Here is a 71,725-nt window from a genome sequence, read left to right as displayed (position 1 = left end):
GACTGTATCTATTTTAGGATCTGTTACTGGACAGGCATAGGGAGAAGAATTTGGGGAAAGAGCAGGGTTTTTTGGGAATTTTTCTTCCTCCTCCAAAAAGGGGTATAACCAGTAACTTCAGCCCATTTCTTCTTCTCTGAGATACACTTGAAGACCAAAGGCTCACCTTGATTTTTCCCCTTTTGGTCATAGCTCCTCTCCTTTTAGTCTTTCCTTCTGGTTTTCCCTTTTGCCAAGTGCTCCTGTGCCACTGAACTGACTTTATTAAATCTGGGAGGGTGTGCTGATGGTGATGGCAGCTCTGGGGATGCTGTTTCCCCATGGTTACTGCCTCAGCTCTTGGAGTTCCCAATGCGTCTCACTCCAGAGTTTGGAATTTAACAGAACAAAGATAGTTAGCTTAACATTAGAGCCAGGGCCCAATCCCAGAAAATATTCATCAACATCACTTTCAATGGACCTAAAAGAATGGAGAGCATCATTTCACAGGCTACTTCAGCGATTCTGGGTCTAAATTTTACTTAGGATAGAGTCCAATAATCATCCTATGAACAAATAAGATGTGTCAGGGTTGCAAATGTAACCATTGTTGCTCAAGGACATGAAACAATGAAGCACATGTCCTTCGGTAACAGGTAATCCAGATCTCAGATTTTCAGATGAGTAACTCAAGGCTTAGAGAGATGATTAAGTTATCAAACTGTGCACATCCTTTGTTCCAACATTGTTTCTACTGGGCTTATATCCCAAAGAGATCTTAAAGAAGGGAAAGGGACCCACATGTGCAAAAGTATTTGTGGCAGCCTTTTTTCTAATGGTGAGAAACTGGAAACTGAATGTCTGCCCATCAGTTGGAGAATGGCTGAATAAGTCATGATATATTAATGTTATTGAATATTTTTGTTCTATAAGAAATGACCAACAGGATGATTTCAGAGAGCCCTGGAGAGACTGACATGAATTGATGCTGACTGAAGTGAGCAGAACTAGGAGATCACTGTACACAACAATATCAATATTATACAATGATCAATTCTGATGGACATGGCTCTCTTCAACAATGAGATGATTCAGACCAGTTCTAATGATCTTGTGATGAAGAGAGCCATCTACACCCAGAATGAGGACTGTGGGAACTGAGTGTGGACCACAATACAGCATTTTCACTCTTTTTGTTGTGGTTTGCTTGCATCTTATTTTCTTTCTCATTTTTCCTTTTTTATTTGATTTTTGTTGTGCAGCAAGATAATTGTATAAGTATGTATGCATATATTGGATTTAACACATATTTTTACCATGTTAATATATATTGAATTGCTTGCTATCTAGGGGAGGGGGGTGGAAGGAAGGGGAGGAAAATGTGAACACAAGGTTTTGCAAGAGTTAATGTTGAAAAATTATCCATGCATGTGTTTTGAAAATTAAAAAAACTTTAATAAATAAAAATTACATCCTTTGCAAATGAATTGTATTTAAGTGAGGCAGTGCTATGCAGAGTCACTAGCCTCACTCTTTCCTCCAGAGCCATCTGGGTCCAGTGGCAAGATATAGATCAGCAAGACTGGAGAGGGTCCCTGCTGCAGTGGAAGACTTTGAACTCCAATTATAATTTTTTCTTCCCTTCTAATCTTGTCTGCATTAGTTTTGTTTGTATAAAACCTTTTTAACTTAATATAACCAAAATGATCTATTTGGTGTTCAATAATGATCTCTAGTTCTTCTTTGGACACAAATTCCTTCTTTCTCCATAGATCTGGGAGGTAAACTATTTTATGTTCTTCTAATTTGTTTATAATCCCATTCTTTATGTCTAGATCATGAACCCATTTTGACCTTATCTTGGTATGTGGTGTTAGATGTGGGCAAATCCCTATTTCCTGCCATCCTAGTTGAGGATGTAATTTTAAAAAATATATTTTAAAGACTGCATGGATTTCAGTGTTTATCATTATACTTTTCTTATATCATGGGATCACAAAACTTGAAGCAAAAAGGAACCTTAGAGATCATCTCTTTCATATTAGAATGTGAGCTTTTTTGAAGCAGGGACTGTCTTTTGCCTTTATTAGCATCCCTAGGGCTCAGTACATTGGGCACCTAGTGGGTGCTTCATAATTTTTTTTTTATTTGACTAATGTGTCAATTGCTTCACTTTGCAGAGGAGCACATTTGGCCCCCACTGGTATATTGGCTGGTTTGAAGGTCACATTGGCTGAATATGGGTAGGTTGAGGTCCTCTGATTCTCTATGAAACACTTTTTTCTTTAACAATTGCTCCCTTCTTCTCCCCAACAAAAGCTTTACTCTTACCCAACTCTCTCCAAACTTCAGCATTGTCTCTGATCCTGGCCCCATCTTAGCGTGTTCTCTGGTTTATATCTCTCTTCCATGAACCATTCTGGATGGTGTCCATGACTCTCAATGTATAACAAGGGCCACTTTGCTAGGAAAACAGTGAGAGTTTGTGGTCTACTTTCAAGATGGGCTTTTCCCTCAATCCAAAGCCTTGCTCCTCTAAGGATTTCTGTATTACTGAACCGTGAGGGTTTAATCATCTCCCAAACATTAGTAGAAAATATTTTCTAGATGAGTATTCTTTTAAAGCAGGAAATCAAAGAGAATCCTAGTACAAAATTTATTAATCTGAAGAAGAATAAATGGAAACCTCTTCAGGGCTGTAATCTACGGGTCTTTATTCCCAGATGAGCTGAATGAAGACATGGGATCACTTCTCCCTGGGCCATATTGCTAGAGTTGTTCAGGGAATCTCTGATTGAGATCACCAGTGATCTCAAAGGGGCAAGTTTCAAGAGCTAGGATGTGAACCCCAGAAGTCTGCAGCAGGCAAAGGTGGACCTGTGGCTCTTTCTTAGGTTCGTGAAGGAGTCTCCTTCCTCGGGGTGCCTATTTCCACTTCTAAGACAGCACCATGCTGTCAGAGGCCACATTTAGCAATTACTGGGCCCGGATTGAGGTGCTAAATGGGAGGGGGAATGTTTAGATGGGTGTTTGTGAGCTCAGAGCTTTGTGTCTGTCACCCAGCAGGGGTGAGCTCCTGAGACCAGACCAGTGTTAGGAATTCCAGGTCAACGATCAACAAGGAATCACGGAGGCACACCACTCTAAAAACAGAATCCAAGTTAAAATAAAAAGATGTCTGTTTCCATTACTTTTCTGACCTAAATCATTCAGATATTTCTTGGTATAATACTTAGCAAGCACAATGGAAGCAGTCCAAAAATCTAAATGACAGGAATTGACTTCCTGCTCAAGGGTTTTTATTTACTTTTATTAATTGCTGGTAAAAAGAATGAGAATTCTCCCTTGGTTTTCACAGAAATGATCTTCAAAGAGAAGGAAAGTTCAGTTCCCTGGACCCCAAGCTTTCCTGACTCATTTGATTACAAGCTGGGGACTCTCTTTAATATTGGTGAATATTCGGGGTGAGTCTTGCCTCCCAGCCCTCTCTGTTCTTAAAACATCGCCAGCTCTAAACCTCTTTCTCTAGTCAAACCACCGAAGAGGGTGTAAGATCTTGCCTAACATCTTCCCCCAACAGCTGATAGAGGTCTAGGTTCCCTTTTCCTAGGAATTATTTGTAGATAAGTCATGATTTACTCAGTTTCCATGACAAGAATTCTAGAAAAGACTTTAGGTAAAATTGTCAGTGTGGGAATCTATGAGAACAGAACTAGAATTTAGGAATCCACAAAGGTTTATTGAGTTTCCCAGAAAGAGACTCTCACCCACATGGGTGGAGATCTCCCGAAGGAACAAAAGGACAAGGATTCTACAGGATCAATTTAGCAAGAAGTAACTTGGGTAACCAAAGTGCCCAGAGTACCAGGCTTGGAGTCAGGAAGAGTCACTTTCCTGTGTTCAAATCTGGCATCAGACAGAGCTGTGTGACTCTGGGCGAGTCAAGCCCATTTCCCTGTTTCCACATCTGTGAAATAAGTTGGATAAAAAAGGCAATCCATTCTAGCACCTTTGCCAAGTTAAAACCCCAAATGGGGTTATGAAGAGTCAGACATGACTAACAATGATTGGACAATAACAAAAATTGTGTAGGGTCACCTTGATTGAATAGGGCTTGTTACTAGGGTCTTGGTGGAAAGGCTGGAGATATGTAACAGAAAAGGCAATTATTTGGGATGTTTAGCTTAACCTTCCCTAATAGACAGGTTCTTTTTAGATACTTGTTTAGGCAGAAAGAAAGATTACAGAGCCAGGGCCAGGCTGCAAAACAGACAGGGGAGAAACAAAATAAAGGAACTACAGACAAAAGAGAATTGCATCAATTTTCTTGGCTCTGGGACAATCATTCTGTTATCAAGTACTGTGGGTTTTACCTTTGTAACATTTCAGGAATTGATTTCATCCTTTCATCCAACATTGCTCCCCTTTTTGGGCAGATGTTCATCATCTTACATCTGTACTCCCATGATCCCAGGAGTAATTACCCATGGATCTGACTGCCCCAAATCTCTTCTCATCCCAGTCCACCCTTCAAATAATTTTTCTAAAACACAGGTCTGACTATGTCACTTCTCTATTCAGGAAACTCCATTGGTTTCTATTGCCTTCAGGATCTATTGTTTGATTTTAAAGCCTTTCAAACCTGACTTCCCCCTGTTTTCCATTTCTTCTTTCAGCATTTCTCTCCACCCCCTGTTCCGCTGAGTCTGTCACCCAGTGACGATGACCTCTCTGTTGTTACTGGAATAAGATGTTTTAGTACAATATATATGCATTGAGAAACAAAAAAAGTCATATGATTCATTTTATTGTGATATTTATTTTATTGTGGTGAATCTGGAACTGAACCTGCAATATCACTCACCCTGACCTTCCTCCACTAGTTCTTTTATTTCCAGGTTCCTCTGTTGAGCTATCTAAAATATATGTAATTCTCCTCCTGACTGTCCCTCAGAAAAAAGAAGGATGAAGGAAGTCTTTTCATCCTGAGACCTCCAGCCACCCTCCCTGTCTATGATGTTCTGGCTCCCGGAGAACTCTGTACCAGGCAGGTCTGTCTCATTTATTCTACTCTGACCCAGCTTTTTGTTCCCATCTTTTTCCCTGGAGACCCTGAGAAGTTCCTACCTCTGTCTATCACCATTCTCCCTCCCATTTTTAAAGTAATCTCTAAGCAGATATATCCAGAGAATTAATTTTTCTACCACAAAAGTCTACTACTTTTCCAATAGCAAAAATTCCTGATTTGGGGCTGAATGTTTCTGTACCTTTTTTGCTTTCCATCTGACATCAGTGACCCTCCTGGAAGAGCAGGTCAGAGTCTCCCTGGGAGTTCGAAGGATGGGAAGCAGACACGTCAGTAAAGAGTGCATTCACCGGCAGTTTGCTTGTCTTCTCCGCAGGCTGGTCTTAGATTTCAGGGACAGGGACAGAGGCTCCCCTTTGGTTGTGGGGTTTCTCGATTGTTTTCATACTGATTTGCTGAATTAGGGTCACTCACTGGAGCTGAATGAGAGCTCACTCTATGTGAGTTTTAGGAATTTGAAATAAAAAAGAGCTTTACTTAGTTTCTCCTGGTGTTTCTCTTTGAGACATGGTCTCTTCAAAAGAGCAATTATATGACAAATGGGCATCTAAAAATGGGCTGGAGAAAAGGAGAGGAGTCTATACATAAGACTTGGGTTTTCAGATGAGATTTATTAAAAGGTGCTCTGGAGCGTTTGTAAAGTCTTGAGAAGCTCAGGAAGAAGAAAAGGATGCTGTAAAGCTTCAAAGCATCCAGATCGGAGCATGGCATGAAAACCACTTCAAAGATGGCCTTCTTGCCATCCATCTTTTGTGCAAGGGAATGCATTATCCCTCATGTCCATGGCCTTCGGAGAAACTTACCACAACATGGTGGTCTCAAGCTCCTACCGAGAGCAAATGTGGCATCTTTTGTTCTTGAGTTTTTAATTTAATGGCTCAGGAAGGTTGTGATCTGGGGGTGGGGGTGAGTTTGATGCTGAGGCAGATTAAGTTGCATCTCAGGGAAGAAAACATGGGTTAAAACCACCAACTGGTTTTCTAGGACTGAGGCAAATTCTAAAAAAAGCTCTTCTCTTTCCCCAGATTTCCCTCAGAGTGCTTCTCCATTATAATGTTCTGTTTATTTCTTTACTCAAATATTTTTGATAACCTGAATTTTATTTGAACCCTAAAGAAACCAATTCAATTTAATAAATATTTATAAAACAACTACTAATAAATATTTATAAAGTAAGTGCTACTTAATAGTACAGAACTGTGCTGTACTGTATTTGTATTTCTGGGAATACAAATAAGAAAAAGAAAGACAGCCGCTTGTTCTCAAGGAGCTTACAATCTAACAGAGGAATACAACATACAAAAGGAAACCTAAAAGGAGATCTCTTGAATTATGATATTTTTTGTTGTTTAATCATGTCTGAGCCTTCACAACCTCATGCAAGACCCATCTATCCTCTACTGTCTGTCCAAGCTCATGTTGCTTCCACGACACTGTCCCTCTCATCCTTTGTCATCCCCTTTTTCTTTTGACTTCAATCTTTCCCAGCATCAAGGTCTTTTCACTAATGGATCAAAGACTTTTAAGTTTCACCTTCAGTATTTGACCTTCCAGTGAATAGCCTGAATTAATTTCTTTAAGTATTGATTTATCTAATCTCCTGGCTGTTTAAGAGACTCTCAAAAGTCTTGAAATTCAAAAGCATCGATCCTGCAGGAATCAGCTTTCCCTCTAGTCCAATTCTCATAATCTCACCTGGGAAAACCATGGCTTTAAATATAAGGACCTTTATCAGCAAGGTGATGTGTCCAGATTTGCCAGAGCTTTTCTTCCAAGGAGTAAGAGTCTTTGAATCTCATGGCTGCAGTCACCATCTGCAATGATCTTTAAGTCTAAGAATGTAAAATCTGACACTGCTTCCATTTCTTCTCCCTCTATTTGCCAGGAAGGGATGGGCCCAGATGCCAAGATCTTACTTCTTAATGTTAAATTTCAAGCCAGCTTTTACACCCTTCTCTTTCACCCTCATCAAGAGGCTCCTTAACTCTTCTTCACTTTTTGCCATCAGAATGGCATCATCTGGATATATGAGAGTATTGATATTTCTCCCAACAGCCTTAATGTCAGTGTTTGATTTATCTAGCCTGGCACTTTGCATGATGTACTCTGCATAAAAGCTAAATAATATGGTGACTATATACAGCCTTGTCAAACTTCTATTCTGTTCGTAAATAATCAGGTGTCCTTTGTTTGGTTCCGACTTCTTGGCCCAAATAACAGGTTCCTGAGGAACATGATGCTCGATGGAGCAAACACAGCTATTGATGGAAAATGGAGAGTTAGCTGGAAAGTTTTGAGTTCTCTATAAAAAAAGGCTTTGGGAGGAGGTTAGCATTCCAACTGCAGCTCTTGGGAGGAAAGGGTGGAGCATCAAAACTGAATCCATTGTAAGGTGATGAGATTTTCGGTGAGCAGCTTTTCCTGATGTCCTTAGAATTGAATCCAAGAAGAGCCACTGATGGGAAAAGAGAGCTTCTCAGCTAGAAATTAGCTAGAGATACACACAAATTTAAATTAGGGCAGAGAACCAAACCTTTACCTAAATGTTAGGAATTTTTCTAACTGGGAGTTCTGATGGACTCCCAACTTTTTGCAACAGAAGAGGGAATTCTACGGACCAGAGGGGATTGATGTATTGCCTCAAAACTTTTTTTTTTGTACCAGTTAGATATCCAAAGACAAGTTTAGTGTTAAGAAAGAAATGATCTTCAGCATAGAGAAGCATATCTATGAGTGTAAGACCAGTTCGTGCTTTTTGGTCATTGATGCAGGGCAAACAGATAAATGTAGAGAAAAAACTGGTGTGAACTGGGAAATACAAGCCCTGTTCTGCAATGCCTAGACTGCTACAAGCCTTATTCAGTGGCAGGGATCATACTGAAAAATATGGATTAAGTAAAAAAAAATGCAAATAGATTAAAGAAGCAACGTTTCCTCTTCCTTCCTAACTAAAAGATGTGGACCTTGAAATCTTGACTAGTATTAAACAAATTTGTTTTCCAAATGAGTATCACCATTGTCCGGGCTGGCTATGATACTTCCACCCACCTGCTCTGCTAAATAAAAACTCTATCATGTCCTTTGTAGATTTTCTAAAGAACCTGTAGCCTAAAATACCATCTCCATTGTGAAACTCGCTTATGTTTTACCATCACCATCACCTTGGTGATGGCCTTGGATTGCAGGGGACAGAGACAGAGGCTACCCTTCAGCCGAAAGACTTGTTAGTTGTTTTCATAATGAGTTGTTGGATTAGGGCTACACGTTGAATGGAGGCTCACTCTGTGTGAGTTCAAAGAATTTAAAATGAGGAGACTTGACCAGTTTTTCCTACCTTTCAATATCAATAGAGCACCCTAAGGGAGAGAAAAGAGCTGCCAGATAATGTGTGGCCACAGGTCAAAAGCCAATGTCCTCATCTCAAGCACCATCTCCCCCAGGAACCAGCTCAACCCAAGGTCCTTTGGGACTGCAGTACCTCTAGACATCTTACCCTGATTCCAGTTCATGCTTTGCAGCCCTAATTGAGAGAAATGATTGATAATGAGACAGAGGAGATAGGATCTGTTTTTGCCCACAACTGCTTATTCTAACTGTTTGAGATGGGCAGGTAAACACAGCAGCCTAGGAGTGATGGAGCTCCCCCACCATTGGTTAGTCTTCTAACTCATTTCTTGCCGCCATCATCCTAGGAAGCAACCCCTGGTGGTAACGTGGTCTGGCAACTATTTCTGTGGGTACGGTAGTGATAGCTTCCAAAGACCACCAAAGTCCTTGGCTCAACATCAGAAATAGATAGGATTTTATCAGTGGAATTGTCCTTAAACAAGAGTGTAATGGGCTGAAGCTCGAGTTGATGCACTGAGGTCCCAAGCACGTGAGGCTAAATAGTAATTGGACCATACTCTATTAATATATATGCTTGGAGAAAGAATGGCCCCCACCCACTCTCTGTGCAAGGCCTGATGTGCTGTATAGGAAATGACGATTTTGGTGGGTGGAGGCAGAGGGGCAGAGAGAGGAGCGGAAAGAGATTGCTGGCTGGCTTCTTGTTGCAGCTGCTCACATTGCTAACGCGATCCCCCCTTCACCTTCGATCCCCCTTCACCTCCGATCCTTCTTCACCTCTACTGAGAATAAAGATTGAAGATTTTCCCTTAATCTGAATTCCTGACTCTGGCTGATTTTAAAATACACGGTCATCACACAAGAGACATGATCACCTCCTTTGCTGCTGCATCCTCAGGACTATGGCATCTATGCCTATGGCTTACAGCTGAAAACTTCTCTAAAGGGTTTCCCATTGTAGTTTTCATTCATTCACTCATTAATTCATTTATTTATTTATGAACTTACAGCTGAAAGCTTCTCTATAGGGTTTCCCATTATAGTTTTCATTCATTCATTCATTAAGGTATATATTTATTGTTGTGGTGCAATATGGGCCAAGTCACTTGGTGAGAGTCACAGAGAAAATGTCAAGTATCTGAGATCACATTTGAACTCAAGTCCTTCTGACTCCAGGGTCGTGCTCTATCCACTGTGCAACCTAACTGCCTTTTATTTTTATTCATTCATTTGTTAATTTTATTTTTTAGCTTCTTATTTGCAAAATATACGCAGACAGTTTTCAACATTTACCCTTGTAAAACATTGTGCTCCAAATTTTTTCTCCCTTCCTTCCTCCATTCCCTCTGTTAGACAGCAAGTAATCCAATATATATTAAACATATACAATTCTTCTCTACATATTTCCACAGTTATCATGTAGCACAAGAAAAATCAGATCCAAAAGGAAAAAAACAAGAAAGAAACAAAAAGCAAGCAAGCAGCAACAAAAAGGTGAAAATACTGTGTTGTGATCCACATTCAGTTCCCACAATTCTCTTTCTGGATGCAGATGGCTCTCTCCATCACTGTCTTTATTTATTTTAAAAAAACTTGGATTGTACTAAGATTTTTTTTTTTTAACAAGCTGTCTGTGCTGTTTCCCTCATTACAAAGGAAGGTGTCCTAAAACAAGGATGTCTTACTTTTTGATTAGTACCTAGAGCACTTAGCATTTGCCCATTCTAAGCCATATAATGATAACTCCCCCCAATTCATTCATTTCTATTTTCCTACCCCAAGGGAATAGAAACTCCTGGAGGGCAGTGACAAAAAGCAGTGGGGTTCTTGACTTCACTGTAAGGAACTCTGGCTAGGAGATAGAATGTCACTGGGAAATTTGGGGGTTCATAGAAAACAAACAATGACAATAACAACAATATGATAATAAGATTGCAAAGCACATATTATGTCTTTTGATCCTCATAATAACTGTGTGAGAGAGATGCCATTATTATGGCCATTTTACAGCTTAGGAAACTGAGGCAGAGGGAGGTTAAGTGACCTGCCCAGTTAATAAATGTCCAAGGCTGGATTTTAACTCAGCTCCGTCTGATTCCAGATTTACTACGTAGCTACCTGCTAGTTGGACTCCCTGGTGCCAGGGAGGAAAGAAGTGATGTGGAATTAGGGATACGGGTGCTAAGGAGTGCCCATTCACTAGGGCCAGTTGGGTTTTTAGGGTCAGGAGGTGATCTGTGAGTAGAAAAATCAGTTTAAGATTTGGGTAAAGAGGGAGTTGCTATTGGTAACCTCCTGTAGGGTGGAGAAATCTGGAAGACCAGCCTGAAGGCAAACTGCCCAGGTTGGGGGGTGGGGTTTATAACGGAGGTGGAGGGGGGTTCCGGGGGGGCCCTCTGAAACTTACTACTTCATCTGTAAAGACCTCAGGGGAATGGAGTGGCCAGCTATGAAAAACACCAGTGAGGATCCTCATAGATGAACCCCAAACCCTAATAATGATTCACATTTGCCATTACGCCTAGTTTTGCCCTGGTTTTTAGTCCTGTTCAGTTATTTTCAGTTGTGTCTGACTCTGTGATTTTCTTGACAAAAACACTGATGTGACTTGCCATTTTATTCTCTAGCTCATTATACAGATAAGGAAACTGAGGCAAATGGGGTAAGTGACTTGCCCAGAAGTCACCCAGCTAAGGAGTGTCTGAGGCCAAAGTTGAATGCAGGAAGATGCGCCTTCCCAGCTCCAGGTCTAACACTATTCACTAGAGCATCATCTCTCTGTCCTGGTTTTCCTAGATCCTTGAAAGATTTCCCCCTTTGAGAGGGAGCCCACGTTCTGGAAACAGCATCCTCGAGTACCAGGGTCTTTACAAGTGGATGCGTGTTGTGGAAATGAAGGCACCGGAAGTCAGGAAACATGCATTTTAATTCCCAGCTTAGAGAGTCCCTGCATGACTTCAGACACTGTTATTTTTACCACTGAGGCTTCGGTCTTTTCATCTGTAAAGTTCTAGTTCCAGGGTTGGGCCAGACAGATGGTCTTAAAAGTCCCTTTCTCTAACAGTCCGTGATCTCGAGGAGGGGTTAGTGTGAACTGGAGTGGCCAGGGAAGCTTCGGAGAGGAGGATGGAGTCTGGGAAGGCGGAGGGAGGATGCTCCAGCAAGGAACAGCAGAGATGCGATGGTCCGGGTCTCTGTGCGCACAATCTTTGCTCGAACGTTAAAGGGAGAGAGCTGACTAGCATTTTAGGCAGGACGGGGAGATGAGGGTGGGGGAGAGAAGGTGTTTCCGTAGGTATAGGTCAGTTGCTTAAAATGTCTACTAGATACTGTTAACTGTACTTCTCAGGAACTCACTGAAACAAAGGGCAAAAAAAAGAAACCAGAAAATATTTGCATATAGGATAAAAAAGGGACCCCAGCAACCAAGGTCAGGGAGGAAGACAAAAGAAAAAGATGATTCACACAGCATCTGGCAACCGGCCCACGCCACCCACGGCCAGGCTCCCGAAGGCCAGCGGCATGTTCTTGCCCAGAATCCCAGGATGGCAGAGCTGGAGGGAATATGGAGGGCTTCCTCGGATGAAGGTGGTGGATGCCTTCTCCTAAGAGAGGTGTAGAATGCATAAAATGAGAGCTGTCTGATCAGCGAGGAAATCATTACATCAAAATAGTTATTAATTAATTATTCATTTAAAATTAATTAATTAATTAATTAAAAAATTGGATGGACTCTGATTAAGAATCTTTGATATCATCTAATCTCATTTTACAGCAGAGGAAACTGAGGCTGAGATGAATCGACTTGTCCCAGATCAGAACCACTAAGAAATAATCAAAATCAAGGCTTAAATCTAGATCTTGGGTCTTTCTTTGGATACACGCTCCCTTCCCCTCCACGCTTCCTCCCCAAGAAAAGGGGACAGTGTGGAAAAAGAAAAGGATGATGGGTAGAAGAGAAAGCGACCAAGAGAAGAGAATATGGAGATTCTGATGGAAAGAAGGATGGAGGGGAGGGGGTTCCCAATCATTGTAACAGACTTTGAATTACTCATTTCAAATGATAATAATATAACAGTGATATAAGGTTGGCCAATCAAGGAAATCCCTTCCTTGGAGTCTTCTGAGTATATTATGTAGTTTCTATATCAGTTCATTTTTTGCATTTTATGAATTTTCTGTGAATCAAAATTAAGTCTGTCCCATATACTTGTTCACTTTAATGCTTATGTGGCATCTGGGGACCTTTTTCTTCCACATCTGTAGTAACCTAGAAATGAAATAGTTCATCAGAGTAAACTCCATTTGGGAGCAACAGACCAAAGATGCTCTTTGACCAAATGCTTTTGGTCAGCTCCTGGTCAATCAATGTGCACCTGAAATTTTGGTGTAGTGGTGAAGGGGAAGGGCTGAGGGATGGACCAGGGGGCACTAAACCAATAAAAAGTAATCAGGTTTCTGTAGGACTTTAAGGTTTGCAAAGCACATTTCTCAGAAACAGCTGTGTCTTATCGGTCAATGCAAACATAAACCCATTTTACTGATGATGAAACCAAGACTCTTAAGAGTCAAAGTGATTTATCTTCGATTACACAGCTTGTGTTTAAATCTTGACCGCTGCCCAAAGTAGAGTTGATTTTTCCCCTCATTCACAGAGTTGGGCAATAGTTTTTCTGATTTGAACAAGAAATGTCCAGTGTAACGGGTGTAGTTACAACAGATCCACAACATTTTTATTTTATTTTATTTTTTATGTTTGAATATGTTGTGGATCTGCGACTGCTGACCTGGATAGACCCAAGTAGATCACGATGCACAGACATTGGTAGCTGGCCTTTGAAAGTTTCTGTGTCAGGGGCAGCGAGGTGGCTCTGATAGAACACTAGTTAGGAAAGACCTGTGTTCAAATCTGACCTTAGACACTTAACACTTCCTAGCTGTGTGACCCTGGGCAAGTCACTTACCCCCAATTGCCTCAGCAAAAAAAATAAAATTAAATTAAAAAGCTTAAAAAAAAGAAAGTTTCAGTGTCCAACCTAGCCTGAGCTTCTGTGGCTTCCTTGGATTGGCTGATCCATGAGGGGAGAGGAGACGCGGTCTGTGGCTGAGTTAACTTTGATGGAAGCCTTTCCCATGCTGGGAGGGCCATAGAGCCTTGTTCTCCTGGCAGGGCTACAAGAATCCAGGATGGCTATTGAGGTGTCTAAGGGGGCTTCAGCATGGACATTCATCATAACACCACAAAGTTTTTACTGGCCTGAAATCCCCATCATAAAGTCACTCTGCATTGTTAGACCAAGGGGTGGAGAATTGTTTCTGGAAATCCCCTTCTGAGAACGCACATGCTGGGATCATAGATCTGATCTGTGAAGGGATCCCAGAGGCGTAGATTCTGCTCCCCTCACCCGGAGTTTGGCCCCTGCTGCGATTATCTAGTAGCTTTCTATTTCAATCATTCATTCTGGCTAACTGGGTCCTAAGCCCAGCTGCTGACAGCCGACCGGAGCTCTCGGCTTCCTGGGACAAAGCTCCTGCTGCTACCCCCTAGTTCCAGCCTTCGTGGAACGTGGGCCCAGGATGGGTGTGGGCTCGCCGAGGCTGCTGATTATTTATTGCCCTTCAGAAGTTAAGGCACTGTGAATGGTGTTCCAGAGCCATAGTTCTCTAGTCCTTCCCCAAACCCGAACAGCCTTCTCCCTGGGGACCCAGCCGAAACGTCTATGCTCCACTGACCGTGCTGCGTAGCCGGCCCCTCTTGGCTTCCTGCTGTTCTCGCTGAGCCCCAGTGAAGAGAAAGGGGGAGCCGCGCTCATCAGTGAACCACCTGCCCCTGAGCCCGATGTCCTAAGAGAGAGAGTGCGAGAGCGGGCAGGATGAACAGAGATGATTATGAGAATGTTAGCCTAGGAAAGCCATCACCTCGGCCCCTGGGTAAGTTAATCCCCAATCCTACTTTCTCTCCTCCCATCTCAGAGGGATTTCTGGACTTAGAACTACTCTATCCTCCAAGCCGAGGTCTCTGGGGCACATGGGGAAAAGATTTTGGGAGGGGATCAGTCTTCAAGGATGGGAACCAGAGGATTGGCCTTTCCTGCAGGAAACTGATTGATCATTGAAGCTGATTGATAGCTAAGGCTGCTGTCCAAGACAGAGATGCTTGAGATGGGGGGTGTCCATGCCTGGGGAGGGAGGAGTTGATCTTCTCTGGGCTGTCTGAAGAAGAGCTGGGGTTCAGGTTGGCTTAAGCAAACCTCCATGTGCCCTTACTCGAGAGGTCTGTGGCCAAGTGTCTTACTAGGTTGGGAGCCCCTCGAGGGCAGATAACGGGCTTTTTTCCTTTGTCCCTCTGGCACAGTGTCTGGCCGTGCACAGATGCTTGTTGACTTGACTTGCCGCTGACCTCTCTCCCTCCCAGGACAGTTTCTCAGGATAGAGCCACGTCCAGCCTCCAGGACTTCCCCCATGGCCCGGGCAGCCCTGGTGCTCCTGACTCTGGCCTTGCTGGCCTCCCTCAGTGCCATCGTCATTCTTTGTAAGTCCCAGTTTGCCCATCTGCGCCACGTTCCTCCCCCTTTGCCATTTTCTGGGGCCATTTCTGCCTCATTAAGCTCCAAGGATTTGGAATAATTCACTTGTCCCATCTCCCTCTCTCTAAAATTCAAAGTTACTCTCGATGAGACAATAACGAAAGCCAGTATCGATGCAGGCAGGTCCCAGTGAGTGTGAACGAGGAGTCCCATCATCCACATTAATTGGCTGCTGGTACTTTACAGTTTGTAAAGTGCTTTGAGGGTATCATCTATTTTGGTTCTGGAGGATGCTATGATAATGCTCCACTTTTAGCTGAGGATGAAGTGACTTCTTCAGGGTGACACCACTAACAGGTACAGCAAATGTCTGAGGCTGGATCTGAATCCAGGTCTTCCTGGCTCCAAGTCTCAATCTTGCTTCTTCTGTGAGCCTAGAACAAGGCCTGGTACTAGCTGGCATTTAATAAATGCTGATTGTAAAGCATTGTAAAGAGTGCTGGGTTTGGAGTCAGTCTTGGGTTCTCTTCTTGGCTTTACTTCCTACCACCGGTAAAATTTCACGCAAAGGAATATATTCTTTCTGGATCTCAGTTTCCTTATCTGTAAAATGAGAGAAAATCTGTAAAAAATCTGTAAAAATCTGTAAAATTTGATTTAGATAAAAGAACCACTAGGCATTTATAGGGCTGCTAGGAGAGCCATAGTGCACAGAGCGTCGTGTATGCAGTCAGAAATACTCATCTTCATGAGTATCAAATCCAGCCTTAGACACTTAGATAGCTGTGTGACTTTGGACAAGTCACTTTATCCTGTTTGCCTCAGTTTCCCTATCTGTAAAACAAACTGGGAAGGAAATGACAAACCACTCCAGTATGTTGGCCAAGAAAACCCCATTGGGGTTATGAACATGACTAAAATGACTCAATGGCAACTAAAAACATTTATCAAATTTTTACTATTATAAATCACTGTGCTAATCTACAAATATATTACAAAAAGATACTCCCTGTTCTCAAGAAGCCTAACTCCTTTTTTTTTAAAATTAAAACTTTTTATTTACAAAACATATGCTTGGGTAATTTTCTAGCATTGACTCTTGCAAAGCCTTCTGTTCCCACTTTTCCCCTCCCTTCCCCCAGATGGCAGGTAATCCAATACATGTTAAATATGTTAAAATATATGATAAATCCAATATATGTAGACATATTTATACAGTTAGCTTGAGAAGGTTAACTCCTAATCAGGAGGGATCACATGGAGAGGGAACTGCTGGCCAGGGAGCAGATTCTTGACTTGGAAGTCATAGGAATGAGTTTTGATGTAGTTTATTCTAAATTTATAGTTCTAAACAGAAAATTTCATTTATTTGAAGATTTGGTTGCCAAGACAACCCATTCCCATGGGTTTTATCCTCTGTACTCAACCCTCCTTTCTTTTGTACGGTTTTCAGAGAGATTGTTCCTTTTGGTGTGATGGTGAAGAGCTGGACCTGTGCTTTCACCAGGGTGGAAACTCCCAGTGTGGAGGCTTCTTCCACCAATGTAGTCTGTAACGTGCAGTCTTTGAGAGTGTCTGGTGAGTGGAGAAGTTAAGTGAGCCTTAGGGAGACCTTAAGTCCGAGTCTTCCCGACTGACTCAATGCACTGTGCCATGCAGTCTTTCTATAAAGGTGGTCTAGGGAATTTCCTTTGGGGAAGAGAATGAAGTGAATGAAGGAAGCCAAGATGTCCAGGTTGCATGGGCCATAGATAGACATTTTGGTTTCAATACCCTTTGGAATCAGATTCTTTTCACTAAGTCTGGACCTTGGCAAGCTTGCCCAGGAGGGATATGCACTGATGAGTCCAGTCACTCCCATGCTCACGTCCGCTCCAAATGCAAGGAACCAAAGGGCTTCAGAGCAAGCCAAACACCCTAAGATTCTCCCGGGGCCTCTCTCCTGAGATCTGGGTCTCCTTGAAATCAGAACTTCCCAGACTTAACTGTTCAATCTATTAGATTTCCAGGTGGAGACCTGCACTGGCAGTGAGGAGGTCCAGTGGAAGGCTTGCCTGGACAACATTACCGCCCTGACTTCAGAGATGCAGATGTTAAGAAGTCATCTAGAAAGTCCCAGGGGCCAGACATTAGAGTACCAGAAGACCAGTGATGGCTTGGAAGCTGTCACAGCATCAAGGCTAAAGGGCCGTCTGGAGACCATGACCATCCTCCCTGTCACCATGCACCAAGGGCAGACCGAGGCTCCTGAAGTAGACCCTGAGACACCAGAAAGCCCCACAGAGGAGAACCTGGAGTTTGGGAGGGTCACTGAACCTCCTAGAGACCCTATTGAGAAGGACCTGGAGTTTGGGAGGGTCACTGAGCCTCCTGGAGGCCCCACGGAGAAGGACCTGAACTTGGGAGGAGTCACTGAGATGCCTGAAATCCAGGTGGAGAAGGTCTCAGCAAGTGGAGCAGATGTGAAAATGTTAAAAGACCTTCTGGAGACTATGTATTCCTCCTACAATGCAGTGAGAAATGAATATAGTATGTTCACGAGGTCCTATGGGATTGGGGAGTTTTCTTCTATATTTTCAGATTTCAACTCCTAACAATAGTTTCCATTTGCATAAAGGTTAAAGGCTCACAAAGGGCTTTTTAAAAGTCATCTAATTTTCAACATCTTAATGGGCGTGATTAATAGTAGAATCATACACTTGGAGCTGAAAAAGACCTTGGAGGTGGGCTAGTCATGAATGGAGGGCTGGGTTTGCTGTCAGGAAGACTCCTTGCCTCAGATACTTTTCAGCTGGATGGCTCTGGGGACCTTTCTCAGCCCTTAGCTTCTTCATTTGAAAACTGGTGATAATAATAGTATCTATCTTGGTTGTTTCAAATAAGATAACGTGAAAAATTCTTTGTAAACTTTAGAGTGTCTATATAAACTGTTGTCATCGTCATCATCATCATCATCATCATCATCATCATCATCATTATCACTTAGGAGTGAATTAAGACCAACAGAGTGAAATTACTTGTCCAATATCATGCAAGTCATAGAGTCATAGATCATCCAACAGAAACTGCTCACTCCAAAATGACCAATATTCTCTTAATTGCCCAATTTAATGGCCTTTAACAAATCTTTTCCTTCCTAACCTCTCTGCAGCCTTGGACACTGTTGGTCAGCCTTGGATCCTCTCTTCTCTCTAGGTTTTTGTGATCCTGCTCTCTTGAGATGCTCTTCCTATCTGCGTCCCCTTAGGCTCCTCTGCTCTATATTTATCCAGATCATGCCCATTAATTGTAGACATCTCCCCTGAGGCTCCGCCTTGGACTCTTCTCTTCTCTTTGGCAATCTCTGGTACCTCTTTTGGTAAATCTCATCAATTCTCATGTACTCCATTATCATCCCTATTCAGAAGATGATCTGATCTAATGATCCAGTCCAGATCTTTGGTTTCCATTTTTAACTCCCTGGTGAACAATGGGTTCTTGAACCATAGATATGCTAAACTTCTTATGTCCAAAGCCAGATTCACCATCTTTCCTCCCAAATTTCTTCTTCCTTCTGAACTGCCTCACAGGCTCACAGCCTGGAGGTCATCCTGGACTCCTTGCTCATCATCACCCTACATATGCAGTTAATTGCCAAGTCCTGTCATTTTGACTTTCATCCACATCTCTTGTGTGTACCCCCTTCTTTCCTCTGGCACAATCATCACCTTGGTGCAGGCCCTTATCACTTCATTCCTCAATGACTGCAGTGGTTTAAATATTTAATTATTGCAGGGTGGGGTTCCCTGCCTCCTTTCTCCCCATTCCCATCCATCTTCCATTCAGTTGTCAAAGTGATCTTTCTTAAGTACAAGTCTTCCTCAATAAACTCTAGCAGCTCCTTATTATGATTAGGTGCAAATAGGCAATCTCTGTTTGGCTGGAAAAGTCTTCCACAAACTTATCTATATTTCCAGTCTCATACCCTTCTCCCTTCCCTGAACACTCTCAGTCAGTAACAATGGCCTCCTTGAGTTCCTCACCAGAGACTTTCCATCTCCAACCTCCAAGCACTTTCACTGGCTGGTTCCCATGCCTGGAATGCTTGTCTGTCTCAGCCTTGATTCCTGACTTCCTCCAAGTCTTAGCCGAGATCTCACATTGTGTGGAAGCCCTTTCTCAGTCTCCATTGCTCCTTATACTCTCCCTCAAGACTGCTTTCATTTATGCTCTTTATATCTTAGTTGGCTTGTTTTCTCTTCTATTAGACCAAGAGCTCTTGGAGAATGGAGGCTTTGATAGCTTCCTTTCTATGTACTTTGCACATAGTAGGCACTTAGGCCTGTTACCTTGACTCGATTCCAAATCCAGAACACTTTTTGGTGAGATACTTAGTATCATCATCCCCATTTTATAAATTTGTCAGTTTAGGCTGAGAAAGATTAAGTGACGTGGCCGCTCTGTATCCTGTGCTCCCGGCGTGGCGATACCATGTGTAAAATTGAAACAATGACGTTAATTCTTTTTTTTTAGAGGCTTAAGCTGGCATGGGTTTAATATTCTCCCACATGCTGTAAGTCCAAATTCTTCACTTTTGTAATTGCACTCTTCACTTACGTTTAAGAGAACCTTATCTAAAGACCAAACCCAAATTGTTTCAGTCCTGTCCGACTCTCTGTGACTCCATTTGGGATTTTCTTGGCAAAGGTTCTCCTCAATTTTTTCCCTAGCTCATTTTGTAGCGTTAAGTGACTTGCCCAGCATCAAACAACTAAGTGTGACTGAAGCTGGATTTGAACTCGAGGAGATGAGTCTTCCTGATAATCTCAAGTCTCATGCTTTATCCACTAAGCCATCTTTCACCTTAACCCAAATTCAAGTGGATTTAATCAGGGCCTTTGCAGCCTATATTCACCTGAGAAGTCATTACTTTGTAATGTGGCTGAGGTGATGCTTAACTCAGCTCCTCATTAAAATGCCAATTTTCCCAATTGAGATTGTCATGATGTAATGTCAGGCCAATCAGAAACAGATGCCCTGGAGATTTTGCTCCACCATCTTGTTATTGCTATAAAAGATGTTCTCAGCCTTTCCTCAAGATCTTTGATCATTGAGAGAGACCCTTGATCCAATTTATGGGTTTTGCTAGCCTAAATAATAAATTGACCATACTCAGAACCTTATATTTCAGTTTATCTTAATTTCAATTGTGATGCACACAGCAGGAACTTAATAATTATTTGGTTGATTGACATGATAGCAACTGTTAGATATGTAAAGTGCTGTCACAGGGAATAGGATTAGACTTATTGGGTGCCGAACATGCAAAGAAAGGCAATTCAAAATCCATTGCAGGAGACAACATGCAAACTATGCCCGAGCAAGATCCTGCAGGATAAATGAGAAATAAGAAAGCGAAAACATTATCACAGAGCTTAGAATTTTGTGGAGGAGGGAAAGGAAGAATTTAAAGCTACTATTAGATTCTAATTTGAATCCTGGTCCTTCCCAATTTCATCTCTTGGTCTCACCACCATACCACCCTGCCTTATTAGGGGAAAATTCTGGGGCATAGCTCCCTTAGTGGTTTATTAGTGCAAAAAACTTGGCCCTCCTTTCTAGAGAAATACATAGTTCTTTCCACAGAAATCACTGAATCCAAGAATTTGTGGGTCTAGCTGAGCCTACCTTTTTCAACAAGCATTTATTATGTACAAGGCATTGTTCAAAGCTACTTTTCCCTATCTCCACTCCCAGAGAACTATTAACCAAGTCTCATTCCACTGACAAAACAACATTTATATTCCTGGGGACCTGTAGGGCCAGGGAAGGCAAGGCTAGCAACTTTCTACCTCATTTGCAATTATTTTCTCCCAGGTCCATGATTTCTCTGTTTTTTTTTCTCCTCAGTTACCCTTCTAACTTTCCTCTCCAAGGGCTGGAAGTTCTACAATGGAAACCTTTACTATGTTTACCAAAAGCATACATCCTGGAACGAGGCTGAAAAGTTCTGTGAATCATGGGGGTCTCATCTGACATCTGTGACCTCAGTGGAAGAACAGGTTAGTCCTTCTAACCCCTTCTAATCACATCAAGGATTGGGAGAATGGGGTAAGGGATCACTATTCTTAAAGGTGCTCCCTGCTCGATTCCAGAGGAGGTGAAGATCCCTGAGCCATAGAGAGTTTGCTGGAGGAACTGGACATGCTTAGTCTGGACAAGAGAAGATTGGGGGGAAGTAGAGTGGGACAGCCCAAACTGATTCTCATGCCTAGAATGCATTCTCTCATTTCTGCTTCTTAGAACCCTTGATTTCCTTCAAAAACAAGAAGCTCCTTGTGTTTGAAGTCATTCCTGTTCTCCTTCTTCATGTCCCCCCTCAAAATTTTCTTGGATTGATTTCCTTTATACTTATATGGATGCTTCTTGTTTTTCCCAATAGGTCATAAACTCCTTAAGGAATAATTTCCCTTTGTATCCCATTGCATACAGTAAGAGCTTAATAAATGCTTGTATAGTAAGGGCTTAATAAATGCTTGTTCATTGACTGATTGATTAGTATGGTAGCTATCATCAAGGGACATTTGTGGAAAAAGGATCAGTCTTGTTCTGCTGACCCCAGAAATCAGAACTTGAACCAATGGGTAGAAGGTGCAGAGGCAGATCTAGGCTCGATGTCCAGAATAACGTCCCAATATGGGAGCTGTCCCAGAGTGAAGAGGGCTGTTCCTTCTTAGTGACCCAATGAGATAACTTATGTCAAGCACAATGCAAGTTGTGTGAACACCACATAAATGCTGCTTGTGTTGTTAGAAGGGTGTTCCTCATGAAGACTAGGATGGAGAGACCGAATGACCCCTCAGAGGTAAAGTCAGAGAGGATTCTCACTCAGATTTGGGTTATACGAGATGGTCACCAAAGCCCGAGATGTTCTGGTTCTGATATTCCCCTTCAGGGAAGAGTTCAATATTATTTTGAGGGGACTTCTCCCTATGATAAAAATGCAATGAGACCACAAGACCACCAGGGAGCCTCTTATCCTAAAGGAAGTCAATGGGAAATTAATATGTTCCATATCCCACACCTGAAATGGTGGTCTCCAAAGATTTTTGGTCACATCACTCAGACATTATTGAGAATGTGCTCTCTATAAATACATATTTATTTATATATCAATATCAGATCCTTACTGGTAAGTAGCAGCTAGTAGGATGAAACCATTTTTGGTCTAATGGATAGAGTTCTGGGCTTGTAGTCAGGAATTCAAATCTAATATCTGATATTAGATGTATGGCACTGGGCAAGTCACTTAACCCAACTGTCTTCCATTTCTTCAACTGCAAATTGGGGACCATAATAATACCTCCCTCCCGAAGTTGTTGTGAAGATCAAATGAAATAAGATTTGTTAAACTTCTATTGTAACATCTAGCACATAATAGGCACTTGATGAATGCCTTCTCTCTTTCCATTATATTATTATTACTTACATATTATGTATATTATGAAGCAAACACAAAAGACATTTTTAAGGGATGTAAAAGAAGAAATAAATGATATTTTAAGCAAGCTTTATATATTTTATTTGTAAATAAAGCTTAGCCTTCGGTGAATTCTGACGGTAAATGCTAGAGCAGCAGAGTATTTAAGAACCATGAATGAATGAATGGATTTCATTCTTTCCATTCATTCATTCATTTGCTCATTCATTCACTCGAGGGGAGTAGAAGAAGTTAATTATGGCTACAAGCACTCAGAACAGCTGATGTGCTAATTAAATTCTAACATTTGACGTTTGTATTCCATTTTTGTGCACCCCACCTTGAAAGCCATTGCCCACCGTTTAGGTAATTCTGTACGCTCTCTTCCCCATCCCCAGCATCAGTCCCTATGCATGAGGTCTGCCTTCATCTCTTCCGTCATTATGTCCTAGGAGTTCCTTATTAGGAGAGCCAAGGGCTTTCCCTCTTGGATTGGTCTGACCACCATGGGTACTGAGGGCAGCTGGCGCTGGGTTGATGGGACTCTCTACAATGAGACCAATAGCAGAAGGTAAGTCCATAGCTGCCCTTCTTCTGGGCACATCCTTGCCTACTTTGGAGAGATTCTGAAAACTTTCCCTGGGATCAAGCTTGGAGAGAGACTTTCCTGGCAACATTTTGCTCCAAGACTCTGCCCCTGCAACCCTTCTGAAGCTCTCATTCACTCTCTGGCCTCTTTCCCAGCTGTCCCATATGAACAGGAGCCTCTCCCTAGAGGTTGTAGCTCTTTGTTTATCTCCCACCATTCTCTGGCCTTGCCACAAATCAAATCCCACCCACCTGTTGCCTTTCCTTCTTTCCATTCACGAAGCCACCTTCCTTGTATGGCCTCTTCTCACCTTGCAGTTGGCTCTCATAGGTTTTCCTCCTTCCATTTTCTCCCAATCCTTCCTTTACCAGGCTGCCAGATGAAACAAGTATAACATTTAAAAAAGTAAGAATAACATTTGCCTGTTTTTCTGTGGAGAATGTAAGCCCCATAAGGGCAGAGAGCAATTCTACTAATTCTAAGTTCTAAGAAAATAGTTCTATCCTCAGTGTCTGATAATAGGGAACTAGAACTCATTAGAAGCAGATAAGTACTTGGGGGTCAACTAATCAGATAATTTCATTCCGTTTTTTCAGATTACTTTCCTTAGCAGAGAAAAACAGAAGGAAAATATAAATTGAGTAGATCTGCCTTCTTGCCTCAGCTGATCTCTCTACCTCACACAGTTCCCATCTCCTCCCAATATAGCTAAAAACCACTTTTTATTGTCTAAACTTTCCTTGCTGGCTTCCCTTTATACTGAGCTTTAGCATAATTGACACTTTCCTTAATGGACCATATTTCCCTTTGTTCTCTTTTACCTGCTGCTGCTCCAATCATCTGCATCTTTAAAAATCCATTTTCCCTGAGCATCCACGTTTGTTTCTGGAGACCACATTCACCTTTCCTCTTCATGAGGACTTTTTCCCTTAGGGGTTTCAGAAAATGATTTTTCAGAGTTTCCCCTTCCTCCTTGACTGACTTCCTCTGTACTATTTGAGTTCATGGGAAGAAATCACATTTAGCGTAGGTCTGAGCATGAGTAAGTGATGGCTAACTTTAAGTATTTGTAAGACTTGTGTGGATTCAGTTTGTTCTGTCTGACCTCAGAGAATAGAACAAGCAGAAAGCAAATTTCAGGGAGCTGTCAGAAAAAAAAAATCCTTAATTGTTAGAATGAGTGTAATGGGCTTCCTTGGGAGGTGGTGGGTGACTCTAATACAGAGGGCTTTAAGCAAGGGCTTAAATGACAAACTATTGGAGATGGTAAAGAAAGAATAGCTCCTCTGGATCCCTCTGGTTCTGTAATTTTGTAGGAAAAAGATTAAGCATTTATTAAGCACCTAATGTGTTCCAGGCACTGTGCTAAGCACTTATCTTATTTGAGCTTTACAATGTCCTTGGAAGGTGGGTGCTATTATTATCCCCATTTTATAGTTGAGGAAACTGAGGCAGACAGAGTCAAGGCTTTAATCTTGAGATTTGCCCAGTCTCCTATTATCTTCTCTTTCCTCCCACCATTTTAAGTACATATGTCATCGCCAAGTTTTATTTCATGAAGTTTTTCATTCTTTTTTTCTCTGTAATTTTGTGAACAAATAATTCCATTCTGTCTCTAGCTGGAATTTTTATCTGGGGCTAATTCCTAGTTGCTTTTTTCTTTTTTCAATTCCCCAAGTCAATAACCTTTAAACGACTGAATGGGTGACACAATGCACCGGCTTCGCCGCCTACCCTAACCATTCAGTGCCGGTGCACGCTGTGACCAGACATGCTTCCTTTATGCCTCAGTTGAAAGCATTTACAAGATCTGATTATCTGCATCAGCAGAGGCGCCCCTGTTCATTCTGGAACAGAAAAGGCACGGCTGGGGCATGGTCCGTTGCCATGGGAACGAGCTTCCCTGTTGCCAGCCTACCCTCCTGGCTTCTCCATCCTGCCTTGGCTGGCCTCCTCTATTTCTTCAGTTCTTAGGCATCTTGCGGCCATAAGTCCCTGACCACCAGGCCCTGTCTGCCCGGCTGTCCCCCAATCAGCCATATGGTCTATAAGCCGTCTTTATTGTATCGGGATGGCTGAGATCCACCTTCTGAGCAATAATGTCCTCCCGGGGCCCCTCTGATGGATCAAGAGGGAAAAGTGGAAGGTTGGGGCTGTTTAATCTAATTCAATCTAACAAGCATTTATTAGCTCCTACTGCATGCCAGGCACAAGACAACAAATGATACCTGCCCCCAAGAAATCTACATTCTACTGGGGGAAAAACAGGTGTGCAGATCCTGTTATATTATTTGCATATTTATATTTTAAAATAGATATTTTAAAATAGGTTTAGTGGCTAGAAAGTTGGCCTTGAAGCTAGGATCTGGCTAGCCTCTCAGTACTCTAGAGATAGCTGGGGACCTGCTGGAGTCAGGAGGTCTGAGTTCAAATATGATTTCAGATACTTCCTGGCTATGTGATCTTGGGCAAGTCAGCCTTAGTCTCCTCCACTGTAAATTGGGAATAAAAATAGCACCAACCCCTTAGGGTAGTTGTATCAAAGGAGATGATAATTGCAGGGTGTTTAGTGTGGAGTCTGGTACATAGTAAGTGCTATATAAATGTTTCTCTTTCCTCCCCTGCGGGGTCACACAGACAGTGAGAGAGATGGGACAAGGATTGTTGAGTCAGTATTCACCCTGCCATTTTTTTACTTTGCCCTTTTTTCCTCGTTATTTTTCAAAATACACACAAAGATAGTTTTCAGTATTCACCCTTGCAAAACCTTATATATTTTTCTTCCTCCCTTCCTCCTTCCCCCCTCCTCTCGACAGCGAGCAGTCCAATATAGGTTAAACACCTGCAGTTCTAAATATATTTCCACATTTATTATGATGCACAAGAAAAATCAGATTAAAAAAGAAAAAAATGAGAAAGAAAAAAAGCAAGCATACAACAACAAAAAGGTGAAAATACTCTGTTGTAACCCACATTCAGTCCCCTTAGTCCTCTTTCTGGATACAGATGACTCTCTCTATTACAAGTCTATTGGAACTGGCTTGAATCACCTCATTGTTGAAAAGAGCCACGTCCATCAGAATTGATCATCACATAATTTTGTTGTTGCCGTGTACAATGTTCTCTTGTTCTGCTCACTTCATTTCGCGTCAGTTCATGTTCAGTTTCAGGTCTTTCTGAAATCATCCTGCTGATCGTTTCTTATAGAACAATAATATTCCATAAAATTCTTATACCATAACTAATTCAGCCATTCCCCAACTGATGGGCAGCCACTCAGTTTCCAGTTCCTTGCCATTACAAAAGGGCTGCCACAAACATTCTTGCCCATATGGGTCCTTTTCCTTTTTTATGAGCTCTTCAGAACACAGATCCAGGAGAGACACTGCTGGATCAAAAGGTATAGCCAAAAGGCAAAGTTCCATTTGAGTTTTCTTGGTAAGCGTATTTGACTAATTTTCCATTTCCTTTTCTAGCTTATGTGAGGAAACTGAGGAAAACGGGATTGAGTTACTTGCCCAAAGTCACCCAGCTATTAAGTGTCTGAGGCCAGTTTTGAACTTATGAAGATGAGGTTTTCTGAGTTCAGATCCAGCACTCTGTGCACTATGGAGTCACATAGCTGCCTTGTAGGTGCTTAAGAAAGGCTTGTTTTGGATTGAGTTCTACTGTAGTCTCCATCCCATTTGCTGCCATTATTTTAAACTTTCTGCCTGTATCCATTGTAAGAATGTCAGCATCCCTATGGTTCGGTTCATCTCCCCACCTCTTGTGACAGGAATCTCCCATTTAGAATCCTGATAGTTAAATTAATGTTTGTGGAAAGTCTAAAAGCTGGGCAGTTCTCAGCACTGATGGGCTCTATTTCTGCCATTCAAGTGCTACTCCTGTAAACATGGAAAATCTCCATGGAGTCTGAAATCATTTTCAGATTTTTCTTTATACCTTAGGGTAGCACAGCCAAAGAATTCATGTCCAAATAGTTTCCCAAGGACCTTGGAGAGCTCATCCCCCTTATTTTATAGATTAAAGCAACGAATGCTCAGAGGGAGTGATTGGGTAACTTGAGCACAGCTAGTACAGTAAACCTGAATACAACAAACATCCCAGTCTACCCCAATGGGATCCTCACACCTCAGACAGTCTAGATTTCATCAAACCTGCCAGAGGTTGTCCCTGAAGGTGCAGCTTAAAAGAGCCCAGAGTCACCTCTAGGCTGTTTTTAGAATCACAGAGCTCTTTACAGTTTGGTGGTCTTGTCCTTTTTAAAATTTCATTTTTTTTCTCCAGGTTCTGGATGGGAGGTCAGCCACAATCCTGGAGGATGAGAAACAAGTGTGTGGAGATGCAGGTCAAGCCTTTACAATCATGGAATGATAGAAACTGTTGGGCTGATCTCCAGGGGATCTGTAAAAAAGCTCTCAAGAGGTTTGAGGACTCAGACGTAGGCCAAAGGACAGAACTGGACTGAGATGCCAATGGCCCATCTTCAGAAGGACCATACTTTTTCTCCCTGCCTAAGAAGGAACCAAGACACTGCATCCAGAATGCCAGATTTATGGGCCCTGCAGACTTGGCCTAGGGCTTTTACATCATCAATTCCTGAGGACACTCAACATCTGAGTTACTCAAATTTCTTTGGTAGTCTATATTTCTCCCTCACCCAAGACACAACTCTTATATAGGAGGTAGTTTAGAAGGTCTGAAAATACTCCAAATTGGAGTGTGGCCTCTGATTTCTGCTGAGTCTTTCAGAAGCTTACAGGGAATAGAATGGAAGTGGGTGTATATTTTATGTGGAAAGGGAGAAACTGAAGGGTTACTTTTATCTTCATTTTACTCTGAAACGCTGGGAAAATACAAGACAAAGAATAAAGGTAGAAAATGTTCATGGGAACATTTACATTTGAAGCTGGATTTTCCTTCATGGAACTTACGTTCTCACAGGGAGATGACAGTAGTAGTAGTAGTAGTAGTAGCAGCAGCAGCAGCAGCAGTAGTAGTAGTAGTAGTAGTAGTAGTAGTAGTAGCAGTAGTAGTAGTAGTAGTAGTAGTAGTAGTAGTAGCAGCAGCAGTAATAGTAGTAGTAGTAGTAGTAGCAGTAGTAGTAGTAGTAATAGTAGTAGTAGAAGTAGTAGTAGTTGTAGTAGTAGGAAGAGGAAGAGGAGGAGGAGGAGTAATAGTAGTAGTAGTAATAGTAATAACAAATGCTAAATAGTGCTTCCTATGTGCCAGACACTGTGCTAAGATCTTTACAATTATTTTCTCATTTGATCCTCTTAGCAACAATGGGAGGGAGGTGCTATTATTATCCCCACTTTACAGATGAGGAAATTGAGGGAAATAGAGATTAAGTGGCTGGCTCAGGGTCACCCAGCTAGTAAGCAATGGAGGCAGCAAACACAGATGAGGAGAAAGCAAAATCTTATCGGCAATTACATTTCAGTGAGGGCAAACCAAAGTTGTGTGAGGTCCTAAGAATAGCATCATTGTGGGAGAGGAGGGCTTTTTCAAAAAAGCTTCATGGCAGATTCAGGCTTCAAGATGGAGAACTTTTCCTGACAAAGAGAACAAATCCCAGTGGGCTGAGTTACTTGAGGAGGGAATGGTCTGCCTCTTACTGCAGGTCTTTAAGCCAAGATTGCATGACCAGGGGTAGGTTTTGTGATAGAGATTCTAGTCCTAGTGCTCATTGTCCTAGATGTCTTCTGAGGTCCTATCCAGCTCTGGAATTTTTAAATTCTGGGATGGTATCTTCTTAGTGATTAGATGGACAAGTGGATTTCTTACCCAATGGTCTTTAAAAATTTATTTGCTTGTTATATGAGAGTATTGACTTGATGAATCTTGCAGTCTACTTAGATCCACAGATCATTTTTGTATGAATTCTTCTAAAACCATGCTTTCCCCTATATAGTATTTCCGTGGTTGATTTTTGGAACCTGACTTTAGGGAATTCTTATTCAGGCACAGATAAGACTCGTCATTTCTAATTCAGATGCCAATTTTATGAGCTCACCTTTCCTCCCCGAGGTCTCTTTCAATTTCTTGATTCTTGAAATTCATTTCACTTCGATTCAAGAAGCATTGTGAATATGGAAGATTCAGAGATTGAATTCAAAAATTAATAAACAATTCCTGACTTTGTAGAAATCACAATTTGGTGGGGGATTCCATTCAATTCACTTCAAAAATCATTTATTAAGTGCTGACTTTGTGACAGGCACTGCTAAGCATGAAATTATAACTAAGTGCAAAGGAAAGGGTTGATCTTCCCTCTAATAAGTGATTCCTATAGATTTCAAAAAATCCATGATTCAATCGGTATGAGAAAATGTAAAGTTCCCTCCCCCATGTAAATTCCTTAAAGGCAAGAACTCTTAGTTTCTGTTATTGTTTCCCTAACATTTAACAGAATAAGTCCTTAATTGATGATTATGGAAATGAATTGATTTGAATATTTTTCCTATGAAGTTTGTAACTTTCCTGATTCCCCCTGTGTTGGTGCTTTTTCTCCCTTCAAACTGTGATTGAATGAATTAATGAATGAATGAACAGGCATTTATTAAGTACTGTGTAAAATGCTAGGAATATAAATACAAAAGCAAGAAAGCCCTTGTGCTCAAGGTACTTACTTTCTACTTGGAGAAGAATCTATGTAGGGAGTAAAGATTAGGGAAGGGTATTTTGACTTGACAAAATACAGGAATGGGTAATGGAACAATAGGAAAGTAGATTGACACACTTTTCCATTAGTAATACAATTATGGTTCCAGAATCGGAAAGTAAGTGGTAGGGATTGATTGGTAGAGTGAATGGCAAGAAGATGGTAGAGTAAGTTTTTTTAAAATTGTAATTATCATATATAGATTTATTATTTTGCTTGTTGTATACTCACTCATTTTATTCCCCAATAAATATAAATTCCTTGAGGACAAAGACTATTGGATTGTTGTATTTTTTTTTTTTTTTGGTCTCTGTATGCCTAACTTAGCATAGTGCCTAAAACATAGTCAGCACTTCATAACTACTGAATTAAATTTAATCCCTCTACACTCGAGAAAGTTGGCTTTAAAAATCAATTTGGCCTCAAATATCCATCACTTATTAGTCATCAGTTACTTTAACTTTGACTTGGCTGATCCTTGGAATGGTCTCATTTTCAGGGCTGATGGGAAATTAATTTTTTTTCAAATCAAAAGAGAGCCTGAAGGATCACAAGAGTTCGTAGAAGCCTTTGGTGGCACAAGGAGCTGGGAATTTTTTCTCTCCCTAGAGAACATACGCAGGCAGGGAAGCTACATAGCAGTAGTGAACTGGTGGAAAGGAAGGATGTGGTTACTCAACATTGAATATAATCATGAGCAGCTGGAGTCTGATCTGGTTCATTGACTCAGTTAAAGAGTGATCTGCCTGCACAAAATTTGCTGTTAGTCTGGATGTGCCTAGACACCATGCTGTAAGATATGGCAAAGTTATTGCCTCTCCTTCTTCCCCTTTTTCCCTCTCCCCTTCTCTCCCTCTTCTCCTATCCCCCTATTCCCCTTTTCTCTCTTCCTTTCTCTCCCCCCCAGCCTTCTCTCACTTTTCCTATTTCTCCTCTCCTCTCTTCTTAACTGGTCAGCCAGCTGGCATTGATATCCTTGAGAGTTGCCATTCTATTTCATTATATGAGGTACTTTGTGTCTATATATATATATTGATTTATATTACAATCTGATTGAGTATTTGCTAAAAAAAAAAAGAGTGAACCATAAGGGAAGGAAGATCAAAGTGTTAACTGTTTGAAATCAATTGTATCAATTACATTAAAACATACATCATAATTCACCTCCACACCCCAGCTCAGGCTCTGCAAGCATAGCTTAAAAAACCAACCAGATTGCCTCCATACTCCAGTGAGGCACTTGAGGAGGGAATCATTAGAAGCAGAATTAGATATATGCTCTTAAGAGTTTCTTTTGCCCTTGGTTAATGTCCCTATAGAACATTGAGTGCACATATAACAACACTATCTCCTAATGTACTCCTGTGGTTTACCTCTACTAGCGAATGGGCTTAGAATAATTATTGCAGGGTGCTCTATCTGTGTTCCCACCCTTTCACATCCCCTTTCTTCCAAATGAACTCACTCTGAAGTGCCAGTCTTTAACTTCTGATTTACTACCAATTGAACTTTTGTAATTACCAGTCTTTCTTTAGTGCCCCTTTCGGGCTGGGTGTGCAAAGCATCTTACAAATCTTAATGAGTCCTACAAATGTGTTGTGGTTATTTTGGTTGCTCTTGTTCTTCTCACCTTATACTCAGTGATGCTCAAATATTGCTCAAATTTTGGGGTGTATATTAGCTCTCCCTAATCAGGCATAATTGTTTTGGCGGCTTGTGATTCCTCAATCTTATTTTCTTTCTCAGTGAAGTCCCAAAGAACTTACATAGGTTTGGTGTATGTATGTATGTATACACACACATATAACTACATATACATGTACAATATATGAAATGCCAATGAAGGGAACGTTCAGTCATTTTTCAGTCATGTCCAATTCTCTGTGATCTCATTTGGAGTTTTCTTGGAAGATACTCCAGTTCATTTTACAGATGACAAACTAAGACAAAAAAGGCTGTGACTTGTCCAGGGTCACAGAGCTAGGAAGTACCTGAGGCTAGATTTAAATTCATTAAAATGAGTCTTCCTGATTCCAAGCATGATATACCACCTAGTTGCCCAGCATGTTTTTATTTGTGTTTGTGTGCGTGTGTGTGTGTGTGTAATGTAAAATTTATTACAGTGGAAACAACACTAAACATAAAGAAGCTAAGGCAATCACTGCTGATATAGTTTCACTTCCTGGAGCCTCTCTCCCCACATCTCCTGCATGCTATCCCTCCTCATTATGGAAACAATTATGCCCAAAGCTCATTTGTACAGGAGGAGAGTTAATAAACAATTCTTGGTCCCAATGATTAAAGGGCAAAGTGGAATTCTAGCTCATCACAATCACTCACCCTGTCTTGAAGAGCCTTGTAGTTAACTGAAGCTGGCTGGAAGATGGATTAGCAGGCTAGTAGGAAAGGGAGGCAAGGATATCCCTTGGGGGACATCCATGCAGCCAGCTTCTTTCACCATGTGAGTACTTGAGAAGCAGATACACCAAGAAAGTGGGAGAATCAACAGCCAAAAATCAAGTCTATAAAGTGGGATCAGATCATGACCTTGGACAGCGACCCTTTCCATTGGTCCTCAAGACTATTCCAAATAGGGACTTCCAAGATCCCTTAATGCTAGTGGCTTTCCTCTGGGATTGTCTCCAATTTACCCCATGTGTATCTAGTTTGTAATTAGTTCTTTATATTGTGCTTTCCATTAGATTGTGAGCTCCAAGGGAAGGGACTGTTCTGTTTGTTTGTCCTTTGTCCCTTTTTCTCTGCTTGGTTTAGCACAATTAGCCAGGCACTTAACTTCTTGACCACAATTTGATGCCTAAGATCCAAAAAACAAAGCAGAAAGATATCACAGTAGGAAGCTGCTCAAGCAAGGGTATTTGGGTAGTCAATCAACAAATATTTATTGTCTACTAAATAAGATGTGCTAACGAGGCAGAGACAAAAAGGAAGAACTTGGGCTCATCTTGACAGAGTTTATAATTTGGGTTTCTGTGCACAGACCCAAAAAACAAAGGGGAAAGCCAAGAGTGACATTACACTATTAATGAGAGGGGAAGAATGGCAATGGCTAGCTGGATTCAAGACACCTTGATTCTAAACTCTGAGTCACAAACTTGTGTGTGACATTGGGCAAGTTGCTACTCCTCCTCTATAAAATGGGAAGTTTAGACAATATGATTTTGCTCTTTAGCTATCTCCTCCTTCTTTACCTTCATTTTGCACCTTTTTTGGATTTTTCCACCATTTTCCCTTCCACAACTGGGCAGCCTAACCTCCTTCTGCTCCCCTTCAGCTTTCTTTTGTGTGCTCTCTTTCCTTATTAAGTTGTAAGGCCTTTGGAGGCAGGGACTATCTTTCTTTTTGTACGTGTGTCTCCAGGTTGGCACAGTATTTGGTACTGGTGTAATAAATGATTATTGACTGTTTTAAAATCCTATTATTTTGTATCTTATGGGGTTAAAAGGATTTAGGAGAACTTGACCCACTAGAAGCCTTTATTAGCTAGAACATTTGGGCTGGATATGCATCTTGCAAACCTTAATGAGTCCTATAAATATGTTGGGATTGTTTTGGTTGCTCTTGTTCTCATCTTATGCTCCTTGATGCTCAGATAGAGCCGGTCCTGGGACACATCCCCATTTTACTAGTGCTACAAGGACAGGAAAAAGGTCTGTGATTGTATTAGAAGGAAACTCCTTTACTGATGCAGGTCAGTGACTGCTCCACAACTAGAGTTGTAGAATTGTCTAGCACATTGCCTGAGGTCATATCTTCCTGGTTCTAAAGGAAGATTTAGCTTCATTTTCCATTCACTAAATCATATCGACATCCTACTATTGCTGTTGTTACTGTTGCTGCTTTTGTTTCATTTTTATTGCTACAATAAATATTAATTATATATAACTTATGCTAATATATAATAATATAATTTATCCAAAGAAGATTCCAAATTCTTTACATTTGAGTCCTTCCAACTAACATCCATGCCTAAACACAAAGCAGTGTATATAGATTCTTTAGATTCACACCCAGGGATGGAGACTTGATAGAAGGCAGGGGCATGTTTCCCTCTAAAGTCTCACTACCATTGTTCCTATATGCTCACTCTTGGACCTGGGCGATGTCTAATGATGTAAGAGTTATATATCTGCTGAAATTGTGTACTATTGGGTGTCTCCTTATTATATATCTATTTCTAACTATATCTCTATATCTATGTCCAATATCTAATATCTAAATCTCTATTGCTATCTCAACCTCTATTCGTATATCTATATCTATATTCCCCCTCTCTCTCCCTCCCTCCTTCCTTTCTTTCCTCCCTCCATTTCTCTGTCTCTCTCTCTGTCTCTCTCTTTCTCTCTCTGTCTCTCTCTGTCTTTCTCTGTCTCTCTGTGTGTCTCTCTCTCTCTCTGTGTCTCTCTCTCGCTGTCTCTCTCTGTCTCTCTCTCTCTCTCTTTCTCTCCCCCCTTGTTTGTCTTTGTCTCCTCCCTCTTCCTCTCTCTCCCTCCCTCCATTACAGACTCTTCCTCCTGATACACACACACACACACACACACACACACACACACACACATTATGCCTAAAATTTTCCAATCTCCAATCCATTCTTGCCTGGCCCCTTCCCCCCTCCCTGTGTCTGCACAATCAATCACCAGTTTATGCTTCATCAGACTATCATTGAGGCAAAGCACTTGGGATGATGAGAATACACAATGGTCACAGAAGACATTCTCCCCTTGGATGCATTTGGCCCTGGAAGGGGAGGTGCATCCTCTAGAGAGTCTTTTGTGGAGGGGCAAGGATGAGGGGGCAGGAACATGCCTCCCCCACCATCCCCAGTGAGCTCACTCATAGACGTCAGATTCTGAAGCTGGAAGTGACCATTTAACCCAATCCTTCACACCCTTCCCATGCCAGCCCCGGGAACAAGGCTTCATTTGCTCCATTCTAGTTCTATCTTTCAGTTTGTAAAATCATAGAAATTCTCCCTGTGGGGAGGATCTAAAACCGCTCCCTTCTTCCCACATCTTTGCAACAGTCACATCTTCTTTCTCTCTACTCCTTCCCTTTTATCCCATTGACCATTGGAAGACTGCAAAGGGCAGTTCTCAGGCTGTCAGCAGAAGTAGCTTGTTTATCTTTCTTCCTGACCCTCCCCCAAGACTTCTGCCAGCTCCCCTCCACTCCATCCGAGGGGGCTGGGCTGCAGGAAGCTCACCACCACAGGAGTGCCCTTCTTTTGGCCAGGAACCCATGAGGGCTCCTTGACTGCCCACAAAGCTCGGATGGGACGGGAGTCAAGGGCGTTGTTCTTTCTGGTTCAATGGAGGGGCACCAGCTTTGCCATCTGTCCTGCCTTTTATGGCATTGGACACCCCCCAGCATTGTCATTTGACCTACCTGAGGCCTGAGGACATATGAATCTTGCCATCTGTCCTGCAGTTGAGATTTATCTATTCTCTCTCCCAATGAGAATGTGAGCTCCTTGAAAATAGGGATTATTTAGCTTTCTCTGTCTCCAGAAATTGGCTCAGTACTTGACGCTTTTCCTGTTGCTGTTGATTTTTTCAGTTGTGTCCAACACTTTATCATATTTGAGGTTTTCTTGGCCAAGATTCTGGTTTGCCATTTCCTTCTCTAGCTTATTTGACCTGAGGATAACAGATTAAATGTCTTGCCCAGGGTCATACAACTAATGATTCTCCAAAGTTGGATTTGACCTTAGGAAGGGAAGTCTATCTATCCTATAAACTTTACCACTTGCTTTTTTTTTTTTTTTAGTCATTCATCGAAGTCCCTCTCAAAACTACCTTTGACACGGAAGAAGCCATAAAATTATTGATTTAACATTGGGAGGTACTTTAGAGGCCATCTAATCCAATCCCTGTGTTTTACCATGTTGGAAACTGAGTCCAGGGAGGTGAATTCCCCAGATAATTGAGTACTAGAGTCTGAAATCAAATCCAGATCCTTCTATTTCAAATCCAGCCCCTCATTGTCACTTTAGCGGAAGGACCCAGAATGTTTTGCATGACAACACTTATTTGTTAGAGACACATGTTTGTTTCCTTTTTTAAAAAGTGGCCTGGGGTGGGAGGGAGAGAAGCCAGGTTCCTGTTAATTAAATAAACACTTAAAATGGAGAAGTTGTGAAGTGGCTAGTGTTACTTGCACATTTAAGTGAAGTAACTTGTTATTTTACATCATTGTTTTAATTTGAGAGAGCTCTCATGGAGGACACAATCTAGGTGGGGACATAAAACTAAACATGTCAATAATTTTTTTTTTTAATAGAAAGCAATTTAAAAGAACAGAAGTGAATTTTAGAGCCATTGGAGAAGGGACCTCGGTGGTTATATCATCCAACCCTCTCATGGCAAAATCATTAGGATCCTGAGGGTAGGGCTGGAAAGGGCCTTCAAGTTCTTCTGGTTCAATGTCCCCAGGTAAAGGGGAAGAAACTAAGGTCCAGAAGGATTTAATGGGTCCCACTTGAGCCTTGTGACATCTCTAAAGGAGGTGCCCTGAGCTTCCCCTGCCTTTTTTGGTCTGGATCTAGGATTTTATCAATGTAAGGTGAACTAAGGAAGGAAACCAAATGCTTCCTTCATAGATTATGGGTCTCAGAGAGTGGTCTTTCCAGACTACTTTCCGGACCATTGAGAGGTGATAACTTGTCCAAGGTGACATAGATAATTTGAATAAAAAGCAGGACTTGAACCCAGGTCTTAATAATTTGGACCCAGAACCTCCACATTGGTGACATCAAAATGCCCAGAGTGCAGGCTTGGAGTCAGGAAAATCTGAGTTCAAATCTGGCCTCAGACACTCACTAGCTTATGACCCTGGGGTATCACCCCTGTTTACCTGTTTCTTCATCTGAAAAATGAGTGGGAGAAGGAAATGGCAAACCAGTGTCTTTGCCAAGAAACTCCTAAATGGGAGCATGAAAAGCCAGACAGGGCTGAAAACAACCGAATAGCAACTTCCTGATTTGGAGGTCAGTGCTTGTACCACATTGCTGCTTTTCTCATAAATATGCCAACCCATCCCTTTCCCATCCAGCATGCTTAGCAGTTTATAAATTGCTATGGCCAAAAGAATTTATAAATAAATAAGCCGCTCACAGAACTGGGTGAGAGCCCGGAGTCACTTCCACTGCAGGGGGTGGTGCCAGGTGGGGCTTTGGGTCTGGAGGCCCGTGTCTCTTTTGGTGGGGAGGAGGCCAGGGACTAGGTTTCTCAGGGGGAGTCGCTGGTGTTCTAGTGTATGGCTGGATTAGATGGTCTGTACCACTTGTGAATGGAACAGGATCAATAATTAATCAATGAATTAGGAAGCATTTATTAATCAAGCATTGTGCTGAGCTCTGGCAATACAAAGAAAAGGCATCTACAATACTTGCTTGCATTCTACCATCTTCCCTGCTTGCATTCAACCATCTTTCCTGATTATATTCTATCATATTTCCTGCTTACCTGCTACCATCTTCCCTGTTTACATTGTCTCACCTTCCCTGCTCACATTCTACTATCTTCCTTGCTTACCAACTACCATCTTCCCTGTTTACATTTTACCTTCCCTGCTTACATTGTCTCACCTTCCCTGCTTCCTTTCTATCATCTTCCTTGTTTACATGCTACCATCTTCCCTGATTATATTCTATCATATTTCCTGCTACTTCTTTTTAGTATTCTAAAACTGCCTTTTTCAACATTTATTTTTTGAGGCCTTCCATTGAATGTTCAGGATTTGGGGAACAAAATCACACCCTTCTCCACACTCTTTACAACTTTGTAGAACTTAGTAATGTCTTTTTACTTACCTTCCCTCCTTTCAGATAGAAAGTTTACATTTTCTTGACCTTTTTCCCATTGGGTTCCCATAGGAGTGTGGAGGATTGTGGACCTTTCAAGGTTCTGCCAGCTTAATATCCAAGCTTAGCTAGGTCCCACCAACCTCTGAAAATGGCCTCAGACATTGACTGTATATCTTTAATCCAAGGACCAACCCAGCTAAACTTGGAGGATCTTATTATTAGAGGAGTTGACCCACAGGAAATATTTGGGGAAGAATGGCACTCTTTGGCTATATTTTGGGGGGATCTTTGCTTCTGCCTTGGGCTGGCATCCTCTTCAGCTTTGTACAGCCTTGGCTAATCTATTTTTAAGTCTCCAGAATGAAGAATTTCCTGTTCCTTTTACCAAGAGTTTGAGCTTGAGATGCTGGAACCTAGAGGTCCTCTTCTATAGATTCTTTTATGGTTTCATAAAGTCTTTTATCTATGTCTTTTAGCCATTCATCCAAGTCCCTCTCAAAACTACCTTTGACATGGAAGAAGCCATAAAATTATTGATTTAACGTTGGGAGGTACTTTAGAGGCCATCTAATCCAATCCCTGTGTTTTTACCATATTGGAAACTGAGTCCAGAGAGGTGAATTCCCCAGATAATTGAGTACTAGAGTCTGAAATCAAATCCAGATCCTTCTATTTCAAATCTAGCCCCTGGAAAGTCTATGACTTTCATAAAGTCAGCTCTGGCTCCTTTGGAGGGGGATGGATGCTCCTCGAACTGGACTAAGCTGCAGAATCCCATTTTCTGCTCCTGGCTTGGGGGTGTGACCAACCTAAATCATTTGACTTCCAGCCTTTCTGGGTGCAATGGATTTCCAATGTCTTTTGTCTATTTTTCCTCTTTGTCTATCTTTTTTCCCCATCTTGGCCAGTTTAATAAAGGTTTGGCAATTTTTTGGAAGCACCTCAGTAGAGAGAACAGTATTTTCCATGGGGTCTAGTATGACTCACATGTACTCTTTGACAACGGCTAAGATTACTGTCAGCTAATATGGATCCCTGAACAGTCCCACTGGTTTCTTCTGTCAAATTCTTGATCATGAGGTCTACTGATGAAAGAACTTGCTTTAAATCTAGAAATGATTTTTATAAAGTACTTAGCACAGTGCCTGGCAAATAGGAGGCACCTAATAAATACTTATTCCCTTCCTCTTCTCCCCCAGGAAGGAGGCCAAAAATTGCTTATTCTTTTGATCAGCAGAGAAAAGGTCAAACCTGTCCCAAAGGCACCCATTAGTTTCAAGGCGTTCCTATTCATATTTGAATGTTGGGTGGGGGTGACCTGAGCAATGCTTTTAATCCCATTCTGGCTCAAAAGCTGCTCATAGAGAATTGTTTCAAACCGGGTTCATTCTAGGTAAATAAGCAAACTTTCTTTGTGTTGTGTCTAAAACCTTTTAGCAAAAGTATTCTGATGGCTTTTATTTTTTTTTTTAATTTCCTGGAATTTTCCAAAATGTCACCATTAAAAACACATTCTCATTGTTATTCCAAAGTGATTCATTAGCATTTAATTTGTTGCCTTTCTAACCAGCCAAAACTCCTGCTTCTTTTGGGCTGAGCAACCTCATCTCTCCTGCCAGTGGCTCCCAGAACTAGGCAGCTTGTTCTCTTTTCATCTTTTATTTGCTCAGGGTTGTTGAGTATTTCAGCATAGAGGTGAGAGTCAGGAAGTCCTGGGGTTCAAATCCTTTCTCAGTCCCTAACAGTTTGACTTTCTCAGACAACCCCCTTTGGCATTAGGGAGAAGAGGAAAGGAAGAAATATTTATTAGGTTCCTCCTCTTTGCCAGGCACTCTGCTAAGTCATCATCAGCCATAGCTGGGACAGCCCACTTCCTTCTTACTTGAGGCTTCCTGAGCTGAACTATTTATTACCACTGGAACTGTTCGGTTGGCTTGGGCTTCCTGTTCTCTTGTTCTCTTAGGGGGAGGGAGGTTTTCATCAGAGTTGTCTGGATGCCAGCCTTGAACCAAAAGCCCAGAGAGGAAGAATAACTCTGAATCCATTCAGGGTCCCACCCCACTACATCAAGTACTGTGGTTATGATAATCTACTGGGCAGCTCCCAGGCCTTACTGGCTTCTCAGGGGTTTTCCCCAAATCTTGGACTTCTCCTCTGGGTGCTCACTGACTGTCCAGGCTGCCATTTTCTCTCTCTGGATGCTCTTTCTGGAATTTTGTTTGAAGTCCTTTAGATTCATGGGTCAAAAAGCAAAGTTATCAACATTATCCTGTAAAATGGCCCTCTCATGGTAATTCATAGGGATCATTTAATCTCACCTTTTGTCTTCAGCAACCCTTGGACCTCCTGTCAGCAATAAGTGGGAGGTGTGCATGTGTACACACACATATGTATATGAATGTATGTGCATTCATGTATACATGTATGAATTTATATGTGCATGTATATATGAGTATTTGTGTATGTGCATTGTGTGTCTCTGTGTGTATTTGTGTTTGTGTGTATATGAAGTTATGTGTATTCATGTATATTTGTGTGTATATATGTGTGTATGAGTATTTGTGTTTATGTGTATATGAATGCATGTGTATTCATGTATATTTGTGTGTATATGTGTGTATATGTGAGTATTTGTGTTGGTGTGTACATATGTATGGATTTTCACATGTAGGTGTGAATACTTGTGTGAGTGCATATATTTGTATGTTGTTTGTGTGTGTCTCTGTGTGTATTTGTCTATATATGTATGTATGAGTGGGAGGGGGGGGTCTGTTTATGACTTAACTAATTTTTTTGTCCTGGATGCTGCTGTTGGTCTGGGACCCTTTCTCAGGGTCCCATAAATGCATAAATAAAGTACAGAGGACTAAAAGCAAACCGATCCGAGTGAAGTCGTTTTTTAATTTGTTTTTACATGTGTACTTTGGATCATGCACTCCTCTGCCCATTTATGTTCAGGCCCCAGACGGTGCAGAATTCCTGTTCTAGAAAGATGGCTTCATGAACACATCCCAATGAACCACAAGCAGATCCAGACGTTCCATCCCCCCCGCCCCCGCGGGGTGGGTCCCCATCTTGCTTCTGTCTCTTGCTTAACAGCTGTGTAACTCATGTTATTTTCTCCGAGCCTCCATTTTCTCTGTCTTATAACAAGGAGAGGTGGTTAAGGCTATGGTTCTGGCGTTCCATATTTGACTGGAAACTCAGGGAAGTGGAGAGAGCCCGGAATTTGCAGTCTAGAGCTCAAAGCCCATCTCTTCTACTTACTATCTGTGACCTTGGACAAATCGTGTTACTTTTTCCTACTGAATAAATGAAATGCATTTGTTACTAGGCTAAGTACAAACACAAAAGCAACCTCAGTCCCTGCCCCCAAGGTGCTCGCATTTGATCAGGAGGAGATCATCCGTATAAGAGAAGGGTACCAGGGAGAAGTCTTTGTTTGAAAATGACAAGGATGGGGAGTGGAGTCATGAGCAAGCCAGTGGCTCGCCATTTACGACAGCAATGGCAGTCTTGATTTGATTCTGTAACTGAAACGAGTAGTTAGGGGACCAGAGGGTTTGCACTTGGCCAAGATGTTGGCTGTGAAGGAAAATGGGATGTGGCTGGGGCTGATCTAGATTGACCAGGTGAGGAGATCCTCAATCACGATAGTGAGGACCCAGGATGAGAGTTCTAGACCTGAAAGGTTCAGGTCCTCCAGGTCTTTGGAAAGGGATGACGTGGCCAGGGAGTTACATGAGAGAGTTGGACTGAAAGCTCTAAAATCTCTTTCTACCTTATTTATGATTTTTTGATATTGAATATTTGATATTGATATTTGATTTGATATTGAATATTTGATATTGATTTGATGTTGAATATTTATATGATTTTAGGTTTATTCACCCAGATGTCAATGGGGGAGCAGGAGGAGTGTGGGGGAAGAAAGCATTTAGTAAACACCTACTAAGTGCCAGGCACTGTGCTAAGGACTTTACAAATATTGTCTCATTTATTCTTCACAACAATCCCATGAGGTGGGTGTTAGAATCACCTCTTTCTACAGATGAGGAAACTAAGGCTGACAGAGACTGATTTGTCCAAAGATTTGAACACAGACCTTCTGTCTCCAGGACTAATGATCTATCCATGGCGCCATGTAGTTGCCATTAAACAGGAGGAGATGGCAAGGAGATTGATATCTGAATATTCTCCGTGAGTGCAATGAAATCTTGAGAAAACTCCATCATCAAGGGGACTTTTGCACATGATTTCCTCCTCCCTCTAGTTTAGCCTATACCCCTAATCCCTAGGGAGGGGAGCTCTCCAAATACTTTCTACAATAATTGCAACTGGTTAAAGACTTGCAGATGTGTTAAAAGTGACTTTTGTAGATAATATCCACCTTGGCTCCTTGTCGATATTAGAAATTTGCTTCTTGTGGTTATTTGCTCATTTGGTTAATATAGAAAATAAGCACGAGCTTATTTCAGTTACATAAGAATTCCTTTAAAGCCCTCTTTTTATGATTCAGCATTAAATAATCCATCAATAAACACTTTGGAAGTGTTCCCTCTATACCGGACGCTGCGCTAACCATAAAGAGAGAAAGATGAAAAAATCAAAGCGTTCCGGTCTTAGGGAGCTTGCATTCTCTCAAGACAAATAATGCACTCACGTAAAAATAACTAGAAGATAAATGTCAGGTAAATGCAAAGCAATTTGAGAGAAGGTGGAAGTGTAGCAGCCGGGTGGCTGGGAGGGTGGAACCAGGACAGACGTTCTGTAGGAGACGGTCTTGGAGAGGAGCTTGGAAAGCAGCTGGAGGTGAGGGGAAGGAGGAAGCACGTTTCGGGCTCTCATCGTTGGCCTTCATTCTCAGACAGGTCCAGTCCTTTGGATGGCTGCCCCATGGGATGGAGACATCAATAAGTCAGACTGATCAGCCCTGTACTGATCATGTTAGGATCCTTGGGGAGGGTTTCAAGTGGGAAAGAAACTGGAACCCGTAATCTGGTAGGGATGGTAGATTTTCCCCTCTTTTCACAAATGGGAAAGCAGAATAATTCAGTGTCTGTGTCATAATAATCCTTGGCAAGCTCTAGATGACTCACAGTTCCACTTACAGATGAACCTTAAGGGAGACTCACAGTTGAGATCATTCCATGATTTGAGCTTTTTATCCCAGAAATGGACACAGTGCTCATTGTCATTATTGTTGTTTGGTTCCCCATCTCTCCAAAACCTAGAGTGAAAGATGGGGGAAAGAGAAGGAGGGAGAGGGAGAGAAAGAGGAGGGAAAGAAAAGGAAGAAGGGAGAGGAGAGAGAGAGAGAGACAGACAGACAGACAGACAGACACACAGAGAGAGACAGAGAGGAGAGAGAAAAAGAGAGAGGAGTGACACACAGAGACACACACAAAGAGACAGACAGACAGAGAGACAATCAGAGAGAGAGAGAAGAGAGAGAGACAGAGGCAGAGACAGACAGAGATGAGAAAGAGAAACAGAGAGACAGAGACAGAGAGGGACAGAAAGAGAGAGGAGAGAGAGAGAAAAAAGAGAGGGGAGAGAGACAAAAATAGAGAAAAAGAGAGAGGGAGAGAAAGAGACAGAGAAAAAGAGAGAGAGGAAAGAGAGACAGAGGCAGAAACAGAGAGAGAGAGAGAAGAGAGACCCAGAGAAAGAGAGAGAGAGAGAGAGAAAGAGAGAGAGAGAGAGAGAGAGAGAGAGAAACAGATACAAAGTTTTCTACCAAAACTTAATAGAAAACTTCTTTCTCTGTGTTAGTCTGGTCCTGGACCCTGGCAACCTTAGGGTGACCTGGCCCCAGATTCCTGGCCCAGGAGGTCTCTCGGGATGTTCTACCTCTGTTCCCCTAACTTCTCCCTGAGACATCCCCAGGAGCCCCCTCCCCCTCTCCAGCCCCAGTCTCCCTTGCCAGAACCCCATCAAACTCAGGGCTCACGTCCTATTCCCCTTCTGTGTTTCTTGAGCCCACACACATGAGAACTTCAGCCACGTGTGCGTGCAGACAGCACATACATGTCCACAAGGAGCGCAGACACAAATGGATGTGGATGGAGTTCCTTCCCTGATTCCCTCTCAGCCTGGGCTCCCTGGAGAAAGCTCCCAGAGTCTCCGAAGGGCTCTTTTCAGATGGGAGGCCCCAGAGACCAGGCAGGGGGGCTCACCCTTTGGTCTTGGCTTCATCAAATGAGGTCCCATCTGACCAGCGGAAGGTCTTTTGATCTTCTCTTTTGTTCAGGCCATTCCAGAAATTGACACCATTCGTTTTATTATAAAGAAATTCCTAGAGATTGAGAAGGGGGTGCTGTTAAGGGGGCACAAAGGGATATTTTGGTGTAAGGGGATAATAATAACACATCTTCCAGGGTTGATATGAGATAAAATGAGCTAATATATAAAAATTTCATTCTAAATTTTGCAAATGGTAACTATTACTTTTGCAAATAAATCTAAGACTTGGCCAGTCAAAAATGAAGTGATTTGGGGGCAGCTAGATGGCACAGTAGATAGAACACCATCCCCGAAGTCAGGAGGACTTAAGTCAGACACTTAACACTTCCTAGCTGTGTGACCCTGGGCAAGTCACTTAACGCCAATTGCCTCAGCAAAAGAAGAAGAAGAAGAAGAAGAAGAAGAAGAAGAAGAAGAAGAAGAAGAAGAAGAAGAAGAAGAAGAAGAAGAAGAAGAAGAAGAAGAAGAAAAGAAAAATGAAGTGATCTGCTCATAGACACGACTTAGTGATGTCCCACCTCCCACTTTTAGGCCCTACAAAATGGCACTGACCTGCTCATCCACGGAGGTCACTGAGGTGAGGTGGGAGCCTTTGGACACACAGGTCTCCTCAGCTGCAGCCCAGGACTTTACACCACAGGAAAAGTAATAGAGGTGTCCCTTGTGGACGGTGTAAATCTCGGACAGTTTCTGCTTCAGGATTTCTTGGGAAGAAGAGAGTAAGAATATAGTAGGAACTGAGCACATCTTAGCCCCTGACTTCTGGGGTCAGGACCTTTGGAGATACCCCCTCTTCCCACGTGTGAGCCTGATCAGAGGTCCCTGGGCAGAGAGAGGGGCCCCTGGCCTTAAGAAGGAGGAGCAAACTAACCGGCCATCCCAAGCCTCCAGACCAGGGATGGGGCCTGGCTTCCCCTGGCACCAGGGAGGGACCAGCGGACTCACTGTTTTGGTCTCTGAGGGCGACGAGGGAGGCGTTGGCTTTCTCAGCGTCAGCTTTCCACCTGTAAGCTTCTGAGGTCGTGTTGATGGCTTTCATCTGGAGATCTAGGAGGAAAAGATGGAGAGAGAAGGCCTGGAGAGGTCGATCCAATTCAGCCCTAATGTCTGCCTTCATTTCATTCACAAGGACAGAGTGAAGTCGGGATCGCAGGTACTGTGCTACCCATTGTACAGATGTTAATCCTAAGGTCCAATGGCTCACCCAGAGACACACAATTAAAAGGCATCAAAGGCAGAATTTGAAGGGAGGTCTTCCCACCCCCCAAGGCCCATTGCCCTTCCACTGTTCTAAGAACTCTGGTTAGGTTTTGGCGTTGTTCACTCGGCACTAGAGCCAACAGTGCCCCTTTCCCTCCCCAGTGCTCTCTGCTTTGAGCTCCTGTGTTCAGATAGAAATCTTCCTCTTCTTCCAGTGTGAACTTCTCTGGAGATTACCTGCCCCTTTCCCACCTCTGCCCGACTTGTGAGTCACCCTCGCATTGGGACAGGAGACCCTGTTCCTCATCCAGCCCCGACTCTTCCCAGTTTGAGCTGTATGGGGGACTTCCCATCAGTTCTAGGCCTCCGTGGAACATTGTGGGAGGATTTCTTGTCCATGCTAGAGCAGTCCTACTTACTGATACCAGCACCTCCTGGGGCTTTTACAAATCACTGAAGACCCCAAAGAGCTTTTCTTTATGTAGATTATATCCAGCAGCGTACTGAGAAATGTTTAACAACAGGCTTTTTTTTTGGGAGGGGGGAGGAGAGAACAAAAATGTGCTACATTTTTGGTTCCCATTATTAATAGTTTTACCATCACTTTCTTAACCAAAAACCAATAAATTCGCCTTCTTTTGTAGCATTTGCTGATTTCCAAGCTATTGATACTCACCATGATAATTTAACAACGGTCTTTCACCAGCCTGAATAAGCTGGTTCCAACACTCTCCTGAATATCTCTATCAATTTTCACTATTACAATTACAACTATTACAACTACAATGACAACTGTGGCAGTATTTACTGTTTGCTACAATATTTACCATTCTAGAAATTAAAACATCTTAGTATTATTATGAAAATTATTTTCACTTTACAAATCCCCTAAAAGGGTTTCAGGGACCCTGGGAGCACACTTTGACAAGCATATCTTAAACTGAAGCATGGGTAACTGGTCAGAAGTACAGCTGAAGTTCCAGTCTTGTCTCCAACACATACTATTGTTGTGACCCTGGACAAGTCCCTTACACTTGATTTTGTTTGACTTCAAAGCAGAGGACCCAGAGACTATTCAGTCCATTTCCCCTCTGCTTATAAGCTTTTTCTGTTGCACCTTCAGTGTATATATAGAAAAAGAAATATAAACAATTGTGAGTTGTAGTGTTCCTCTCCCACTACATTTGAACATAATTCATTTTCTTTGTAATTCTATGTATTTTATTTTGTACATTTAAAATATTATTCTTTGAGAAACATTATTTATTTTTATCATTCTTTTCTTTTTAAATTTGGAGTTCCAAATTCTCTCCTTCCCTCCCACCCTTTCTTCACCTCCTGAGGAGGCAAATGATATATCAAATATACGTGTGAAATCATGCAAAACATATTTTCCTATTTCAGGAATAATGAGAGAAGGAGACTTTGATTTGCATCAGAGTTCATCAGTTCTCTTTCTGGAGGTAGACAGAATTATTTTTATCCTTATTTTAGTTTAAAATATTATTCTGAGAAAGGGGCCAGAAACTTCACCAGATTATCCAGTGGAATTATGACTCACAAAATGGTCCAGAATGTCTAGTTTAGACTCTAAAATCTTCTCCTTTCTAAGATTTACTCTATGGTTTTCTCTCCATTTAAGCAGAGAATGAGGATTAGAGTCCTAGATGGGGGTGGTGGAAGGAGAGGATGGGTCCACTTACACAGGTAAGTCACAGCTGCCAAGGAAGTTATCAGGATCAGAAGCAAGAGGGCCAGGACAGTATAGATGATCCATGGTCTCCTGTTGGCTGGACAGAGGAAAGAGAGGAAAGAGTTCTTAAAAAGACCTGGGGAGAATGTCTTGGAAGAGCTTTGGAGCTTCAGATATTGTGATTCTCTTAAAGGATGTAAAGCCCTTTGCCAAAATTACAGTTTCATCATAATGGCTGTTGTTTTTGTTATTATTGGTAGGTTCCAGTCTGAGGATAATGTCAATGCTTGGGCCTTCTACTGAGCTGTTGAGCTCAGACCTTGTTTTTAGAGCAACACAGGGATGTGGCAGTAAATGTTTAACAACCAGGTTCTATTTCTTTTTGGGGGCAGACAGGGGCTGGTGGAGGGAATGTATACACACTTTTAAGTTTAATCTGTGTTATCTGTGTAATGACTAATCTGTGTCATTCAGACTTCCTTAAGTCTGATCAATCAACAAAGCAATCAGTCAAGTCCCGATTTGTGAGTCTCTGAGACATAAATACTCTAAAGAAAATGCAACAGTTGTCTCAGAAAGGATTGCAGCTGGATCCAGCACAATCCTGGGCAGAGCCTATCCAGCTTGCATAGATTTAGGGATGGAACTTCCTTGGAGGGCAGGGGACCAGCCTTTCCTTTACAATGAGAAAACTAAATCACAAAAAAGGAAAATGACTTACAAGACCACACAGGTCATCACTGAGAAAGGGGGAATGTTCTGTCTACTGTGTCATGATCTCTTCAGCACAGACCTGAGATCCAGGTCCCGCCCGTCCAAAGGCCTTATGCTTTTTAGTTATACTTGTAGCCTGCTTCTCTGTGCAGAGGGCAATATAATCGTATTAATAAAGCTGGTTGTGTCCTTCCTCTGCTCAAAATCTCAGTCTATGATCACACCATCTCCTTTCAATAAATGCCATCATGGGGAACGACGTAAATTAGAGCTAGTGGCCGGAGTCCAGGTTCTAGGGCCATTTTGACCTCAAATCTGTCTCTCTGGGTAGCCTTGGTTGAGATTCCATGGCCCAGTTTCCTCACCTTTCTGCTAAGAGATGGCCTTGGAAAATACTCTTAGATCTCCATCTACAATTAGGTAACCTCTGTTAGGACCAGAGCAGCTTGGTGATACATCTCTCACTAGACTCCAAGGCCAAGGGGAAGGTAAAGACCAAAGGAGGTCCAAGCTCTTGCTTCTTTTCCTTAAGAGTCAAATCTGGAGCCCAGCCATCAGAGTCTGGTTCCCTCAGCGGCTCACAGAGTCTATCCATGCATTCACTTCTCCACCCAGCTATCCATCCGTCTGTCCATTCATCTACTCCTCCATTCTTACTTACCCAAAACATTAGAGGTCTGACCTAGGTTGTAGGAATGGTGGGATAGACCTGAGGAAAGAAAGAACAATTCCATCAGGTGATTCCTTGATCCAAGCTGGTTCTAACAAGAAACTCTTTCTAGTTGCATTCTTGCTTCTCCCCTTTCCTCACCTCACCCCCACTTTCTAAAACATAATTTTTCAGCCTAGAATCCTCAACTCCAGAAACAAAATCTTCTAACTTGAGGCTGAACTGAATGGATTATGGAATAATGTATTGAACATTAATTGAACATTAATCACCAATAGGCTAATTGCCATTTTATATATAGACTCAATATATATATATATATATATATATATATATATATATATATATATATATATTGACTCAACAAAAATGACTCATCTCCTTAATCAATCACATTACTTTCTTTTTAGCCCTAATCAAGAGCTACAGACCTCATGAGGAGATCACAAATTATCAACTCTCTTGTTTACATATTTAAAGTTCACCATGCTTGCTTGCTTCCTTGATTAATTAGGGTAGGAGGAGGAACTCTTTCCTTATACCAGATTACCAGGAAGAAGGCAATTTTCATTTAAAAAAAAAAAAAGAGAAGAAATACTTTGGGGAAGATATAAAAGAAAAAGAAGACCAGGAGACAGAGGGAAGTGTTCTGTTTGGAATTCAATACCCTTCATAATCTAGTCCCTTCCCACTTTCCTAGTCTTCCTCCACTTTATTTTCTATCATGTACTCTTTGATCCATTGGTTCTGGTCCGGCTGTTCCACAAAGAAAATACTCCTCATCCCAGGTGTTGGTGTTTTTGCTGGCGGTTCCCCATGCCTAGAAGGCTCTGCCTTTTTTGCTTTGACTACTGATCTCCCTGGTTTCCTTTGAATTCCAACTAAAATCCCACATTCTATAGGAAGTCTTCTCCAACTCCTCTGCCTTCTCTCAGTTAATTATCTTCTGTTTATCCTACATATAGCCTCCTCTGTCCATGTCTGTTTGCACGTTCTCTCCCTCATTAGGGAATATCCCCGATACTTAGCCCAGTACCTGGAACACAGTAAGCACTTAATAAATGTTTATTGGCTGTTGAATTCTAACCTGTACTACAAGGCTGGCGGGTAAGAGATATGATATAGAGAAGGAAGAGAACAATAGAGATCCCTGAATTTTTGGAACTAATAAATACATCTAAGGTTTTTTTTGTTTTGTTTTGTTTTGTTTTTTGCAGAGAAGGGAGCTGGACCTTTTCTGCGGGAAGCTATTTCTTGTGCTTATGATAATGTGGAATCACAGATGTCTTCAGATGAGTAAGTATCCAATAATGGTGAAAGGAAAGTTAACTGAGTCATAGTGGCTAGTGTCTCCATTCTGAAGAGTGCTTGGGTGGCCACGTTTTAAACTTCATGTAAGTGGTAGAGAGGTCTCTTTTCTCCCCAAGTATCTAGGTTATGATAAAAAGGTTTTGACAATATATCAGCTTAAATAACTGCTGACTACTTAAGAGTGTTTTGGACAGGGGAAATAAGTAAGGGGAAAAGGGAATGAGTTTCCTTTGTTAAAGGAAAAGTGAAGATGATAGAATAGCATCCTTTTATTGGAAATGCTGAAGTCTCCTTCCATTAACTCTACCATAAGAAATCTAGAAAATGCATCATTCTAAATTATGGTGGAGAAATCCAAGCGAAAGTCATCATGAGTCATTTTACCAACCTGGCCTGGGATAATAACAGAGAAGTTTGTGGGACAAGGGAAAAGGACTGGACTGGAACTTGACTTAGAGACATTCAAGGAAGAGATGGTGCCCAAGGGCAAATCCATACTGGATTATCTCTTCCTTGTGCATTGGTGCCATCTGGCAGATTTGTTGCTCACTATCCAGTTCTAGATTGGGTAGATTGAGGAGGAGAATCTATGTCCAACGATGACTTTCTAGGGTAAAAAGAGAAGTGGGTTCTAAACTGTCACATCTAGAAATAGTTTTTTTAATGAATTAATGATTTAAGAGAAGAATGGAAAGAGAGAGGAAGAGGAATGCAACTAAGTGAGATGAGGAAGGAAAAGAAAAGTTAGGAAACAATCTCACATTATCATCAGGGTATACAAGTGGACATCAATATAAATACAGAAAGGTGGGGAATGGGGAAATTGCTGACAATTGAAATTCACTCACATCTCACCTGAGTTAGTCAAAGGAAGGAAGAATACAGCAATATCTCACTTAAAAAGGAAATAGGAAAGAAAAGAGAAAAGGGAGAAAGGGGAATTAAAGAGAGAATAGATAAAGGGAAATAAATCCTAATTAAAACAAACTAAGGTGGTACAAAAATATTTATAGTTTTTTTTTAGACGACAAAAAATTGGAAAATGAAGGGGTGCCCATCAATTGGGGAATGGCTAAGCAAGTTGTGATATTAAATGTTATGGAATACTATCTTATTGTAAGAACTAATAAAGCAGATGGTTTCAGAGAGACTGGGGGTGGGGTGAGGAGAGTCATGCAAACTGAGTCAGAATTAAGTGAACAGGACTAGAAGATGGGTTTATACAATGGCAACAACATCGTAAAGGTTCATTGTAATGACCACTCACAACTCCAGAGAATTTATGAAACAAGCTCTCCTCATCTCTTAAGAGCAAAGTGAGGGATAAAGAGGAACTAATAAGATGCATTTTTTTGGATGTCATCAACACAGAAATTTGGTTTGACTCTACATTGATTGTATAAGCAGAGGAGTGTTTCTCTTTCAATCTCAATTGGAAAAGGACAATTGAGATGAGAGAAAAGATAGATTTTTGTTAATTAAAATGGTTTAAAAAAGAAAGTATTGCTAAGACTTATAAAAACCTGGTGGGGGAAACCAAAGACTCTAGGGGCAAAGATGGAGCTTTTATATGTACTGATTTAAAATAGTTTTATATATATAATCTATTGTGTCATGAGGCACTTTACTAGACACTGGGGGCACATAGAAAGAATTAAACAATCTGTATTAAAAAACAATCTATTTGAGAAGGAGAATATTGGTTTTGCCAGATTAAAGGGTGATAACCCCAGGTTAAGACTGTAGTGGTTAAATTCCATCTTGAAAAAAGAGAGAGATTCTATTAAATGGAGGTGAGGAGGAAGTGTACTTCAGAAATGTGGGATATCCTGAGCAAATGAACAAAGATGAAAGATTGAGGTTTGCATGTAAGAAATATAGTAGGGATGATTTTTTGGCTCATAGAATTAGGAAGGGGAATAAGGTCCAAGAAGACTGAAAAAATAGGAAATGGGGCCAGGCTGTGAAGAGCTTTACAAGCTAGACAGAATTCATATTTAATCCTGTGGATAATGGGAAGTTTCTATCATTTTTTAAAGGAAGAAAATAAGCATTTATTAAATGCCTATTTTGTATCAGACACTCTGCCTGGAAGACACTTTATGTACAAATGTGTACAAATATCATCTCACTTGATCCTCAGAACAATTCTGTGATATAGGTGATTTTATTATCCAAATATTTAGAGTTGACAAAACTAAGACAGAAATTGAGTAATTTGTCCAGAGTCAAATATTGGGAATACAAAGAAAGGCAAAGAAACCATCTCTGTTCCTAAGAAGTTCTCAGTCTGGGATCATGAGATCATTGGTTCAGAACCAGAAGGGATTCCAGGGCCAATTTCATTTTACATATGAAAAAACAGGTCTAGAGAAGAGAAAAGAGATGACTTGCTCAAGTTCACATGGAAATAAGCATCCGGAGTGAGTTTTGAACTAATTTTTCTGACCTGAAAGGCAGGGCTGAGATACCAATCAGGAGACCATTTCGAGGGCTTGACAAGACTTGATGGGAGCCTTAAAAGAGATGGTGGTTGTCTAAGCAGAGAGAAGGGGTCATATATGAGAGCCCTCTTGGAAATAGAAAGGGCTTAATTTGCACATTTAGCTAATATGTGGGGTGGAGACGAGGAGGATAATGCTGACATTAAGAATGTGGGACACTTGAGAAATGATGGAGATTTTTTTTGCAGAAATAAGGGAGTTTGGATAAAGGGTGTGTTTGGAAGGAATGACTATGAGTTTAATTTGGGGTTTATTAGGATCTCTATCTCTGTCTCTTTGTCTCTGTCTGTCAGTCTTTCACTTTCCAGAGAGGAAGAGGATGGAGTAAAGAGAACCTTCCATCTGAATTCTCCCAACATTTTTCTCCAAGCAACTTTAATATAATGTGTCAAATCAAATTCTTGAGTGGTACGGCCAAAAGAAGATTGAGATGAGATGCTTTTCAACCCAACAACTCAGGAGGTTGGGAGGAAAGGTCAAAGAGAAAATACTGCAATCATCCAGAGAGAAACCATTTCAAATACCATGGAATCATAGTCACTATCACACAAAATTTAGCACCCATCACATTATAGGAGCATGATATTCTGTGAGACAAAGGAGTTAGAATTATAACCAAGAATAACCTACCTAGCAAAAGCAAATATAATCCTTCAGAGAAAAATAACATTATATAATGAAACAGAGGACTTTTAAATATTCCTGATAAAAAAATCAGAGCTGAATCAAAGATCTGACATTCAAACATAAGATTCAAGAAAATCACAAAAAGTTACACATGAAAGAAAGATAAAAATGACATAAGGTTAAACTATTTATGTTCCTATATGGAAAGATAGTACGTATAACTCCTTTAATATTATAAGGGCATTTGGAAAGAGTTTATATTGACAAAAAATGGGGATTAAAGTTGATTATGTTGCATGATAAAAAAAAATGGAAAGGTAAGAATGAAGAATACACTGGGAGAAGGAAAAGGGAGAGGAAAAATGGAGAAAATTGTCACACATAAAAAAGTTACAGAAGTAAAAGTTTTTACAATGGAGGGGACAAGAAGGCAATCCTTGACAATCCTTGAACCTTATTCTCAGCTTAATTGGTTGAAGGAAGGAAGAAGTGCACACACATGCACACGCACACTCACAAACACACACTCACACACACTCAGTTTAGTATAAAAATCTATTGTACTCAACAGAGAAGTGAGAGAGGAAAGGGCTTAGAGAAAGAGACTATGTGATGAAAGGGAAATTAGATTAAGAGGCCACTAGTGGCCAGAGGGAAAACAGACTTTTGAGGGCAGACAAGGTAAAAAAAAGAGAGGGCAGGGAGAAGATAAGGAAGAAAATAAGATGGAGAAGAAAGTTGGTAGTCACAACTGTGAATTTGAATGGAATGAATTTTCTTAAAAATGGAAGCAGATAGCAGAATGGATAGGAAACCAGAATCCAAGAATAAATTGTTTACAAAAACTCTTGAAAGAGACACACATACAGAGTTAAAATAAGATACTACAGCAAATCAATTATGCTTCATCTGAAGTAAAAAGCCAGGAGTAGAATCATGATCTTAAAGAAAAAGTAAAAAAGAGATCTAACTAACTGAAATAATCAGGGAAACTTTTTTTTTTGGCTAAAAAATACTATAGATAACGAAGCAATATCAATACTAAACATATATGTACCAAATGACACATGATCCAAATTCTTTAAAAAAAAGTTAAATGAGTTATAGAAAAAATAAATACTACAGCCATACTAGTGGAGAACCTCAAACTACTCCTCTCAGAAGTAGATAAATCTAACAATAAAATAAATAAGAACAAGATCAAGGAGATGAATAGAATTTTTTAGTCTCAAGATAGTGATCTTGAGAAAATTGAATGAAAATAGAAAAAAGTGTACCTTTTCCTTGACTGTGCATGGTTTCTTTACAAAAAGTGACCCATGTATTAAGGTATAAGAAAACCTCACAAACAAATACAAAAAAAGCATAAATATTAAATGCACCCTTTTAGAATGATGCTAGAAAAATTACATTAAATAAAGGACTTTGGAAGCTAGATTAAAATTCATCGAAAACTTAATGATTTAATCCTAAAGAGTGAGAGTGTCAAAGAACAAATCATAGAAAAAATAATTTCATTAAAGAGAATGTCAGCATACCAAAAATTTTGGGATGTAGCCAAAGCAGCACTTAAGAGGAAAAATTTTATATTTCTAAATGCTCACATTTATACTTACATTTACATTTTAATTACATTAAATTGCATTTAAATATAATTACATTACATTTAAACATTACACTCACAAAGTGAGAGAAAATAGAGAAATGAATTGGACTTACAAATAAAAATGCATAGAAAAAGCATAAATTAAACAGCTACAATTAGACACTAAGGCAGCTAGGTAATGCAGCAGATAGAGTGCTAGGCCCAGAGTCAGTAAGACTTGAGTTCAAATTTAGGCTGAGAGATTTAACTAGTCTCTGGACAAATCACTTAACTCTGTTTTTTCTTATCTCTAAAACTGGAGAAGGAAATAGCAAACTACGCTAAAATGTCTGCCAAAAAGAACTTTCACCCTCCATTCCTGCCTCAAAGGGGGTCATGAAGAGCCAGAAATGACTGAAATGATTAAACTACAATGAAATTAAACACAAATAGAAATTCTGAAAATCTAAAGAGAGATTAATAAAATTGAAAGTAAAATGAAACAAAAGTAAAAGTAAAACAAAACAAAAAACAACCCACTACTGAACTAATAAATAAAGCTAGGAGATGGTTTTTTTTTTTGTGTGTGTGTGGGGGGGACCCAAAAAACAAATAAGCTAGAAAAACTTGATTAATTTGATTTAAAAAAATTACCAGTATCGAAAAAGGTGGCTTTAATATCAATAAAGATGAAATTTACAAGTAACTATTAGAAGCCATTTTGCCCAATTATATGTCCCAAACACTGATACTCTAAGAGAAATGGATGAATATTTATAAAAATACAAATTGCCCATATTAAAAGAAGAAATAGAATACATAGATAATACTATCTTAGAAAAATAAATTGAACAAATCATAAATGAATTCCCTAAGAAAAATGCCTAGAATTAGGTTTATTTAACAAGTATATTCTACCAAACATTTAAAAAACAATGAATTTCAATCTTACATAAACTATTTGAAAAAAATAAAGGTGTCTTACTAAATTCCTTCTATGATGCAAATATCTAGCCCACAAAGAAGAAAATAGAGAAAGAAAACTATAGACCAATTTCTCTAAAGAATATTGATGCAAAAAATTAAATAAAACACTAGCAAGGAAATGATAGTAATATGTTACAAAGATCAAAAACTATGGTAGAATTTATAGCAGGAATGAAAAGCTGGTTCCATATTAGGAAAATTCCAAATGTAATTGACCATATCCAGAACAACAACAACAACAACAAATCACATGATTAACTTAATAGATGCAGAAAAAACTTTTGACAAATATTATATCCATTATTACTAAAAACATTAGAAAGCATAGGGATAAATGGAGCTTTTATTTAAAAAGTAATAGTTCTTTAAAACCAAAAGCAAGTATTATATGTGATGATGATAAGCTAAAAGCCTTCCAAATAATATCAAGATGAAGCAAGGGTGTTCATTATAATACCAGTCAATATTATACTTGACAATAGCAAAGAAATAAAAAGAATAACAATAAGCAACAAAGAAACAAAACATTCATTCTTTGTAGATGGTATGAGAATGGTATACTTTGAGATGGTATGCTTAGAGAATCCTAAAGAATCAATTAAAAAATAGTTGAAATAATAAGCAGCTTTGTCAAAATGGAAGGATAAAAAATAAACCCACTTTAATCATCATCATATTTATGTTATCTATAAAACCAAGCACTAAGAGAAGGAAAGAGAAATTCTGTTTAAAATAGGTTTAGACAGTCCACAGTTACAAAATATTTCTCACACAAATGCAAATCTAAACAATTGGAGAAATATTAATTTCTCATGCTAGGCTTAGACAGTTCTTCCTAAACAAATTTACTCATTCAGCACCATATCAATTAAGCTATCAAAAATTATTTTACAGAGCTTAAAAAAACTCATCTGGAAGAACAAAAGGGCAAGAATATCAAGGGAATTAATGGGAAAAAATGTAAAAGAAGGAAACCTAAATAGAAAGCAAACAAATTTCAAACTATATTACAAAGCAGTAATCATCAAAACAACATGTTATTAGATAAGAAATAGATCAGTGGAATATATTAGGTACACAATATGCAGAAGTAAATGATCATAATAATCTAGTGTCTGATAAACACAAACATCTAAGCTTTGGGGACAAGAACTCAATTTTTGACAAAAACTGCTGGGAAAACTGGAAAGCAATCTGACAGGAAATTAGCATAGACTAATATCTCATACCACATTCCAAGGCATGGTCCAGATGGAGCTATGATTTAGACATAAAATATGATAAGTCAATTATGGGAGCATCAAAAAATTATCTGTAAGATCTGTGGATAAGGGAAGAATTTATGGCTAAATAAGAAAGAGAAGTTCACAGGATATAAAATGGATAATCTTGATTAAAATTAAATAAAATTAAAATGTCTGCATAAACAAAGCCAAAATTCAAAGAAAAGCAGGAAATTAGGAACAATTTTTTACAGCAAATTTCTCTGATAAAGGCTTCATTTCTGAAATATATAGAGAACTAAGTCAAATTTATAGGAATATAAGTCATATCCCCCAATTTATAAATGGTCAAAGAATATGAACAGGCTGTTTTCAGATGAATTAAAGTTATCTATAGTCATATAAAAAATACTCAATCATTACTGATTAGAGAAATGCAAATGAAAATCTTTCTGCGGTATCCTGACATCTATTAGATTGGCTAATATGACAGAAAAAGAAAATAGCAAATGCTGGAGGGCATGTGGGAAAATTGGGACACTAACACACTTAGTGGAGTTGTGTACTGATACAACCATTCTGGAGAATAATTTGGAACTATGCCTAAAGTGTCATCCAACAATTTCAAATTGCTAGGTCTGTATCCCAAAGAGATTAAAGGAAAAGGAAAAGGACCTATATGTACAAAAATATTTATAGCAGCTCTTTTTGTTATGATAAAGAACTGGAAACTGAGGGGATATTCATCCATCAACGGATGGCTAAAGATGTGATGGAGTACTATTGTTCTATAAGAAATGACAAGAGCAAGGCTTTCAGAAAAACCTAAGTTGACTTATATGAATTGATTCTAGTGAAATGAGCAGAACGAGAACATTATACACAGTAACAATAATCGACTGTGAAGGACAGTTACTCTCATCAATACAGTGATCCATGATAATTCCAAAGAATCCATAATGAAAAATGCTATTTCCCAAGAAATAATCGATGAATTCTGAGTTGAAGTTGAAGTCCATTCTTTTCACTATTTTTATTACCCCCCATTTTTTGCGGCATTTACATGGAAATATGTTCTGCATGACTTTACAACAACAACAATGGATATCATATTGTTTGCCTTCTCAATGGATAGGAAATGGACAAGAGAGAGGATGACAATTTGGGACTCAATATAAAAAAAGAATGTTAAAAGGAAGAAAGAGGGAGAAAGAAAGACAAAGAGACAGAAACAGAGACACACAGAGAGACAAAGAGACAGACAGACAGACAAAGAAAAAAACTAGCCTAGGATAGAGCCTTAAGGGAGGGACACTTCATAGTTAGAAGCTGTGATAAGGAGGGTAAAGTATCAAGGAAGAAAGAGTAGTTAGAATGAAACGAGTGATGATTCATTAATTATAGCTAATATACACTGATAATTGTCATACTCTCTCTTCATTTATTAATTATTCCATAGCCCTTCATTTACTGATTATTATAATATATTATAATATGTTAAGAGGATATATTCTTTTAAAGAAATCCAGGATTCTGGGAATGGGAGAGAAAATAATATTGTTAGGGTTTATCCTACAGACCACCTGGACAGGAGAAAATAAACGAAGGGCTAGGGAAACACATCTCAACTGTGTCCTCAAAACTTGATTTTTTAGTAATGGGAGTTTCAATGATCCTTACAATTGCTGTCGTTCTGTCTTTGTAAAAGCAGAGCAGATAATAAGCTTATGGCTTTCTTCAACAATAATTTTAAGCTTCTAAATGTGGAGCAAATAACAAGAGGAACTGTGAGTCTGAGCCCAAGCCTCTTCGAGAAAATTGTTGCTCAAACAGAAACATGAAGTGCTTTGTGAACCTTAAGATACTATAAATCCTATTATTAGGACTCGGCACCTATTAAGCACTTAAAAATTTGTTGACTGACTGACTGATACAGGGTACAAAGTATAAAGTATCCATAAAGGGAGTTTAGGAGACATGATCAATAAAGTATATATATATTTTTAACAAGTAGCTTGTCAAACCTTAGCCTCTCTTCCATTCCTCCCAGCCCTTTCCATGGATGAAGTTCATTAGCCTCCAGGCAGTGAGGTATGGTGGATAGAGATCACTGGACTTGCCGAGTGGCATTGGATAGTCAGGATGATCTGCTTCAGAATCCCAGTATTAGCCAGATTGGAATGGGATCTCTAAGGTCCCTTCCAGTTGTAAATGGAAGAGCCTGATTTCTAGGGACTTGACTTCTCCAAGCACATCAAGGATCCCAACTTAGCCTGAGGGCTTACCTTTTCCAGCCTGGGGCACTGCATTTCTCTGGGTCACATTTTCATAGATGCTATTCATTTCCATCCTGCTGGCTCTTCAGAAGCAGCCTGACCTATCTCTAGATTCTGATGGGGACATCAGCAGCTTTTTTCTCATCAGAACACTGGGAAGAAGAAGTGAAAACTTCAAAGTCCATTATGGTTTTTTCAGTGTTTTGTCAAGAGGCTCTGTGAGTCAGTGACTAACACCCCCCAAAAGGGTGTGCTTCTCTTTCTCCTTCTTCCTCTTTCCCTGATTTAGTGGGCATTCTTCCTCTTTGTGGCTGAAGCCACAAGGGTACTACTGTTCTACGAAGGGAAAGACATGAAATATGAAAGAAAGGGAGAAAACATTTGTATGGCACCTACTATGTGCCAGACATTAAGTACTTTACAAATATTTGATTGATACAATAACGTTTGAGGTGGATGTTATTATTAACTTCATTTTAGAGATGAGGAAACTGAGACAGAAAGAAGTTTAAATAGCTTGCTCAGAGTTACACAACTAATAAATGTCTGAGACTGGATTTGAACTCAGATCTGCCTGATGCTTTGCCATCCAGTCACCAGGCTGTCTCAGGAGTGTGGTGGAAGCCATATTGTATCGGTACCGATGATTTTGTTCAACCCGTGAGTAGGACTTTATATTTACCTGTTTTTCACATTTATTATAATTATTTATAAACAAAATTTTATATACAAATTTATATATAAATACATATATATATATACACATAAACAAAATTATATGTAAACATGATTGACTACTAATTCACTGTGAAATTATTGATAGCAGGGATTATCGCATTCTTTATATATATAAAATATATATATATATATATAACATAGTACCTGAACACAGAAGGTACTCAAAAATATGCTGATTGACCCTGGTGCCCTCAGCCAAAATAGGGACCTTGTCATTGACTTAGGACTAGATGGTTTGGGAAAATGAAATGCTGAATTTGAGATATTTGTGACATATTCAAGTCGAGATGTTCAGCAGGAAACTGGAAATGAAACTAGATTGAAAAGGATTGAGGAATAACTGAACAGAATGGAGGTAATGAATAAAGACAGCCTTTTCTAGGACTTTGGTTGAAAAAATGAGAGCTATAGCATGACATCTTGAAGAGATATTAAGATCTAAGGAAGGATTTTTAAATATAGGAGACCTTTTTTCTTTTTTTTCTTTCAATTTTTAAAAATTATATTTAGACAGTATAAAAACCAAAGGATAAAATCCATCCTTTAAATTATATAATGCAAAACAGAATCACCTCATTGTTGCAAAGGTACAAAATCAAGAACAAATGCATAAGCACAATAAATGTACTAAAATTATTTTACATAATGATTTCTGATATATTGTGTTTAGATGAGATATAAGTAAGGTTATAGAAGACAGAGGGTAAGAAATCAGTTTTTTATTTCAGCTTTAACTATAAATAAATGAGGAATTTTATTCTGGTACCTTTTGCAATTTCCTCAATATCTATGTCTTCTATTCTTTGCCTTTTGGAGAAAACATAGCCGTGTAAGGCTGCTGCTTTTTGGGATGTGGACAAGGATCAAAATCTTCCTTAATGTACCCTCTGTCTACACAAATTTGAGGTGAAGGAAACCCAAATTACCAGAAATTTTCAGATGTAGTTAGGAGGAAAATAGCAGAAACGGTGCCTTGAACAGGAAACTAGTTTCTTTTCCCTTTCTTCTTCTGGAATATCTATGTAATAAGTTTCACATTCTTTACATGTATGCAGGAGAGCTTTTTAAAAGGATTTTTTTTTTTTTTTTAGGATTTTGAATGTTTGAAGGAAGAAAGAAACTAGTAGGTAGAAATTGAAGAGAATGTAGCCAATTATCATACATAGATTAAAAGATTACTGCATTCCAGAATGAAAAAAAAAAGAGGGATTAATTGAAGTTGTAATCTGCTGCAGAAGATGGGATAGTAGGTACATATAAAGGGCTTGGCTTGGAAAGGATAAGGATCTTCCCATTTCCAGAGATTAGTTAAAGGAGGCAAAAGATGAGGATGAAAAGAAGAGAATGAAAGCAGTAAGAGCTCATAGTAAATGGTTTCCATTTTCTCAGAAAAGTTAACTTCCACAGCTAAGAAAAAGGCAAATGAAGAAGATTCAAGGAACAAAGAGATCTGGAATGGTCTCTGTAGGCCATGCAGTGACACTTGAATTAGGGAGAAAAAAGTTGCCTTGCATGGTGGGTGGGCTCTATTGAGATTAAATACATTAGTGTATAGTGTACACTGTCATCATTGTTGCTTGATTTACTCTAACTCTTTTTTTGATGGCATGGGAATATAGTGGAATATTTGGGTGAAATCATTCTGGGCCGGGGGCTGGCAAGGAATGGGTATTGATAAAGTAGGGGTCCAATGGATCGGAGGGTAAGGGATTGCTTGATTAGCTAAAAGAGAATTTGGGGAGTAAAGTGAAGTCAGAACAGTGGGACATGGCCTTAGAACATCTTGAGAGATAGAAGGAATAGAGATCTGAATGAGGGCAAATACTTGATGTAGGAAGGTAAATGAGAGAAAGAAAGTGGAGTGATTGGAGGTAATGATCATTTAGGACAATTGTGAACAATGGTGAGGTCCAAGAGGTGACCTGTAACCTGTGTCTAAGATGAAGTGAAGGAGAACCTTGTGACATCTGAAGAGATGGGAGAAATCAGAGGTAAATGCTTGAGGGAGCATCAGCATGAATGTTGAATGCCCATAGAGTGAAACCAGGAGATAGATAAAAGAGGGTGATGCTAAACTGGCATTGTACTTCAGGGGAAAGGAGAGAGAGTGACTTGGAGGCCAGCAGGCAGCAGCCATTATGAATCTGTGGCAGTAACAAAGTAAATTTATTTTAAAAGCTTTTTATTTTCAAAAGACATGCAGAGATAATTTTCAACATTCACTCTTGCAAAACCTTGCGTTCCAAATTTTTTTCCTCCTTCCCTCTCCACTACTTCCCTGGGTGACAAGTAATCCAATATATGTCAAAGATGTGCAATTCTTCTATCCATATTTCCACAATTATCATGCCTCAAGAGAAAAATCAGATCAAAAAGGAAAAAAAATGGGAAAGAAAACAAAAAACAAGCAAATAACAACAAAAAGGGGAAAACACTATGTTGTCATCCACACTCAGTCCCCACAGTTCTCTCCCTGGATGCAGAGGGCTCTCTCCATCACAAGACCATTTGAAATGGCCTGAATCATCTCATTGAAAAGAGCCAAGTCCATCAGAATTGATTATCGTATAATCTTCTTGTTCCTGTGTACAATATTCTTTTGGTTCTACTCACTTCACTCAGCATCAGTTCATGTAATTCTCTCCAGGCCTCTCTAAAATCATCCTCCTGATTGTTTCTTATAGAACAATAATATTCCGTAACATTAATATACCACAATTTATTCATCCATTCTCTCACTGATGGGCATCCACTCAGTTTCCAGTTCCTTGCCACTACAAAAAGGGCTGCCACAAACGTTTTTGCACATGTGGGTCCTTTTTATATGATCAGAGTAAACTTAAAAGGAGGAGAAGCTTCTGAGCGATGGAGGGGAAGGGAGAGGCAGGTAGTGGTTATGGCCATCAAGTTTCCATTCTAGTCATTATCTCTCCTTCCTCACTCTCTACCCAACTCCCCATTTCCCAGGGAATTGTTAGGTATTCTCAATGCTAACTCCAAAGCAGTTTCACAACTTTTACCTTCTCTCCATTTACTTGGCTCTCAAACTAGATCAATCTCTCACTTCTTCCTCTACTTGAGTGGATCCTTAATTGCTTTTTGCCCATCTCTCATTCTTCTCTCCCAAACCCATCTTTCATAGGACTGTAGATTTAGAATTGAAGCCTCTAAGAGAGATACTTAGGTTTTATCTAGTCCAATCTCTTCTTAACAAATGAGGAAACTGAGGTTTAGGAAAGTATAATGACTTATCTAAGCCATAAAGTAAGTGGTAGGATTGGGGTTTGAAATAAAGTCCTCTGAACCCAAATTTAGCCCTTTCCCTCTCTAAGTCACAGATAAAATTATTGTTCTCAGATATTGATGTGCCCTAGTTATGCTCCAAGAAACATGGTGCCTAATGCTGAAAAGGTTAAGATATTGGGAGGGGGGAGGGAGATTTGGAGACTCAGCTGGGGGTGGATGGTAGAGATAATGAGTCTCCAGCAAACCAGAATCAAAAGATTTATATTTAGACAAATCATTAGAATTATCACCAGATACTATGCTACTGTTACAGATTCATGATGGCTTTCTCCTGCTGACCCCTAGGTCACTGTCCTTCCTTTCTCTTGAAGTACAATGCCCAGTTCACCATGACCCTCTTCTACCCATCTTTTGCTTTCACCCTATAAGCATTCAACATTCATGTTGATGCTCCCACAAAGCATCTACCTCTGATTCCTTCCATCTCTTCAAATGCCACAAGATGGATCTCACCATTGCTCACCATTGTCCCATCTGATCCTTACCTCCAATCATGATGAAAACCCTGCAGTCAGTGCTATAGAAGATAAGGGGAAGATTAGGCTGGACATTTGTATATCCTCGACTGATCAAAAGTGGTGATCATGTCACATTTCTAAGGTATTTTTAAAAATTTGCTAAGGTGGAGATGATTAGAGCTCAGAAATCTCAAGTTCCTTAGCCATGATCACACAGAGCACATATAACAAAACTCAGACTTCCCCATATCTCTTGACTCTAAGAACAGCACTTTTCCCACACTGCCCATCAAGCCAAGATCCTTGTTCTCTTTTCCTTCTTATCCAGTACTAGGTGGCTTCAGAATCCAAGCAGAGAGGAAGGGCTGTCTGGAATTCAAAGAAAGAGGAAGGGGGATGGTGAGAACCACCAGTCACCATGAAGTCATCATGGTGGTTTTGAGACGGATAAAATCATTGAGCCCATTCTCTTAAGCTATTACTTCCTCTACCATTTATCAAATGTTATGAAGGGCTTTGCTCTCCCCAAAACAGCCAGAGTTGCAGAGAACTTCCACTGGAAAGGCTGCTCCTGAGGAGGAGATAGGATGAATAGAGGGAGAAACTCTGAATGTAACGATACCAGAAACACAGTGTTTAATGCTGAATAGGGTAAGGTATTGGGGGAGATCTGGAGACTCAGCTGGGGATGGATGGTCGAGACTATGAGTCTTCAGCAAACCGGAACCAGAGATTTAGATATGGAAGAGATATTAGAATTACTATTACTGCCACAGATTTATGATGACTGCTGCCTGCTGGCCTGAAGTACAATGCCCAGTATACCATCGCCCTCTTCTACCCAACTCCTGGTTTCATCCTATGGACATTCAACATTCATGTTTCTTCAAAATTCATGATTTCCTCCATCTTTTGAAATGTCACAAGCTTCTCCTTTATTCCACAGGCCAAAAATTAGCACCTGGATCTCACAATTGCTCACAATCATCCTAGCTGATCATTACCTCCAATCATGATGAAAACTCTTCAGTCATTACTGTCAAAGACAAGGAAAAGATTTGTGTATTTTTGACTGACTGCCAAATTTATAAGGCATTTTTCTTTTTTGCTGAGGCCATTGGGATTAAGTGATTTGCCCAGTGTCACAGTTAGGAAGTTTTAGGTGTCTGAGATCAGATTTGAACTCAGGTCCTCCTGACTTGAGGGCTGGTGCTCTATCTACTGCACCACCTAGCTGTCCCTCTAAGGCAGCTTTTTAAAAACAATTTGGGCACTCACCTGGGGATGGATGGTAGAGACAATGAGTCTCCAGCAAACCAGAATCAAAAGATTTATATTTGGAAAAACCATTAGATTTGCGTGGAGATTTAAGCTCAGAAACTTCAAGTTCCTTAGCCATGATCATACAGAGTACATATAACAAAACTTAGACTTCCCCAGAACTCTAGACTCTAAGACTAGTGCTCTTTCCTTACTGCCCATAAAATCAAAATCTTTGTTCTTTTTTCCTTCTTACCACAGCACAAGGGTGGCTTTAGAATTGGAACAGAGAGGAATGGTTGCCTCTAATTTAAAGGAAGAGGAAAAGGAATGGTGAGAACCCCCATCCTCCCTTAACCGTGGAGGTTTTGAGATGGATGAGATCATTGAGCCCAATGTCTGATGCTATTACTTCCTCTACCTTTCATCAGATGATATGAAGGGCTCTGTTCTCCCAAAAGGACCTAGAGTTGGGAAGAACTCCCACTGGATGGGCTGCTCCTGAGGAGAAGATGGACAGAGGAAGACTCTCTGAAAACATGACTCCAAAAAACATGGTGCCTAATGCAGAAAAGGGTAAGGTATTGGGGGAGATCTGGAGACTCGTCTGGAGATGGAGGGTGGACACAATGAGTCTTCAGCAAACCGGAATCAGAGATTTAGATATGGAAGAGACACCAGAGGCATCAAGTTCAAAGCTTTCATTTTACATATGAGGAAATGGAGGTACAGAGAGATTAATTGACTTTCCCAGAGGCCCATAATTAGTAAGCAGTTGGATTAGGATACAGGACCAAGTGGTCTTCCAAGATCCCCTATCTATATCTTGTATGTGCATAATTACTTGTGTGTGGTCTCCTCTATGAGAATGTAAATTCCATGATGACAGGGATTCTTTTGTCTTTGTATCCCAGCAATTAGCTCAATGTCTGGCACACAGCAGGCACTTAAAATGCTTGCTAATTTGGTTTAGAATCCACGTTCAGGGCTCTATACTAAGTTGTGTCAAGGATGATTTTTTGGACGCCTGATCAATGACACCATAGATTGATAGTAAATTAAGTCTGATTCAGGAGTCAGAGGTCAGGAGAATTACAGGGGGAGAAAATAAGAGTAAAGTCTAGCAGTGTCTGGAAGAGGTTCATTAATCACCTTGTTCTTCCTCTACATTTCACTCTCACTTCCTTTCACCTTCTTGTCCCCCAACAAGATAGAGTCCAGTACTAAGCACCACAACTCCAGGAGCTCACTAATAAAATAGAGGGTGTCCAGAGGAGAACCAGGTTCAGGATGGTGAAGGGTTTTGAGTGCATATCATATAACGATCAGCTGAAAGAACTGGACGGGGGCTTGAAGTGGCCACTCAAGATGGCTAGAACTGCAGTGGGAAACAGTGAAGAAAGAAATGATTTTTGGGCATAAGAAATTCACAAGTAAAGGCAGTGAGATAAGAGATTGCCCCACGTATACAGGCAAAGAGTGGAGATAGGGGCAAAGAATGGGCCAAGTTAGATTGAAGTACAGGGTGTATCGAGGGGCGTAATTTGGTGTGAATATAAAATGAGGGTGGTGACACATGGTAAAGGACTTTGAATACCATATGGGATTAAGTTGAAAAAGTAAAGGTAGAACTGTAGGTAAGTATTGTCTCATGCATAAATCAGATATAAATATAAAGAAGAAACACAATATACCTATAATTGTAGTTAACATTTATGTTTCATTTAAGGTTGGCCAAGTACTCATTTATCTTATTAGATAAGTAACTTCTGGTAAGACCTTGACTCTGGGTCTATCTTAGGAATATAGTAAGGCAGTGGAAAGTGCTTTAGATTTGGACTTAAGGGACCTGGGTCCAAACTCCACCTATAGCATTTACTATCTTGGGGACCTTGGGCAAGATTCTTCACATGTTTGGGCCTCGGTTTCCACATCACCCAAATGAGGATTGGGTTGGATTATTTTGTCTCTTCTCAGACCTAAAATTCTGATCTTAAAGTCAGGACATGGAAGTGACAGAGGTACTGAGTGGGCTATGTTTTGGAAGGCACAGCCTCCAGATCCTGCTAATGACTCTTTTCTCTCTCTCCTTTGCCTAGCCTTCAGGAAGCTAAGGATCATCCAAACTCTCCTGTCACTCTTGGTTCTTGCCTTGGCTGCCACTCTTAAAGTTGTGGTTATTCTCTGTAAGTTCTCACCCTGCCACCACGCTTTACAGAGTTCCTGGCCTTAAATTTCTTTGTCTGCTCAGATTGGGAGCAGATCTGGGGAGGGAGCAGTCTAGACTTCATGGGGGTGGGGATGATTAGGTTCCAGGCCCTCTCATCATTGTTCTGATGAATATTGATAAAATTTTAATAAATCAGTCATTTATTAAATGCTAGGCACGGTGCTAGGCATTCTGCCCCCAAATTAAAAGGTGAGAGTTCTTGCTCTCAAGGAGCTGACGTTTGCCTCCTGATAGACTGTAAAGCTGAGGGTTACAGGTATTGATTTAAGGGCACAGTTGTCAGGATGCTGATCATTACAGCCCTTTCCTCTCCATTGCTCTCTCAGCTTTTAATCAGCCACATTCTGTTACAACAATTCTCTCTCTGTGTCTGTGTCTGTGTCTGTGTCTGTGTCTGTGTCTGTCTCTTTCTCTGTCTCAGTCTCTCTCTCCCTATCTTTGTCTTTCTCAATCTCTCTTTCTCTGTCTTGTAACAATTACAACAATTCTCTCTCTGTGTCTCTCTTTCTCTGTCTCTGTCTTTCTACCTCTTTGTCTTTCTCTGTCTCTGTCTCTACTTCTCTCTTTCTCTCAGTCTCTGTCTCTGCCTCAGTCTCAGTCTCTGTGTCTCTCCCCCTTTTAAAAATCTGGAGATAATGTCATAATCTCTCAGGCCCCTAGAGTCTTCTCTTCTGATGCTTTATGGAATTTAAAATGAATAAACCGTTAGGAGAATATTATTAATGGCTCAGAGCCCAGTCAGGAAAATAGCTAACATTTAGGCAAATGTTTTCTGTCTTGCTCCTAATTTAAATGAATACTTAAGTCTAGTTAATCCCTGAGCGCTCTGTGTTTGAGAAAAACTTCAGATTATACCAGAATCACAGCGGGAAAGAAATGAGGAGAACATATTGCACTGTCTGTTAATGGACAAGAACTGAGAGGGGAAGAAGAGACCTTTTCTGGAAACTTCCCTTAGTCCTTGTAATGATCAGGACAACCAATCCCTTCAGGCCGAGTCTTCCGATCCAAGCTATGTCAGGGGTCCTCCTGGATCTCTCTTCTGGGCTCCTCCACGTCCTGTGCTCCTGAGACCACTTCTTGGTAGCTCCATTCCCGAGCTGCTGCCTCTTCCTCTCAGTCTGCCTCATAAAGACTGTTTATGTCTCGTCAAGAACTCAGGAACTGGACTCAATCCGCCATTTTAGTCAAAGATCTGGATGGCTTCAGGTCATTCTTAGAACCCAAGTGGAAAGTTCATCCTTTTCAGCTGCAAGGTCTAGGATGGCGGTCGGTTCCCAAATCTCTGCTCCAGGGACTTCTCTGCTTACAGAGTTACTGACTAACCCCCTCTGTGGGCTTCTATCTCCCTAATGCCTTGCTCCTGTGATTCTAGATCTTCAAGGGAAAAATGACCAACTTGAGAGAGCCAAGGTCTCCAACACAGCTCTAAAACTACAAAACCGTGAGTCTCTTCCCCTACCTCAATCCTTTGCATTGACCCCTAACCTCCTGCTCAATCCCTCTATCACTCAAGCTTCAGTCTCATATGGAGATGTATCCAAGATGCAGGAAATTTGTTCCTCCTCTATTAACATCCTCATTGTGACTCTTCCTAACTACTTCAGAAAAAGGGAGGGAGTGAAAAGGACTTCAACCTCAATCCAACAAATGCTCCCTCTCTCTGATGCACCAGGCCCCAAGAGGCTTCTGATCAGACAATAATAATCTGACTCTGGCTCACGAGACCAAGCTCTGGTCACTGCTCTGTATACTGTCTACTGGCCAAGAGAAAAGCTGAATCCTGCTCAGCTGTGGTCTCTTTCTCTCCTCGTTCTTGCTTCTCTCTCAAGAAATCCTAGCTCAGAGATTCTCCGAGCGTTACATTGTCTATGGCGCATATCTCTACTACTTTTCCTGTGGCAACATGTCCTGGAACGATGCTGAGCAGTACTGTGTGTCAAGGGGCTCCCACCTGACGTCAGTGACCTCATCGGGAGAACAGGTCAGTGATGTCCTTGGCTGTCCTGGAAGTGGGAGGCAGAGAGGTCAGTAAGGTGGGTTTCTGTGGGCGGCTCGCTTTGCCTCTATGATAGTGTACAGGGGACTTGGACATTCTCTCACAGGCTTATTGGTACCACACAGAAAGGTAAAGCATCCATGGCCAGGGAGATGATACTGTCCCCCTGTCCCTTGTCACGGTCAAACTTGTATAATATTGGATTCATTTCTGAGTACTGAAAGAGCACTGATGAGCTGGGACATGACCAGCAAGGTGAGGGATCCCTGGAACCTATGCCCCCAAAAGCACCGGGGATGTTTGACCCAGAGAAGAGAAGATTCAGGGAACATGCAGGCTTCATGCTAGGATTTCACATTATGCCAGGAGGATTTCCCTGATTCTGCTGGGTACTAAATGAGGGAATCAGCAGGAAGTGTTGAGCAGTCGCCATAAGTCCTTGACAATGGGAGCTCTATCTTCAGAGAATGGAAATGCATGCTACTGGCCACCATTGAAGAAGCTGTGAGTGAGTGTGTATGTGTGTGTGTGTGTGTGTGTGTGTGTGTGTGTGTGTGTGTGTACCCAGAATTGTATAATGATGTGTAGCTGAAGGACCAAGATTAACAATTAGAGCATGTGCTGACATTCTGTAATGGGGACTTGCCATGGGGTAACAAGATGGATTGCTGACTGCCCCCTTAGCCACATCAAATTCTATTATTGGGAGCCATGGACCACACTTCTATCAGGAATGGGAATTATGATTAACCAAAGGTCATGCTGGGTATAAGGAGATCATATCATATTGCACTGATGATGCACATTAGAAGGGCAGAAAGGAGATCTCGCAGGTAACTGGAAAAGGACATAGGAAGATCACATTTAGAGTTTTAAATTCTACACAAAACACTTCATTCACACATGTTCTTTTGACACATAGGGGACACCGAGACCAAGAGTCTCAGGAAAGAACTTATAAAACATCAGTCACCATATTGAGCTCGTGCTCAAACTAAAGTGTTCTCTCCCACAACCTCTGTCCAACAATCAGCTCCTATCATTCCATTCCTCTCTGTGCTTTAGTCCTCTTGATCCTGTTCTTCATCCTCATGAATTCTCAGATCTAGTTCTCCCAGCTTATTATCAATGAGCAAGTCAGTACACTTCCCCTTGGCTTGGTGTCTTCATTTTATAATAAGATTCCTCATGTATAAAATGAAAGTACTGGACTTTAAAACTCTAGATCTATGATCTCATGAATCTATAATCACTGCTTTGGATTTAAGGGCTTTCTTTCGCAAACTTTATGAATTCAACTACACACTGACTTAAATTTTATATCTTTTGTTACTTGAGAGTCCCTTGTCCTTTCCCATACTGCCCCTTATGCCCTTCCAGTACCCAGGCTTGGATTACTTCCATCATTCATTCATATCCTCAATTCTTACTCATAAGCTGATGAACAGTTCTGGGGTAATTTTGCTGACGGGGTCCCCTATATTTATAGTATTTGATATCAGCTGACTCTTCATTGTATCCAGGAAATCTTTTCATTCTCACTTAATCAATTTGCTGTCTCATGTGAAGAGGTACTCCCACCCTGTGCCAAGGTAAACCACTTTTTGTACACAGGTGGCATGTGGATAGACTGTCAGATCTGGGTCAGGAATAACTGAATTCAAATCCATCCTTACTAGCCGTGTGATGCTGGGCACATCACTTAATCTCTATCTCACTTTTCTCAACTGTACAATAAGAATGAAAATAACACCTGTCTCTTAAGAGTTGCTGAAAGGATCAAATGACATAATAATTATAAGTCACTTAGTACAGTGCCTGAAACATAGTAGGTATTATATAAATGCTAATATTATTATTAAATCACAATCCATCCTACCTTATGCAGCAGAATGTTCCCTTTATCATGCCCATTGTTTAACTAATGTTTTCATTCTCTCATTATTCAGTTGGAACCAAGCTCTCTAGAGATACTAATGGTCTTTTAATTGCTAAATTCAACAGCCTTTTCCCATGTCTCTTTCTTGTTGATCTTTATAACTTTGGCACTATTAATTATTCTTTTTCAACGAATACTTTTTTCTCTCAAGATTTTCCTAACAGTGCTCTCTTTTCATTCTCTTTTCTTCCTGAATGGACAATTTCTTTTGCTGGGTCTTCATCCAGATCTCATCTATTAACTTTTAGTACCTCCAAGACTGTGTTCAAGGTCCTCTTCTTTTTTTCTTTATTTCACTTGATGAGCCAATGAAATATTATGGATCTTATCATCTCCTTGATGCTGATGGTTTTCAGATCTAGTTATTCAGTCCTAATCTCTCTTCTGACCTCATCTCATATCTTCAAGTTTCCCTTAGAAATCTTGAACTGGATGTCTTATGGACATATTAAATTCAAATTGTATAAAACTGAACTCATTTTTCATCAAAAACTCTCTTCTTTTCCAAACTCTCTCAATTATTGACAAGAACACTTCCAAACACTTTGTAATCCAGGTTCACAATCCAAGTATGGACCTTGACTTCCCATTCCCTCTCATCCCCTATATCCCATGGACAGTTAAATTCTATCTATTTACCCTTTTGCCTCATCTTTCCAAAATGATTTCTTTTCAAATCCCATTGCCATCATCCTCATAAAGGATTTCGCCCCTAGATAATTGCACTAGCTTGTTGGTTAGTTTCCTTGCTTCATCTCTCTTCTCACTTCAGTCCATTCTTCTCTTACTTACCAAAATGTTCCTACTAATATATAACTCTGATCATGCAGCCCCACCTCCATTCAAGAAACTCTAGGGGCTCCCTATTATCTCCAGATTAAATATAAAATCCTCTGTTTGATTTTAAAAGTCCTTCAAAACTTACCCTCTTCACACTTTGCCTTTTCATACATAATTCCCCTTCACATGTTCGACAACTCAGTGTCACTGGTCTCCTTCATGTCAAGAACTCTCATCTCCTGTTCTATGCATTTTCCTTGGTTGTTCCCTATTCCTGGAATGCTTTCTCCTCACCTCCTGCATTCCCTGGCTTCCTTCGAGTCTTAGTTAAAACCCCATTTTCTGCAAGTCTCCCTTAATGGCTCTGGTTACCATCTAATAATTTCTCCATCTTATCTTGTATATTCCTTCTTTGCAATAGTTGTTTGCATATTGTCTCTTCCATTAGAATATGAGCTACTTGAAGGCAGGGGAATGGTTTTGCTTTCACTTCTGTGGGTAG

The 71,725-nt window shown here is 40.5% G+C and overlaps 3 protein-coding genes across 3 annotated transcripts; 2 read left to right on the top strand and 1 right to left on the bottom strand.

Annotated features, from left to right (window-relative positions):
* The first annotated feature begins 14,554 nt into the window (after nucleotides 1-14,554).
* On the top strand, nucleotides 14,555-28,006 carry LOC111718884 (C-type lectin domain family 4 member F). Its single transcript, XM_023495625.2, has 4 exons — nucleotides 14,555-14,945; nucleotides 20,830-20,981; nucleotides 22,852-22,970; nucleotides 27,279-28,006. The coding sequence occupies exons 1-4, from the start codon at nucleotides 14,876-14,878 to the stop codon at nucleotides 27,457-27,459; spliced, it is 522 nt and encodes a 173-aa protein (XP_023351393.1). The 5' UTR covers nucleotides 14,555-14,875; the 3' UTR covers nucleotides 27,460-28,006.
* A 12,352-nt stretch (nucleotides 28,007-40,358) lies between these two features.
* Nucleotides 40,359-58,745, bottom strand: LOC105749221 (C-type lectin domain family 4 member K). The gene is made up of 7 exons (XM_012540908.2): nucleotides 58,523-58,745; nucleotides 47,992-48,039; nucleotides 46,627-46,713; nucleotides 44,669-44,770; nucleotides 44,276-44,427; nucleotides 43,657-43,775; nucleotides 40,359-42,707 (listed from the first exon to the last, which is right to left on the bottom strand). The coding sequence occupies exons 1-7, from the start codon at nucleotides 58,584-58,586 to the stop codon at nucleotides 42,542-42,544; spliced, it is 738 nt and encodes a 245-aa protein (XP_012396362.1). The 5' UTR covers nucleotides 58,587-58,745; the 3' UTR covers nucleotides 40,359-42,541.
* A 5,972-nt stretch (nucleotides 58,746-64,717) lies between these two features.
* On the top strand, nucleotides 64,718-68,540 carry LOC105749220 (C-type lectin domain family 4 member F). Its single transcript, XM_031949201.1, has 4 exons — nucleotides 64,718-64,851; nucleotides 66,375-66,461; nucleotides 67,881-67,949; nucleotides 68,338-68,540. Exons 1-4 carry the CDS (start codon nucleotides 64,788-64,790, stop codon nucleotides 68,538-68,540), a joined length of 423 nt encoding a protein of 140 aa, XP_031805061.1. The 5' UTR covers nucleotides 64,718-64,787.
* The last annotated feature ends 3,185 nt before the right edge of the window (nucleotides 68,541-71,725 follow it).

This window comes from Sarcophilus harrisii, chromosome 2 (genome assembly GCF_902635505.1).
Source record: "Sarcophilus harrisii chromosome 2, mSarHar1.11, whole genome shotgun sequence".
Classification (NCBI taxonomy): domain Eukaryota; kingdom Metazoa; phylum Chordata; class Mammalia; order Dasyuromorphia; family Dasyuridae; genus Sarcophilus; species Sarcophilus harrisii.
This window is presented reverse-complemented; position numbering and strand designations above follow the sequence as displayed.

Coding starts and splice junctions, on each gene's coding strand:
- LOC111718884 (XM_023495625.2), top strand. CDS start 14,876: ATGGCCCGGGCAGCCCTGGTGCTCCTGACTCTGGCCTTGCTGGCCTCC. Junction 14,946..20,829: donor CAGTGCCATCGTCATTCTTT/GTAAGTCCCAGT, acceptor TTTTCTCCTCAG/TTACCCTTCTAACTTTCCTC. Junction 22,971..27,278: donor AATGAGACCAATAGCAGAAG/GTAAGTCCATAG, acceptor TTTTTTCTCCAG/GTTCTGGATGGGAGGTCAGC.
- LOC105749221 (XM_012540908.2), bottom strand. CDS start 58,586: ATGGAAATGAATAGCATCTATGAAAATGTGACCCAGAGAAATGCAGTG. Junction 44,428..44,668: donor CGCCCTCAGAGACCAAAACA/GTGAGTCCGCTG, acceptor CTTCTTCCCAAG/AAATCCTGAAGCAGAAACTG. Junction 42,708..43,656: donor GATGAAGCCAAGACCAAAGG/GTGAGCCCCCCT, acceptor CTTTCACTCTAG/GTTTTGGAGAGATGGGGAAC.
- LOC105749220 (XM_031949201.1), top strand. CDS start 64,788: ATGGACAGAGGAAGACTCTCTGAAAACATGACTCCAAAAAACATGGTG. Junction 66,462..67,880: donor TAAAGTTGTGGTTATTCTCT/GTAAGTTCTCAC, acceptor CTGTGATTCTAG/ATCTTCAAGGGAAAAATGAC. Junction 67,950..68,337: donor AGCTCTAAAACTACAAAACC/GTGAGTCTCTTC, acceptor TTCTCTCTCAAG/AAATCCTAGCTCAGAGATTC.